At 29.3% G+C, this 72,089-nt stretch overlaps 1 protein-coding gene and 2 pseudogenes across 2 annotated transcripts in view; 1 reads left to right on the top strand and 2 right to left on the bottom strand.

Annotated features, from left to right (window-relative positions):
• Positions 1–22,258, bottom strand: part of LOC111311699 (anthranilate phosphoribosyltransferase, chloroplastic-like) — a 24,776-nt pseudogene extending 2,518 nt beyond the window's left edge. Inside the window, exons 1-8 of the transcript XR_016344899.1 lie at positions 22,201–22,258; positions 21,432–21,715; positions 19,688–19,783; positions 2,034–2,129; positions 1,797–1,940; positions 1,505–1,621; positions 1,277–1,336; positions 45–165 (exon numbers count right to left, since the gene is read on the bottom strand). The product of XR_016344899.1 is annotated as an anthranilate phosphoribosyltransferase, chloroplastic-like (transcript). The remainder of the gene's footprint in view (positions 1–44; positions 166–1,276; positions 1,337–1,504; positions 1,622–1,796; positions 1,941–2,033; positions 2,130–19,687; positions 19,784–21,431; positions 21,716–22,200) is intronic.
• Positions 22,259–37,899: 15,641 nt separating this feature from the next.
• On the top strand, positions 37,900–42,509 carry LOC111317150 (ABC transporter G family member 11). Its single transcript, XM_022919535.2, has 10 exons — positions 37,900–38,775; positions 38,894–39,183; positions 39,881–40,052; positions 40,133–40,255; positions 40,423–40,551; positions 40,696–40,890; positions 41,093–41,179; positions 41,266–41,538; positions 41,720–41,827; positions 41,937–42,509. The coding sequence occupies exons 1-10, from the start codon at positions 38,386–38,388 to the stop codon at positions 42,330–42,332; spliced, it is 2,163 nt and encodes a 720-aa protein (XP_022775270.2). The 5' UTR covers positions 37,900–38,385; the 3' UTR covers positions 42,333–42,509.
• A 2,559-nt stretch (positions 42,510–45,068) lies between these two features.
• LOC149516880 (uncharacterized) lies at positions 45,069–65,305 on the bottom strand (annotated as a pseudogene).
• Positions 65,306–72,089: the final 6,784 nt, after the last annotated feature.

Here is a 72,089-nt window from a genome sequence, read left to right as displayed (position 1 = left end):
GAGTGATACTTTTACTAATGCTACAAGGCACTAAGAACACTTACTAGATCTTTGGTTTAAACACCAACAGCAGAAAAAGGTACTCTTGCAGGGTTCAACATGATGGTACTTTGGTGACATCATCAAACCAATTCCTGCTTTATTCACACAGCTAGCTACTACTCCCTTCAAGAAAAATGAGAAAAAGAAAAGGCTTTGAATCAATGCCACAATAAGATATGTAGATGGTTATATTTATTATATTTCGTACACATTTTACAATCATTTAATTTAGAGGGCCAGCAACTTAATGCTTCTATTTTCCACTTACATATAGTTCAAGATACATGTAGTGGGAAAACCAAACAAAATATCAGCGTGGGTAACATATCAGAATAAGTCATATATGATATATTCATGACTAAAATGTCATGATTTAAACTAATGAGGCCCACGCAAAATTTTGCTAGCAGTAATAGTAGATATTCCTTTTGTAAAAGCTTCAGTCTTTATGTTGTGACATTTAATATGAAATGATAGAAAATAGGAAGGATGAATTTTCATAAATTCTTAACAGCAGGTCATGCAAAATTAAACCAATTGAACCCAAAGATTGAAAGCATTACTCTTAAAAAACACATTACCATTTCATAAAAGAGCAAACAGCATTCAAACTGAAACCATAACAGAAGCACCATGTAATTTGGTAGAAGCAACATGATCGGTAAATGGGCTCCATTTTGCAATTATATTAAAAATTTTGAAGAGGCAAAAAGGAGCAACATGTCATTAGGTATTAACCAACATGATTGGATATTGGGCATTCTATGTATTCTATATTACAACCTTCAGTGTTATCCATCTACTGAGTACTGGCAACTGTTACTATTGCAAGTGAGGTTTACCACACCCAAAAGATTAAAATTCTTATGAAAATATTTGTCAAACTCATTAAGAAATTATAAGAGAAAAGCATTTAATTTCAATACTTTCCATGCATTAGCCTGACGAGCATTTCAATACAGAAGCACCTAATACTCCCCAAAAAAAGAAGCTTTAATAATTCATGTCAAGATGCTAGATAAATTTTGTTCTTTAGTTGCTAATATAAATGAGCTTTACCTAAGCGCCTAGTAGGCTGGCTTGGAAGAAATACTACCACCAAAAATATGTCATTCACATTACACAAATGACAGTCCCACACGGAAGACAAATACTCAATCACAATAACATCAATGCCAGCAATAAATGACATGGTTCAGAATATAACAACCACTGGGGCCAAATCAATAACTACCCCCAAAGCTCCTAATACATCAGCACTTCCAGAGGCAGAAGAACTTGATCGGTTCCCTAGCTGCGACACAGACAATCAAACAGTAATTATGGCAATGATAGAAGGGCAAGCAATTTTGCATCCATAGGCCAAAAAGGAGAAAGAAAAAGATAAAATAGTTTTAAATTGAGGGATTGTCAGTCATCTCGGCAGCTTTTGCACCACAAGCTACAGCCAATATTGAAGCACCTGAGAAATATTCACCGTGTTTGCCCCATCACCACCCGTTCCAACATTGTCAACCACATCATTTAACCCTTCAAACTTCCAAGCATGCTTTAACATTGCCCTCGTCAATCCCACAACCTTTAGAAAAAAAAAAAAAAAACATATATATATATATCTATGTTATCGCCAGTCTTTACTCAGATTCCATTTGCATGAAAATCACTTATTTTTCTTTAGAATCCAATAACAATGTCAGTCAATTAGGACAATCTCTTTCTTTCAATAAGAAATAACTAAAAAATAAATAACTTACTTCTTCGCAGGTCTCGCCTTTGGCTCTCAACAAAACAAGAAAAGCACTAATCAGAGTCTCATTAGCATCAGCTAACAAAAACTCCAGAGACGTCTCTGTCTCGGACTTCGTTAAATTCACTTCATTTATCAAAGATTTAATCAACTAAACCCAAAAAACAAGCCAGATTAGAAAAAAAAATGCTAATATTTGATATTTCTTAACACCCCCAAACGGATTTCAACAATTTTTTCTTACCTCATTAAATGAAAATATTGATGAGCTCGGGTTTCCACGGACACTGCACAGAGCAGAAACAGCAGAAACAGAGACAGAAACGACTTTGACATTACTCTTATTTGAGAATTCTTGCGTTAAAATAACGATTACGAGGATCGCAACTGGAATATTTTGTCCCGCTTCGATAGGGACGGGTTTTTTTTTTTAAAGGATAACTAGGTAAAAGCCCTGTTTCGCAAGGGATCAGTATTTATATAACAACAATTAATTAGAATAATATAATATTAAATAAAAATAATGATCTTAATTAGCATGTGAAATTTAAATATATTATTTTTGTAATTTATATTTATTTTGTTATTATCTCTTTATTTATTTGTTTATTTTATTTAATAAAAATAAAATATTTTTAAATTCGCTCTAAACATTGATAAAATTTTTTTAATATCTTTTAACTAAAGAAATTTTATTTTAAAATCATTTACATTCTTTTAAAAATTATTTCATGTCATTTGTATCATTGTCTTTTTTTAGTTTTTTTTTTGAATATTTCATCTTATTTAATATTTTTAGTTTTACTTTTTTAATATTTTTCTTTATTAATATTTTAAATTTGACTAATGTGTTAGAAATAATTCTTAAGCCTCTTCCAATTGTATTATTTCTCATTTTAATTTCTTTTTAAAAACTGTCCCTATAATTTTTTTAAAAAATTTTATTATTAAGAAATTTTCAACAATAATTTTATTATGGTTATTGCTTTTCGTTAATTTCCACTTTTATTTAGTAAATCTAATAAATTTTTAATTTAAATTATAAAATCCAATAAAACATAATTAATAGTAATTAAATTAAATTAAAAACAAAAAATTATACTTTTAAAATGGTCTAACTCTTTAAAAAAAAAATTGAGCATTGATCTATTGAGAAAAATAAAAAATTTTAATTGGATATGAATTTAACTTTTTATTGTTTTTCTACCCACATTCCAAGATGAATTATTTCTTGGTGTTAACTTAAATTTTTAAGGCAAAACACAAATCTAAGTGAGAGTGTCATTTTATAATTTAATATTTAATATAAAATTAGTTTTATTATTTTAATTATAAAAATTCATCTTATTTGGGTAGAGAAACTCATGATAAGCCTAAATAAAGCCACCAAGCTACCCTACTTTATCCGCCCTTATTTACCTTTTAAACGTAGAAAAAGGAAAATATCGAATTAGCTTAATCTTACTTTTCTTCTTATTTTCTCCTCTAATCGCTTCTCTCTCTAAAATCTACCACAGACACCGCATCTGACCAAAGGTAAAAAAACACACCGCATCTGATTGCTACGTGCACGTGAATAGTCGGTGGTTGTTTTTTTATCCTTCTTTCTTCACTCTTTTTTACCTTATTCTATTTTTTTTATCTTTTATTAAAATTTTCACTTTTGTAAAAAAAAAAAAAAAAACTCTTCAACTTCCCCACCACCTCCACCTCTATCAGTCATTGGTTGTCAGAGTTTTTCTAATGTTTTATGATTTCGTATTTTTTGTCTAATGTTTTTCATTTTTTTAAATCAAAATATATTCTAAAAGTTTTCAAATCTAAGTTTTCTATTTTTTTTCTTGTTAATTTTTAGTGTTTATTAATTGATTGTGTTGATGCGATTGTTGTTGTGGTGAGAAATTTTTTTTTTTTTTAATAAAAAATCCAAAAATCTTAGATCTAAGAACTTTTGTGGGATTTTTCTTTTATTGTTAATTGTGTTTATTGATTTTGTTCCTAGCAGTTTGTATTGCTTAAATTTTTGTAAATTAATTTTTTAATTAAAAAAAATTCATATGTTGTCTTTTATTTTTTATGTTCTTTTTCTCACTTTACGAGGCATGTTTCTTAGAAAAAAATTTTAGATTTTTTTAGAAATTTTAAATATGAAATTTATGTCAGTAAAAAAATTTAAAAAAATTTTTTTTGCTGCTTCTTAGACGAAGAAAAGGCTACTTATTCAAAAAAAAAAAAAAATCTTTGCAGTTTTTTATTGATATTATTGAGTTTTTTATTTTTATTTTTAAAGTAATTTTTTTGGAAATTTTTTAAAAAATTTAATATTTTTTTGTTTTTAATGTAATTTTTTAACTTTTTATGTAAATTTTAATTTAAAAATATTCAATGTACCAACATTAATCACTAGACTGCCAATGGTATTCTAGAATTTTCATGAATTTAGTGTAATAACTATGCTAATTAATGGGTAAAATAGTAAATTAAAAATATTAACAGGTGTTAAGCAACTAATTTCTTAAGGATACTTTTAATATATAGTTATAGATATCCCATTTGAACAATGAATTATTGTATTTTATATGTGGTATAAATAAATGTACTAATTTAAAATGATTAGATGTTTTTACATTGGTAAGATTTATAACTTGTTTTAAACATTTTAAATCATATTTGGTATATAAAATAATAAATAAAATAATATGATAACTATTTTATATTATATTTAGTTTGTATCTAATTAAAAAGGATAGGATTACAAAAAAAATTATCATTCTCTTAATATAAAATGATTCAATCCTTTTAAAGTAGAGAGAATTATTTTTAATTCATGAGATTAAATTTACTTGTCCTATTATATTCTTAAAAATTATATCAACTTTGAAAAATGATAATTTTGACTAATAAATAAATTATCCTATTTTAATTCTTATACACATCAAACATAAGATAAGATAATATTATTTAATCTAATCCTATTTATAATATCATTTTATCTTATCCTATCATAATCTCATAAACTAAACATGACCTTAAATAATATAACAAAATATCATACATAAAATATATATGTACATTTTCAAAACATCATCACTATAGATTTAAGACATTGATTTGGGGTTATTTTTAAGTCTTTTGTTATATTCTTATAATTATTTTTATAAAAAGTGAAAAAGTATTATGTTATATTTTTATAAATGTTTCATTTCTAAAAATTTTTTTAAAAAATCTTATTTTTGATAAAAATGAATTATAATTTTGTTTGAAATTAATTTTTTTATTTGAATAACCCTTAAATTTTGAAAAATTGACTTAAATATTATTCTTCAATTTAAGAAAATATTTTCAAAAATATCATTAAAAACTTCAAAATAATTTTCAACATTGAAAATTTTTCAAATTACCATTTTTATTATTAACTCTATCTTCTTTACTATTTAAAGAAACATGCATATATATATATATATGTAAATAAAAATTTAAAAAATATATATTTACTTAATTAAAAATATTTTTAAAAAATAAAATAAAATGAACTATTTTATTTATTGGTGCATAACTATTTATTTTTAGAATTGAGATGATTTGCTTAAAATAGGGCATCTTGGCTGATTGACATCATAGGCCATCAAATTTTTGTAGGGTTAAATATAAATATAACCCTTAAACTATACATTTTTCTATTAGTTTGGTATTTAAAGAAATAAAATTGTTAGTTTGGTATTTCAGCTTTCATTCCTTTCTAATGGTTAATAACTTTGACTAACATCGTTAGTGCGATATGTTAACATGACATAAATATATAATAAAATATTTACACATTATAAAAATTTTAGTCAGTACCAAATCATCAATACCATGTTAGTAGAAAAATAATTTTTTAAAAAAATTAAAAAAATTCCAAAAAACGTTTAAAATTCTTAAAAAATTCTAAAATTTTTTAAATTTTAAAAATTCCAACAATTTTAGAAATTTTAAAAAATTCTAAAATCTTAAAAAAATAGAAATTAAAAAATTCCAAAATTTTCTTTAAAATTTAAAAATTTTTAAATAAATATGAAAATTAAAAAAAAAACTTAAAAGTTAAAAAAAAAATTCTAAAAGTTTTAAATTTTTTGAAAAATTAAATAATTTCAAATTTTGAAACATTTTAAAAAATTAATAAAATTTTGAAAACTTAAAAATAAAATAAAATAAAAATAATTTTTTTAATAATTCAAAAATTATATAAAAATTAAAATTGTGAGATCAAAAAAAGGAAAAATTTTTAAACATTTTTTACAATTTTTGAAAATTTTTTAGAATTTTACAAAAAAAAATTTAGATTTCTTTATTTTAAATATTTTCAAGTTTTTTAGAATTTTAACCAAATTTTATTTTTATTAAAAATTTCATTTTTTGTATTTGTATTTTTTATTAAGTTTTGATTTTTTTTGAAATTTTGAAATTTTTTTGAAATTTTTAGAACTTTTTATTTTTCACTAAAATTTTGAAATTTTTTAATTTTTAAAATTTTTCAAAATTTTAAAATTTTTTAGAAATTTTTTAAGAAATTTAGAATTATTTTGAAATTTTTAGGGTTTTAAAAAATTTTTAGAATTTTTTAAGATTTTCTTTTTATATTGACGTGGTAGTAATAATATGGTATTGACTAGACTTTTTTGACATATTGTCATATCGTGCGAATTCAGGAGCCTGACCACTGGACGTGAAAAAACAAAATGTATTTTAAAAAATCATCAAAATCGAGAGAGTTATTACTAATCTTTTTTAGGGTGTGATTGATCAGCTAAAATGTTTATTCTTTTAATAAAACAATGAAACAAGTTTAAAGTTTATTAAAAAAAATACTTTAGTTTTTGAAAAGCAAAATTAAGTTCTGGAGTTGGTTATACATTGGAAAAGATTAGCACTCACAACGCCTATTAAAAACAACATCAATTGATTGCATGCTATCTTTTTTTGTAAAAATGGTCATACTTTCAATGTTTATAAATTAATTCCCTAATTTATTTATGCATTCTAAAAATCAAATCTTTTTAAAATTTTATATCTTGGAAACAAATCATTTTTATTCTTGAAGAAAAAAAAAAACCAAAAACCATTTATTTTGGATCAAGATGAAAAATCCTATGTCTTGAAATACTTCTTTCACTCCTTTTTATTTATGCAGAATTTCAAAAATATCCCTAACTTTAGGAGTTTGGAAAATGCCTCACAAAACCAAGATAATATTTCGCATAAATGATAAGTATTGAAAATCCCCCTATATTTATGCTAAATCTCAAGGGTTATTTTTATTTGTAATATTACCTTATTTTTATTATTATTTTTTAAAAAAACATTTTCTTAAAACATTTTATTCATGAAACATGTAAGTAATGCATGAGCATTATGATATACAACATATGCATGATAGTCAAAGAGATAATGACAAATATAAATGCACGAAAGCAATGACAATTCAAAATTGCTAATGCATGTAATAATTTATTAAAATGAAATGCAAATGCGCGGAAGCTAGTTTAGGTGTGGTTTTTAGAGTTTAAAGTTTGGTTTAAGGTTTGGAGTTTAGTTAGGATTTATGGTTTGGTTAGGGTTTGGGGTTTGGTTAATATTTAGGGTTTGGTTAAGGTTTAGGCATTTGGGATTAAGGGTTCGATTTATAAGGCATGTAACATTTAAGTAATGCATAAGCATTATAATATATAATATATGTATAATAGTCAAAATAGATAATGACAAATATAATTGCATTAATGGAATGACAATTCAAAATTGCTAATGCTTGTAACAATTTATTAAAACGAAATGCAAATGCATAAGAATGGGTCTAGGTTTGGCTTTTAAGATTTAAGGTTTAGTTTAAGGTTTGGTTAGAGTTTAGGGCTTGGGGTTGGGGTTAGGGATTGAAGGGAAGGTTTGGTTTGGTTTAAGTTTGGGGTTGGTCTGACTTGGTTTAAGATTTTAGGTTGGTTTGGTTTAGTTTGGGATTTTAAGGTTAGTTCAATTTAAGGTTTAAAGGTTAGTTTAGGGTTTAAGGGTTTAAGTTAGGCTTTAAGGATTTAGGTTGGTTTAGTTTAAGTTAGGTTTAGGGTTAGTTTAGGGTTTAGGTTGCTTTAAGGTTTAGAGGTTGATTTAGGGTCTAAGGATTTAAGTTAGGGTCTAAGGATTTAAGTTAGTTTAGGGTTTAAGGGTTGGTTTGGGGTTTGAAGGTTTAAATTAGGATTGGTTTGGGTTTAGGTTTAGGATTTTAGAGTTTAAGGTTTGGTTTTGATTTGGGGTTTTAGGCTTTGGTTTGGGGTTTAAGGGTTTAAGATGGGGGTTTAGAGGTTGGCATGAATAATGCATGATTGCCTATTTTCACAATGTCTGCAAGTGCCTAGATCGAACAAGTAATAAAATGATAAGTATTAAAGTATTGTCTCACAAGATTTATAGAATTAATTATTAAGTGGATTCAAGTACCAAAGTTGATAGATTACTAACTTATATCTAAACTATTAGAAACTTAAGGTGATTTGCACAATAAAGAATGAAAGCAATAAAGAAAGATCATATGCCTAAATTTTACTTAACCAACTATCACTTGGGAAAAATAGTGAAGTATTGAAAAAGAAAAGAAATATAAAAATATGAAAAAAATGAAAATGAAAAAAAAATTGAAAAAGTAAAAATGAATAAGAAAGAAAAGAATAAAAAAGTGTGAAAAAATGGAGAAAAATCCAAGTTTGAGGAGTAGATAGTATCTTGAAAAGCTCTCATTCATGGCATATTAAAATGATCCTAAACGATTAATACATAATTAGGGTACTTGAACCTAAACTTCCTTTATCTTAGCTTAACCTTAGCCTAACATTACAAGCTATCAAAGACCTAAGGTTCTTTGGTTTAGTGAGAGTCTACAATAATGGAGAGAGGCGCGAAAGACAAATATATAAAATTTATATACTCTTTGATAATGCTATGTTTAATTTCATGATTATACAATCATAACTAAATTTTATGTGATAACATATGATGAACATTGCACACACAATGGGACTTCAATTAATTGGAAACATATTCTAAGATGATTCTTGTGATTAACCTATATTTATGATTTACCTTAAGTTATTTATGGATTGATTATAGGAAGTTGAATTTGACTCTCAACACAATTATTATAAGGTTTAATGCTTAATTATCACACTTCTATACATGAATTTTGCTTCATTTAATACACATTCCACTCAATTGTGTTAATTGTCCTAAATGTTAGAAAATGGTGAAATATGCAATGCATGGAGTACAATAACCAAGACTTTTCCTGTTTGAGCTGCCATGAGGATTTAAGAACTAAATGGGAGCTGAATCAAGCTACATTTAATCCCCTAAGAGAGCCATGAAGATGATTATGAAGTGCCAAGAGCATGAATCAAAGCCAAACCATCCTTTGGAAGTGTACAAACTGTGAGCAACACTATGTGTGCATAAGGTGGGTGATTTGGCTAGCCAAGTTGGACTTAGACATTCCAAGGTGAATTTAAGAACCAATCATAGCCTTCCACATCATTAAAATCATTTAAAATTGACAAAAAATGCTGACTTGGAGGCTACTTTCACATATGACATAAGGAGGCAGACCAATGGCATTAAAGAACAAAGTTGGACCATAAGGAAAAATGATAGATGCTACTCCACTTCTTGCTTATGAAAATTTTGATTTTAAAAAGACTGTTGGCTGTAAATTCAAAGGATTAGGTGTACATGAGAAGGCATTAAAGTGGGAAAGCATTAGTCCACCTAGAGTGTATCACATGGGCTTTAATAAGGTAGAAAGGTTGTATGAGGGACAAGCTAACATGCTCACTAATGAAGCTACCAATTCAGTTTAGAGATTATTCCAATTGTCATTCTCTCTCACTTAAGATGCACATATGGCCATATACTTATCCTTTATATGGCTGCAAACCCTTTCCTATTGGTCCATATAATCAAGCATCACATGGTTTTTTAGTACTCCAACTTTGAAAAACAACTTTGAGAATTCATGGTTTTTTAGTACTCCAAAAGGCATATCAGTCATTTCCCTCATTAGGGACTGTCAATAGACAACCAGGGGTATTTTTTACTTTTGAGCTAACCTAACATGTACAGTGCCATGTTAACTATGTTATATCACTATTCTGCCCTCACAAACCCCTTACCTTTCACGTGTAAATAAAAGCCATTAAGGTATTATCAATCTAATCCCATTATCTTTTTTCATCTTTATTTTCCTCTCTTTTTATCTTCCCTAATATTGGCCTCTAACTTGAGCATCAGAGTGCAAATACATGAAACACTCCTTGTCTTTACTCAAATTGTTTTCTTTTCTTTCATGTGATTTTGGGGTTTTGACCCTTAGTTTAGAGCTCGGCACCAACATTTGGCATGCTAGGTAGGGATTTTATTATTTAGCCAAGCTAAACACCATGCCACATAAAAAATGGAGCCAATAAAGAAGGTTATAGCCATCTTGACCGAGATAAAAACTTATAATAACTAGCATATGGACCGACCTAAGCTACCATAGACAGGGTCGACCATGGAATAATTTTAAGTTTTGATCGAACATACCAAGCCTTAAAGCAAATGTTACAAACCATAATGCCACCCTAAGCCTCAAAAGTACCTAACTTGATTACCCTTAACAAACAGCCAGCTGGAAAGATAGCCCAATTATAAGGAAGTTAAGGCCTCATCAGCCTCAAGGGAAAAAGAACATACTACCCTAGCCATTCTTTATCACTATCCAACTACAATTATACCCATGCAATCGCACAAAAATCAAAATAGATTGACCTAGAACTTTAGCCGAACAAAGACCTAGAGGTTAGAATGTAGTCCATAAAAAAAGAGCTGAAAGGAAAACTTGTTGTTTTTTAAGACAAGCTGAATTTCTTGGGGATCTCACCCTTTATTAAAGAGATTGATAGAACCATGCATTAAAAGAGATTTAAAATGTTGACCTTGGAGACCTATGATAGCACCTTTGATCTTTTTGATCATTTAAAATTCTATAGAATTAACATAATGATGCAGGGTGCAAATAATGCACTGATGTGTCAAGGATTGGGCATAATCTTTAAAAGGGTAACTCAATCCTGGTACTACAACCTCAAATTGAAGTCGATCACCATATTCAAAGAGCTTAACCACTATTTTCTCATCGAGTTAGTCGTAGAAGAACTAAGAAAACTACCCTAAGCATGATGTTAATCCATCAAGATAGAAAATGAATCTTTAAAAGACTACGTCAAATGTTTTAATGTGAAAACTCTACAAGTGAAAAACTTAAAGCAAATGAAAGCTGTAGTTGCCTTAACTAGTGGGTAGATGATAAAGAATATCACCTGAAGCTCACCTTATATCTAGAGCCACTAAAGATGCTAGCCAACGTCCTATGTATGGTTGAAAAATACATAAATGCTGAAGCTACCATGAAAAAAAACCATGAAAAAAGATAAGGAATTCTACGATTTACCTAAAAGGGGAAAACAACATAAAACTAGGAGCTCAAGCAAAAAAAAGAACTACACTGCACTAAATACCTCCCAAGAAAGGATTCTGATACAAATAGAAATAAACCTAAAGCTTATATGGCTAAAACCACTAAGGCAGAACATAAAAAAGACCCAACCAAAAGAAATTTTTTTCACAGAAACATTAGTGACAATAAGAAAGACTGTGTCAACTTGAAGAATGAAATAAAAAGCCTAATAAAGATAGGTCGATTGGATAGATTAGTGCATGAAGTAAGACTAAGTCAATGTAGAATGGAGTATAAAAGAAGGGATCAAAGAGAAGGGATATGAAAGAATTTAAAGAAAAAAAAAAGGTAATAGAGATGGTTAGAATCATAGGATAAGCAAGAAGAGAATATGAGCCAAGTTGTAGATAACTAACCTATATTAGGTATAATTAATGTAATTACTGAAGAGAAGCTCTATCTTGGCTAAAAGAAAATTTGATAAGGGCTTGGTTATGGCAGTTGGCTCCTCGACCAAAATAGAAAAAAATTTAAAGAATGAACTAATTTACTTCAGTACAGAAAATCTAAATGGGATTCAACATCTTCTTAATAATGCCATAGTAATTACAATAGTGGTGTATATATGGTCAAAAGAATTTTTTTTGACATGGGAGCTTGGCTAACATCTTATACTAACCTGGTTATGGCATTTGGCTTTTCGACTAAAAAAGAAAAAATTTGAAGGATGAACTGATTTGCTTTAATACAGAAAATTTAAAAGGTATTCAACATCTTCATAATAATGCCATAGAAATTACAATAGTGGTGTATATATGGTCAAAAGAATTTTGTTTGACATAGGAGCTTGTCTAACATCTTATACTAACCTACCATGAAAAATATGGGAATTAAGGAGGACAAGCTACTATTGATCACCACTACATTAATCAAGTTAAAAAATGAGCAGGTGTCAGTTAAAAGAACCATCAAGTTATCAATCTTACTAGGCACATAATCGAAGACGATCACTTTGATCATAGAGTTCATGGTTAGGGATGTTCCATTAGCTTACAATATGATACTGAACCGACCAAGTCAGTCTGTTATACAGCTTATAGGCTCGATTCCCCACTTGAAAGTAAAGTTTTCAACACTTCATAAGGTTAAAAAAGTTAAGGAAGACCAACCCATAGCACATCAATGTTATATCATGACAATGAAAGGAATGATTAGGAGTTAGCCAATAGCTCAGCCAGGATTGAGAAGGTGGAAGAAGAAAAGAAAGTTATAGGGGTTAAAGCCAGAAAAGAAGAAGGAAACAAGCAAACAAATGTAAAAAATCAATTTGAAAAAAGTGCTCTCTTAAGTGGTTCTAAGCTTTTAAGCTCTATACTTGTACAAGCCACAAATTTTTTACAATTTTTGAATAGATCTTGCAAAATTGAGCTCCTAAACTGACATATACACATGTCAATGGGATCAAATTATTAAGCAGGCTAAAGAAAAATTGAAATGAAAACATATATTTTATTTAGCTCTACATTTCTATTACGTTCCATCTTACTAACAATGAACTAACTACCACATCAAGATCTATTCTTCTCGTAAGAAACAGTCTTGATCTAACTGAGCAAAAGAATATAATCAATCAAAGACCTAAGATAGATGAAAACTAACTTGAACTGACAGAAGATCTCATTGTCAATAATGAATTTTTTATTTCTTACTCTTTTTTATTTCTTTTTATTGAATTTATATTCTTTCTTATTATCTTATTATTGACTATTAACTTATTATTGAATTTATATTATTATAGTATTATCTTATTATTGACTATTGACTTATTATTGAATTTATATATTTTATATTCTATTTATATATTTCTAATATTTCTATTTCATTTATTTCATTTCAATTAAAAAAAAAAGTAAGGAATTCTAAACTTGAAAAACATGAATTGGGTTACGCCATATATATGAAAGAATATAGAATAATGATGTATTTGGCAAATCCAATACCATGGTCTACTAAGGAACCTTTCGATTAGTTGATAATTTTTTGAAAGATTTCTTCAAAAAGGTTTCATTAACTCCTAATTTATGCTGAGCAGACCTTGTTGTTATAAAAATTCTCAATTCATGAGTTGTAGGAAGAGACTTATATCACCACAAATAGAGACTAAAACAAGTATTAGATTCAAACAGCTTTGCTTCACACCCTATTTCTTGTCATGAAACCTTGACCATTGATTGTCGATTGCTTTAGTACTTTGACCTTTGGGTAGTTCACTAAGCTATATTAGGGACTTAGCATTCAACTATTGCCAAACCAAAGCTTTTTCCTAAAAACTTTTATTCTGAGTGAGATAGATGAAAACCAACCTAAACTAATAGAAGACCTCATCTTTATATCGTTTTGGGAGAATAACCTCAAAAATATATGCTAATTAGAGTCAAACTCGACCATATAAAACAATTAATTCAACTTTTAAGAAACAATGTCAATTTGTTCACTTGGACATCATTTGATATGCTAAGGATTGACCTTTAACTAATGGTCCATAAGTTAGATACCAACCCAGATTTCAATTTGGTAAAAAAAAAAGAATTTTTGCCCCAAAGAGACAAAAGGCCATCGAGGAAAAGGTCAATAAACTATTACAAGCAAACTTTATAAAGGAAGCATATTACCCCAATTAGATAACCAATGTGGTAATGGTAAAAAAACATAATAAAAAATGAAGAATATGTGTTGACTTTATTGATCTTAATAAGGCTTACCCGAAAGATAGCTTCTTTCTCCTTAGCATAGATCTATTGGTCAATGACATTGTTGAGCACAGCCTGTTAAGTCTCATAGATGCCTACTCAAGCTATAATCAAATCAAAATACGAAAAAAATATGAGAAAAAATAATCTTTATTACTAGAAAAAGTTTGTATCGCTATAAGGTCATGAACTTTGGCCTAAAGAATGTAGGAGCGACCTATCAAAGCTTGGTTAATAAGATCTTTAAAAATCATATTGGCCAAAACATAGAAGTGTATATAGATGACATGATAATGAAGAGCAAGAGCCTGTTTGAACAATTAAAAAATTTGAAAGAAACCTTTGACACCCTAAAAAATATAGCATGGGGCTTAACCCAAGCAAATATGCCTTTAGAGTCACATTAGGTAAGTTTCTTAGCTATATGATTAACAGAAGAGGCATAAAGGTGAACCCAAAAAAGATTTAGGCCATCCAAAACATGAAAAGGGCCCACATCAATGAAAAATGTGCAAAGATTAACAAGGAGAATAGTTGTTTTAAGTAGATTCATGTTTAAGCTAGCAAATCATTGCTTACCATTTTTCAAAATCTTCAAGAAATTTATGACTTCAGATGACACCAAAGTGTCAAAAAGCATTTAAAGAACTTGAAGAATTTTTTTCCTCCACTCTTAGTATCTTTAAGTCGAGACTCGATGAGACATTATATTTATATTTGGCTACGACCAATCAAGCCATAAGTTCATTAATAATTAGGGAAGAAGAAAGAAGATAAAAATTGATATATTTTGTGAGTAATGTACTAACAAAGTCAGAAATAAACTACAAAAAGATAGAAAAATTGGCTTACACAGTAGTCATGTTGGCTAGAAAACTCAAGCCATATTTCAAGTTCATACCATCTGTATACTAATCAACCAACCACTCAAATAGGTCTTGCAAAAATGAGAGCTATCAGAGAGACTAATTAAATAGGTAGTAAAACTCAATGATTACAACTTTCATATACTTTCTAGGTCGACTATAAAGTTATAAGTACTAGCAAATTTTCTCATGGAATACACCTTGGTTAGGATCGATTAAAGCTCAAAAAGGCTGAGGAAGTTAGAGAAGAAAAAATGTAAAAACTTTTTATTAACGAGTCAACCACTGGTCACAATAGTGGGGTTGACTTAATCCTGGTCATTTTGAAAAACTTATAACTCCAATATGCCCTTAAGTTCAAATTCAAAGCTTCAAACAATGAGGCCAAATATGAGGCATTAATAGTTGGCTTGAGACTGGTAGCTAAGCTAAATGTGAAAACCATCATTATATATCATGATTCACCATTAATGGTTTACCAAATAAACAGTGAGTTTGAAACTATAAAAAAAAAAAGGATAAAGAAGTATGAGAAAGCATTAACCTACCTTGCCACCTTCTCTAAGGTCGAGGTTAAAAAAATATCAAAGTTAGAAAACACATTGGCAAATTCTTTGTTTAAGCTAACTTTGGGGATTACAACGGAGAGCTTAGCCCATATCTTAGTGAAAAACTGGCATAAAAAAGCATTGAAGAGAAACTGGTCAAACAAGTTAAGGAGAAAAAATCATGGATGACCCCAATTAAGGCGTATCCAACTATGAGAGAACTACCTAACGATAAGGCTCAAGCTAAAGCCTTGATGAGAAAAACTCCTTGGTATACTATGATCAATGAAAAATTATATAAGAAATCTTTCAATTTGCCTTACTTGAGATGTGTAGTGATGAAAAAGAAAATTATGTCATCAAGGAGATACACCTCGGATCTCAGTCACTTACTTACAAGTTATTTAGATAGGGTTATTTTTGACCAAATATTAAGAAAGATATGACCAACTTAGTAAAGAAATGTGATAAATATCAAAGATTTGTCGATGTACAACATCTTCAATCAACCACACTAACCCCTATCATTAATCTTTAGCCTTTTATATAATTGAGAATTGATATCCTCAACCCATTCACTCTAACCATAGAACAAAGAATATTTGTATTGTTAGCAATTAATTATTCATAAAATGGTTTCAGGTTGAAGCCCTAACTACAATAACAAAAGCTCAAGTTGAAAATTCATATAAAATAACATAGTCTGTTGATTTAACCTACCTTAATTCATAATAACAAATAATGGCAAGCAATTTGAAAACCTAATGGTCAAATAATGGTGCTATAATCTTCATATCCACCTAAGGTTCACATTGGTCGCTCACCCCAAATCTAATGACCAGGTTAAGATGGCCAATAAGACAATACTGAAAGCCCTAAAAAAAAAACTAGATGAAGTAAAAGACAAATGGGTTGACGAGCTCCATAAAGTCTTATGGGTTTTGAGGACAACCATGAAAGTTCTCACAGAAAAAACCTTTTCTAATTTGACATTTGGAACAAAGGCTATGGTGCCTATTGAAATCAATCTTTTGAGCTTAAAGGTCAAGCTTGGATCAAAATAAAGGAATGAGGATGCCTTCAAAGCCAATCTAAACTTAATAGAAGAAAAGAGAGATATAATTTTGACCAAAATAACAGTTTACTAGTAGAAAGTATCCAATTACTTCATCAAGGGGATCCAACATAAGAGTATAAAGAAGGGCTACCTAGTGCTTAAAAAATTTGAAGCCTCAAGAATAGATGATCGAGTTGGCAAGTTAGCCTTGAACTAGGAAGGCCTTTACATGTATGCTAGTATAAAAAAATGACTATTTTTAGGTATTTTTATAAGTGAAAGGACTTTTAATAAAGAGTTAGAAAGGCAAAAGACTTATTAATAAATAACCTAGCTTTTTAATAGGGTTAACTTATACTACTTGTTTGGTCGATAATTAATCGAAATAAAATAAAGGCTTATTTATCATCACTTCTTTATATAGAGTAGACAAGTTGAAGGATTTCAATTGAAGCCCAAGAAGAAAATCTACAAAAAGAGTTGTCTTTCAAAGGTGAGTAAATAACTTCCTTTAATTTTGAAGAAATAGTGTGATTGTTAAGTCTTGGAGTTTAACTTGTAATCGAAAAACCCTAAAATTTTAGATAATCCACTATCCCCTTTCAAGATTAGTGTGGGCAAATCATTTAGACTTTGATTAGTGTCTAATGAAGTGTTGAGAAGGTTTAGTAATGTGATTTTATAGCTGTAAAAATAGAAAATAAAAATTGATAGGGTTAGAAAGGAAAAAAATTTTATTATGTATGAACCATAGTGTTTACAATGGAAGATTAAAATAATATTCTATATTAAGGGATAAAATATTACTATAATTATTATACACTATTGGAAAGCTTGTTGAATCTACTTTTCAACAAAATAAATGAAAGTCAATTTCAAGTTTTCTGTGAAGAGTTGTCTAGTTTTTACTTAAAGATTGAATAGGTTGCCTAGCAACAGTAGCAGAGAGGAATTACAAAATTTTTCTTAATTTTTATACAATGAATTCCAAATTAACATGTTTAAAATGGTTATTGAGTCTATTTTCTAATGAAAGAAGTGAAACTAAATTCAGAATCTCTTATGAATAAATATGTAATTTTTACTATGAGGTATATATGCTATCTGGCAATAGCATATGACAAGGATTGCAAAATATATTACAAACAATGTGAAAGGAATTAGGAGGTGGGCCATATATGATTAGAAAACTTATTGAGTTTATATCTAACACGTTAAAAAGATCTTAATTCTGAGTTGGATATCATGAGATATGATCATTTTAGTGAAGGAGCTTAGGCCATCAATATTAGTTAGTTTAGTTAACCCTTGTATAACTTAGTTGATTTTAGCATTAATAGGCTCAAAATGGATTGATTAATTTCTGATATGTTGAAATGATCTTGAATAGGCCATTAATTATTTTGGGGAAAAAATTAAGTGGTTGAATCGAAATAAGGTAAGTAGAATCTCACAAACTGTGCTTGTTTTTGAACTTATGTATATATGTATGTTTTAAATAAATGAAAGTTTATTTCTTTATTTTTGATATATAAAAATAGGTTAAAGTATTTGATTATTTTGTATTTTGTTATATAAGTGATGGATCATGTTTATGAATGAAATGAGAAAAAGATTTATGCTTAGATAACAATTTTATTATAATTATGAAATTATATCACTAGGTAGTGGGATCATCAACACCAAAACTAGATCTATGGCCTTGGCTAACTGGTTATACTAGTTAGCATATCCATGATCATACGACCCTACTATCAGATTATAATGGTTAGCATTAGGCCCTAGCTAGAAGGTTATAATAATGTAATGATCATGAGGAGGAAATTGTCAATACGACCAATATTATGGGTTATAACAATGATCATAGCTAATGATGAACTAATGATTTATGATGATTTTAAAGATTGATCCATGATTTTGTTTGATTACAATATTTGAATGATAGCATATTTGAAATGATTTATGAATTGATATGTTTGATATTGATTTATAAGTTTACTAAATGTTTTGACAAAATGATGATTTTTCAAATGTTTTGACCTTATGATTTGATAATTGTTTTTGAATGATCTATATGATATGTATGAAAACAATGTTTGTCCGTGAGGTATGTGAGCTTATACTTGCTAGGCTGTAGTTTGCTTTTTCTTTTTTTCTTTTTCTTTTACAAATGAATAAATGATAAGGTTCCTTAATTTTATAAGAAACTAGAAGATCAAATTGGGAAGATTAGTTGGGCATTGGAATTAGCAAGTGAGATCTTACGAAGCAATTTTGTATTTTTTTTAGTTTACATTTGGAAATATGGAGATTTCTGATTAGCTAAATTAAAGTTATAGATTTTGCTCAAATGAATTATTTTATTAAAGAAATTCAGAATGTTTTAAAAAGAAGACTTTATATTACTTTGAGGTTTTACTTCAGGGTAATATGGCCGTACTATGTCTCGATCTCGGGGCTTGACACTAATAGTTAAAGTGGTCACCCATGACGCAGCATACAAGTTATAAGATATGAATAGGAATCCCATCCTGAGGACATGGAATGCAGATAATCTCAAAGTCTATTACCAATAGCTTAGATAAAGCCAAGCCCACACTTTGTAATTTAAAAGTTATTGCATAAAGTTTATACTATGATTACATTTACTATGAAACCTTAAACTTAGGCGATGGCTGACCTCATCTTGAAAATTCATTATGTCATAATAACCAAGCCGAGACATGTGTTAATTCAGATTCTCAAGTTAATTTAATGAATGTTTAAGTGATTGATTAAATTCCATTAAACTAGCTTAATTTGAGCTAAGACTTTGTGGTTATTTGATTTACCAAAAGACCAATTTATTAAATCACTTTAGATTGTCCAAGCTTATCATCTGAGCTAAACCTTTATTCAAATAAGCTATCAAAGTAAAGCATAAAAAGAAGTGCTGAAACAAAACATTGAAACTTGGTCCAAAAAATATTTGTATTCGTTTCATTGACAAAATCTTCATTAAGTGATTAAGTACAAAAAATTTGTCAGAAGTTCATATAGTGAATTAATTTGAGGTCACTACAAAAATCCAAACCCATACTTATAAAAAATTTACAATGAAAGAAGTAAAAAATAAAAAGAAAGGAACCCTCATTCCTCAATTTCCCCCATTATCAATAGTAGCTACAGGTCCTTCCTCAGCTTTAGGTGCAGGGATAGCCTTGAGTTTGGAATTCGTAGCAATATCCTTATCATCATCTTCCTCATTCTCTACCTCCTTAAACTGGACTAGAGATTTGGTCTTAAGATTATCCAACTTGATATTGGAGAGGTCAAGGTTCAAGTTGGAGAATTTAAATTACACATTGTCTTATAGAGCACGAAGGCGTCGAGGATGTTGTTACTTAAGAATTTGATCTAAAGGTCAAATTATCTCCCAAAAGCCATTAACTCCTTAATGATCTTTTTTTTGCACTTCTCATTGGCCTCCTCCCTAACTTTCTACTCAACCTCCAATTGAGACCTCAACCTTGTTATTTTTGCTTGAGCCTTGTTGAGTTTGAGCCTAGCCTGTTCTTTCATTGAGTCACTTAAGGCCTTTTACACCTACAACTCTTCTAGCTTAATCATCAGGATATTAGCCTTTTTTTTCAACTTTGATTTTTTCTTATAAGAAATAGAAGGGCTAGACTATAGATTAGCGATCACATTATTATTTTTATAATTCTCCCAACCCCATGTCTTCAAATCCTATTTGGTAGGCCAGGGTCATATAAGCATGATGCAAGGTTTTGTTGGTACACCGATTAGGATCAGCTAGAAGCTTGTTAAAAACTACAAAAGAAAATTAAACTTAAACTTCGAAAATAGTGAAATCAATAAGAACAATATGAAAATTGAACTAAATGACAACTTAATATTTAGAAGGACCATAACCTTTGTAAACTTTCTAGCCACGTCAATGTTCTCAAAAAGGTTCTCATTGGCATTGTACTATAAGCTAGTAGAGAGAACTTTTCTGAGCTAGGCTTTAAAATTTGAGCCTAAAGATCCACCAAAGAAAGGGAAGCCTTGACCTCTATTTCTTAAGATAGGGGCTTAAACTTTCCAACATACCATCACTTTTTGCTTACCTTGAACGGTGATGAGAATTTAAGCTAAGAAGCTTAACTTCTGATTGACAGGGAGTTCTATTACTTTAGTTTCCCTTAGGAAAGAGCCCTAAGCTAGATGGTCTATTTTTGGCCTTTTTTTACCTTAAACTTATAGAGGAATTTACAGAACTTGAAATCCTTATAAGGTTAGGCAAACATCTTTACAAGACAAGCTAATTGTTAGAAAAATTTGATAAAACTAAATACCTTACAAGTTTACCTTACACTTAACTCAGTATTTGGACTCGTTCACTTCTTCAAAGAAGGCCAACTCATTCATGTCTATGACCACTCTCCCCTTTTGGTGAACTTTAAGATTTTATCCCAGTCTTCAAGGTCAAATGTGGTAAGAGCAATGGGGAAGTTATTAAAAATCTTGAGCTCATTCAAAATCTCCCACACCTCAGGCTCATTATTCTTATTTTCTTCTCTTTATAAATGTAAATGAAGAGTAGTTTCTAATTATTTATTAAGCTTAAGCAATCCATAAATAACTTCTTGAATGGATAAGCTGTCATATGGAACCACCTCATATCATGCAGACGCTTCTTAATTGAGAAAAACTCTCTGAATAAAGAAAGAATGGAAAGAATACCTAAGCTTTTATAAAAAATAATAAAAGCTACTATGTACTGGAAAGAATTTGGGGTAAGCCAAGTGATAGTTAAATTATAAAAAAAGAATTTCAACAAATAAAACATGTAAAGGAAACCTTAAACCGATCATTATTGAATCCTAATACACTCGAAGTTGGTGACTTTATAATGAATTAGTGACCTGGTTCTCAGTTATCGATACTAATACATTGTACCCCTCTTTTAGATTGCTAAAGTTGACCCTCAAAAAATGGACATGATGAGTAGAATACATATTAGGATAGTCCTCAGGGTTAACCTTGCCCTTCAAGCTTTTCATCACATTTTTAAGAATCAAACCTAAGGAATAAGGAGTGAAGAAAGGGACATGAGCTAGGCTCTCTAAGTTTGAGGAAGATTCCTCATCGTCCTTACCTTTCTTGGCTTGGTTGGCCTCTCTTTCAGAACCTTCATCATCATTAGAGCCTGTATTGTCAAAAGACTCAAACTTTTAAGTAGGTGCAAGATTCTAAGCTGGAGTAATGGTGGAGGTACCATAATGTCAAAAGATAAAGAGAGACAAGAAGACTCCTCAATAAGAAAAAAATAGTGATGGATGTTAATGAAAGTTAACTTAGGAAGAGTAGATAAAGAAAGAACAAAAAGAAGTAAGAGGAACTTAAGGCTAAGAAAGCTGAACCTTAAAAGGAAGAACAATAAAAAAAAAAAGAAAGTCAACAAAAAGGATAGACTGACCTAAGATATAAGATAGAAAGGGTTCTTAAGCTTAAAGTAAATGGCATCACAAAGCTCATTTATACTATAATAAACTCGTTTTCCTTTAGCACAGGCATTATCTTTCTTTTACTATTTCTCAAACATTGGATTCAACTAGTATGCCATTTAGCTGTAGTCTCTATTTGTAATGATTAGAAAGATCCTGTTATCATCATCTCCATTGTTAAGCTGACCTTCTTTAGAAACTACCCTATAACTTTCTGAACCCCTAAAGCTTGCACTACTTGACATCATAAAAGAGAAAGAAAACATACTGAACTAAAAAGGAAAGAATGTTGATTTAAAAAAGTTGAAAATTATAAGGTAAAAAAAATCAAGTCGATTTAAGAGTAAAAATGTAAAAAAGTAAAAAAAATGAAGGCCTTAAGAGGTTTTTTATGTAGCTAACATTTAGATCAAATGAATAATCCAAATTATGCCACATGTTGGATGACTATTGGGCATAACCTGTCACCTTTCCCGCTCTAGATTTTTATCATCCAAATAACTATCTCCTCATTAAATGCGATTTTAAATAGCTAAAGGGCAAATCAATCATTTCACCTATTAAGACAAGTCTAATCAGTTGCAAAACCTAAAGTGAACCTATTGAGCAGATCGACTACCATGAATCTTGGAGATCAAACTTTAAGAAAAAACACAAGTCTTACATTAGACATGTGATCCACATCGATAGTCACTTGCAAGATTACTTAACCTAACCTCAGGCCTTTTTGACATAAGGTCACTTACCTCGATAACCCTATGATGGATCGACCATGCAAATAACCTCAAGCCCACACTCAAGATTAAACTTAGCACCTACACTCTTGTGTTAGGTTGACATACTTCAAAGCAATCATGTATATACTCAACAACATGTGTCACAAACCTCTTTTATTCAAATGCCACATCAGGCTTGTTGACATTTAACCTTGGTAATGTAAGATTGGGTCTCAGGTATAACTTTTTAAAATAATATTGAGGTTGAATTAGCAAATATACGTACTAAAATGGTTCAATCAAGCACCCACTAGTTTGATACTCAAACTATTTGATGAAAGGATAAAATGTTAAGGGTATTTTTAGGTCCAAAGGGCATATTAGTCATTCCATTCATTAGGGACTATCAGCAGATAACCAGAGATATTTTTGACTTTTAAGATGACTTGACATGTATAGTGCTATGTCAACCTGACTACATCACCATTTTACCTCACAAAACCTTCACCTTTCATCTATAAATAGAAGTCATCCAAGTACTATCAGTCCAATCGCATTCTTCTTCTTCATCCTTATCTTTCTCTCTTTTTGACCTTCTTAATTTCAACCTCTAACTTGAGTGTCGGAGCATAAAGGTCGAAAACACTCTCTGTCTTTCCCTTAATTGCTTTATTTCCTTTCCTGTGATTTTAGGATTTTGACCCTCAACTCAAAGCTCGACATCAATACTAATCATTCCAACTTTTAAAGGGCTAACATGGCCATTTTTCCCTTTCATTGGTTGTATAAATACCTAGAAACAAATTGTAAATAAGATTTTAAGGGCTGTAAAAAGGGACCCTACCTTTTAGTTTTTTTTCTTTCCTTTTTCTACTACCATTAATGCCAACTTCAGGCAATAGTCTTGCTAGTCCTGTTGGTTAGCTTTTAGGCTCCATCTTTCTATCTTTTTCATTTATTTACTTAGCTTTACATTTCATGCATTAAGCTTACACTTTATATTTTCAACTCTTGTTCTTACAATTTGTTTATAAAATTTCATCTTTCAAAATTTTGTTTTTCCAGCTTGGTTTCCTTTAATTTTCAACTTTATTTCCTTTTATGTTTGAGCTTGTTAATGTAAAAGAACAGTGGTCTTTGAATGCTAGAAGGATGAACACTCATCATTAGGGCTTCAAATGACTTGACTCCATTGTTACCTTTTTTATTTTCATTTACATCGTGTTGCAAGTTCGATTCAAATCAGCCTCATTAATTTTAGTTTTGTTAAGCTTGCTGTCCTTATTAGTTTGGTTGTTAATTTACTTTACTTTCATGTTAAACTCATATGCTTAATATTTTTTTCGTGCCTTTAATTTTCCAAGCTTTGTTGCCATCTCATTTTCCATTTTCATAATTTCTACTTGCTGTTTTTAAATTATGTATTGTAGCCTTCTATGTTTGATTTTAGGAGGTCACTTCCTATAGATTATTTGATTGTTTTCAACTACATTTTAATGTCTTGAAGTTAGATTTTAGGTTTCATTCATAACTTTTAACTTTTCTTAACATTTAGACCTTAGGTTCATTTTTAATATATTTGTTTCGTCATGTTGTCTTTATTACCTAGTTTCAGTTTTATTTTAGTCTCATTTCCAACCTTTAATTCATGTTATTTAAGCTTCATTTAAATCTATTTAAATATATTAAAAATCATATTAAAAATGTATAAAAAATTAAATTTTAAAAATTGATGAACCAAATCAAATTGATAGAATCTGGTTCGAATTGAATTTTAAAAATTTATGATATTATACATTATTTGAAAAATCGAATTAAGTCCAATGTGATCATGTAATACCCGTAAAAAAATACTATTTTTAAGTATTTTTATAAGTGGAAGGACTCTTTAATAAAGAATGAAAAATACTGAAGATCTATTGATAAATAACCCAATTTTTTTAATAGGGTTAACTTATTTAGTTTTCAATCGACAACTAATCGAAAGAAAAATACAAGCTTATTTCTCCTATATTTCTTATACAAAAAAAAACAAATTGAAGGATTCTAAGTGAAGGGTAACAACAAAATATATAAGGAGAATTGTCTATCATAGGTGAGTAAATAATTTCTTTTAATTTTAGAGTATTGATTGTTAAGTCTTGAGGTGTAATTTGTAATCGAAAAATCTTAAAATTTTAGGGTTTCCATTATCCCTCTTTAAGGTTAGTTTGGGCAAATAAGTTAGACTTTAATTACAGTCTAATTAAGTGTTGAAAAGTTGGTAACGGGATTTTATTGCTGTAAAAAAAATATAGAAATGTGATGGGAATAGAAAGGAAAATTTTTGTTTCATATGAACCCTGGCGTTTATAGTGATGGATTAAAGTTATATTTTGTATTAAAGGATTAAATACTCTGATGATTATTATATATTATTGGAAATTTTGCTGAATTTACTTTCAAATGAAATAAATGGAATTCCATACTGAATTTTTTGTGAAGAGTAGTTTAATGTTTACATAAGAATATGCAGGCTGTCTAATAGCAACAGCAAGAAGGAATTACAAATTCCTCTTAAATTTTTTGTACAAGGATTTATAGATTAAGCCATACATGTTTGGAAAGCTTATTGAGTCTACTTTCTAATGAAACAAGCGGAATTGAATTTGGAGTTTTCTATGAATAAATACATAATTTTTATTACAAGGCATACAGGCTATCTGGTAGCAGCATCTGAAGTGGATTTCAAAAACTATTATAATTAATCCACAAGGAATCACAAGATAGGCCATACATGGTTAGAAAGCTTATTGAGTCTAGTTTCTAACGCATTAAAAGGATTTTAATTCTGAGTTAGACATCTTGAGATATGGTCATTTTAGTGAGAGTAGCGCATACTACCAAAATTAGTTACTCGAGTTATTTCTTGTTTAACTTAATTGTTTTGGTATAAGTGGCCTCGAATAGGTTGATTAATTACTATTATATTGAAATTATCTTGAATAGGCCGTTAATTATTTGGGAAGAAAACCTAGGTGGTGGAATCAAAAAGAGGTAAGTAGAATCTCACACATTTTACTTGTTTTCAAATCTATGTATATGTATGTTTCTAAATGAATAAATGTTTTATTTTATTATTTTAGATGTATGAAAATAGGATCAAGCATATGATTATTTTGTATTTCTCTATATAAACATTAGATCATGCTTATGAATGAAATGAGAAAATGATTTATGTTTAAAAAATAATTTTATGATAGCTACATTTTTACATCCATGGGAAATGGGATCATCGACACCAGAGCTATTCTATGGCCCTGGCTAATGAATAATAGTAGTTAGTATAGACATGATCATATGGCCTTGTTAATAGGTTATAGTAGTTAGGGTAAGGCCCTGGCTAGTGAGTTTTAATAGTTAACAATAATCATGAGGATGAAATTATCGATACGACCAATGTCATGGGTTATAATAGCAACTGTAGCTAACGATAAATAAATGATAATAATGATTTATGATGAATGATTTTTATAAATTGATCCATGATTTGGTGACATGTTTTGATACTGATTTATAATCTATGAATACTTGATGGAATGCTGATTTTTGAACTATTTTTGATATTATGAGTTGATAAATATTCTTGGGAATGATTTATATAGTACGTATAAAAATGATATTTGATCTGATAAGGTGTATAAGCCTTTACTTATTGAGTTATGGTTTGCTCATTCCCTGTTTTCTTTTCTTTTACAAATGATATGAATGATAAATATGATTAGTCTTAAAAAGGAGCTAGAAGAATCAAGCATTGGAGAACTACTTAGAAATTAGAATTTTATGAAGTATTATTTCTTTTAGTTGTAATACTCAACTTTGAACCTTTGGAGACTTGTTATTTAGTTATTTTACTTATTAAAAACCTTATTTTAGTTGAAAATTTTTCAATGGTTATGGATTAAGCTTTGTATTGCTTTAGGGTTTTACTTCAAAATAATATAACCGTATTATATCTCAATCTCGGGGCATGACATAAAGTGGTATAGAACAAAAGTTTAAGATCTAAGAAATGAAATAACCAAATTATAATTAGTGTCGAACTTAAGTATTTTTAACATTTATGCTAATAAGATTTGATTATTTCATTTTGATCACTTCTGAACTATTTTGTTGGTACTAATTTAGGTGAGAATGCGTGGTAGAAATGAGACATTGGTAGACCTTGCTGGTTGAAAAAAAAGAATTGACAGGAGAAGTGATGAATCAGAAACCACTAATGTTCGAGATGAGCAAATTAATATTAGAAACGCTCTTAATGCTCATGTAATGCAAGATGATTTAGCTAGGGTTGTCAAGTGGTGTCTAATTTGATACAACAACAATAGCAAACACAAGAAAATCTATAACAACATGAGATAACTTATGAATGATTTCGAAGGGTTAACCCACCCCAGTTTGAAGGTAGCCTTGATCCTTTGGTTGCAGCAGCTTGGGTTAAAGAGTTGGAAAAACCCTTTAAGGTGATGCGAATCTTTAAGGATTTAAAATTGAGCTTGGCTGTCATTCAACTAAAAGGAAATGTTGAGGACTAATAGGATACTATAAATCCCACATTTGAAGATTCAAGGGAGCCTCAGACTTGGAAAGAGTTTAAAGAGATTTTCTTTTATCAATATTTTCCAGAGTCAGTGAAGGTGGAAAAGGAGAATGAGTTTCTACAATTACAGTAAAAGCATGATATATCTGTACTGGAGTATGTCAACAAGTTTAACAAGCTAAGATGTTTTTGCATTCGTATTATTGATTTGGATAAGAATAAGGCAATACGATTCAAGCATGGGTTGAAGCCAAGCATTTGGTCTCATTTTTCTTCTCACATTATTGATAGTTACAAGGATGTGTTATAGCAAGCATTAAAGATTGAGTCAAGCATGAAAAGATATGAAAAAGAAAAGGGTGATAAGAAATGCCCAAGGTTTAAGGGAGATCAAAGTAATTGCCAAAAAAATGTAAGAGGAAACATAGGTAAGAAATGAGGGATGAAATCTAGTACTAAGCTCGAGAAATGTGATTTTTGCGAGTGGTTTCATTCTAAACCATGTCTTAAGAAAGCAAGAGTTTGCTTTGAATGTGGGAAATATGGGCATATTGCACAGAACTATGCAAACAAGAAAAATGATGTTGTTAAAACTAAATCGACGGAACAACCATAAAAGAAAAATGCTCAAGTTTTCACTTTGACTTTTTAGGATGCTAATGCAAGTGACAATGTGGTGACAGGTACGATTTCCATTAATCATGTCAATGCCAATGTTTTGTTTGATTTCGGTGCCTTTAATAGCTTTGTATCAGTCAAGTTTGCTACATCTTTGAATATTGAACCTGAGAAATTGAATAAGCCTTTATATGTTGCTACTCCTATAAGAAAAATTATGTGTGTTGATACTATTTATAGGAATTTTGTTGTACATATAGGGGGTTGTGAACTACTAGCAAACTTGGTGCAATTAAAGATGCTAGAATTTGATGTGATCTTAGGGATAACTTAGTTATCTATACATCATGCATTTATTGATTGCTATAAAAAAAGAGTAGTGCTTCAGTGTCTAGGATAACCAGAACTTGTATATAAAGGTGATCATTAGAGCCCTTCATGTTAGATTATATCAATCTTAAGTGCCATGTAATCTTTAAAGAAAGGGTGTCTAGGCTACCTCACCTATGTGAAAGATACTCAAATGAATGTAGGCTTATAATTAAAAAATATTTCAATTGTTAGGGATTTTTTTGATCTTTTTCCTAAGGACTTGCCTAGCCTACCTTCTAATCGAGAAATTGAATTTAAAATTGATCTTATCCCTAGAACTAAACCAATATCTAAGCCTACTTATAGTATGGCTCTGTTTGAGTTACGTGAGTTAAACGTACCACTTCAATAACTATTAGAGAAAAAGTTCATTCATCCTAGTGTGTCACCATGGGGAGCTCCTGTGTTGTTAGTTAAAAAGAAGGATGGGAGTTTGCGCTTATGCATTGATTATAATGAGTTAAATAAAATGACTATGAAGAATAAATTCTTCTTTCTCGAATCAATGACTTGTTTGATCAGTTACAAGGAGCAAAGCTCTTTTCAAAGATTGATTTACGATCTAGATATCATCAGTTAAAGATTAAGGTAGATGATATACCCAAGACTGCTTTTCAAACTAGGTATGGCCATTATGAATTTTTGGTTATGCCTTTTGGATTAACAAATACACCTACTACATTTATAGATTTGATGAACAAAATCTTTAAACAGTATCTAGATCAGTTGTTATTGTTTTCATTGGTGACATTCTGGTTTATTCTAAGAGTGATGGGGAATATGTGAAACATTTGAGGATTGTATTATAGATCTTGCGGGATAAACAACTCTTTGCAAAGTTTAGCAAATGTGAATTTTGGTTAACAAGTATTACTTTTCTTGGCCATGTTATTTCTAAAGATGGGATTATAGTTGATCTAAAAAAGATTGAAACAATGGTGAATTGTTCTTACCTAACAAATGTGACAGAAGTATGAAGTTTTATAGGCTTGGCAAGTTATTATAGAAGATTTATTGAGGGATTTTCTCAAATTGCTGTGCCATTGACTCGTTTAACTCAAAATCGAGTGAAATTTGAATGGACTAAAGAATATGAATAGAGTTTTCAAGAGTTAAAGCAATGATTGGTGTCAGCACCTATCCTTACCCTACCTTCTAATGTTGGTAATTTTACCATTTATAGTGATGCTTCCAAAAAAAGGTTGGGTTATGTGTTAATGCAGAATGATAGGGTAATTGCTTATGCTTCTAGGCAATTAAAACCCTATGAACAAAATTATCCAATTCATGACTTGGAATTGGTCGCCATTGTGTTTACTTTAAAAATATTAAAACCTTATTTGTATGAGGAGCTTTGTGCAATTTATACAGATCATAAGAGTTTAAAGTATCTATTCATACAAAAAGAGTTGAACATTAAACAAAGGAGATGGTTGAAGCTAATCAATGATTATGATTTGACCATCAATTATCATCAAGGCAAAGCTAATGTAGTCGTTGATACTCCTAGTAGAAAGTCCATTGGGAGTATGGCTGTTTTGATTACTTCGTAACCAAAATTGTTGAAGAAACTTGATACGCAGCAATTGAGGTGACTATTCAAGGAAAGAGTGCTGTTATGGCTAGTTTGTTGGTCCAACCAACTTTGATCAAAAAGATAAAATTGGCACAAAAAAAAGATAGTAAGTTGTATAGAATCAAAGAAGATGTGTAGAATAGTTTGTGGCGAGAGTTTAAACTTTACAAGGATGGCACATTATGCTTTGGGAACAGATTATGCATACCAAATGATTTTGAGCTAAAACGAGAGATCTTAAAGGAAACACATGGGTTTTGATTCACTATATATCCTAAAAGCACTAAGATGTACAAAGATTTGAAAGAAAGTTTTTGGTGGAATAACATGAAATGTGAAATAGCTCAATTTGTGTCCCAATGTCTAGTGTGTCAGCAAGTTAAGGTTGAACACTAAAGACCATCAGGGTTGTTGCGACCTTTAGAGATATCAGAATGGTAGCAGGAGCACATCTCTATGGATTTTATGATGAGATTGCCTAGGTCATCGAAAGAGAATAACACGATGTGGGTAGTTGTTGATAGACTTACTGAATCAGCTCATTTTTTACCTATCAAGTTGACTACTCCACTTGATAAACTAGCATAATTGTACATGGATGAATTGTTCAATTGTATGAAGTTTCAATGAGTATTATGTTAGATAGAGATTCTAGATTTATCTTTAAATTTTGGGTAAACCTATAGCGAGCTATAAGGATAAATTTAAAATTGGTACAGCCTTTCACCCTCAGACGAATGGATAAATAGAGAGAATGAATAGATTCTAAAAGATATGCTTCAAGCATGTGTGATTGATCTAAAAGGTAGTTGGAATGATTACTTACCTTTAGCAGAGTTCACTTATAATAACAGTTATCAATCTAGCATTGGGATGGCTCCTTTTGAAGCCTTGTATGATAAGAAATGTAGATCCCTTTTATGTTGGGACAATGTTGATGAGAGAAAACTTTTGGGGTCAAAAATCATGCAACTGACTATAAAAAAGATCAAGGTGATTAGGGAGAGACTTAAAGTAGCAAAAGATAGTTAAAAGAGTTAGGTAGATAAGAAGATAAGGGAGTTGGAATTTTAATAAGAGGACTATGTCTTTTTAAATGTGTCACCTCTAAAAGGTGCTATACCATTTAGGAAGTGAGGAAAGTTAAGCCCACGTTGTATAAGACCATTTGAAATTCTGAATAAAATGGGAAAAGTTGCATATATGATAGTCTTGCCACCTCAGCTATCTAGTGTGCACAATGTTTTTCATGTGTCCATGTTGAAAAAATATGTCTCTGACCCAAGCCATATGGTAGAGTATGAACCTTTAGAAGTTTAAGAAGATTTAACATACTTAGAATATGCTATCTGAATAATTGATAAAAAATAATAGGTTTTAAGGCACATAATTATTCCCTTTATAAAAGTTTAATGGAATAATCATACACCAAAAGAAGCAACTTGGGGAATGAAAGATGATATGAAGAAATGACATCTTCAGTTATTCGAAAATAAAGGTAAATCAAGTTTTGATGATGAAACTTTTTATAGTTGGGGAAAACGTAATACCCATAAAAAAGACTATTTTTAAGTATTTTTATAAATGGAAGGACTCTTTAATAAAGAATGAGAATTACAAATGACCTATTAATAAATAACCTAATTTTTTAAAATAAGGTTAACTTATTCAATTTTCAATCGACAACTAATTGAAAGAAAAATACAAGCTTATTTCTCCTCTGTTTCTTATCCAGAAAAGATAAATCGAAGGATTCTAAGTGAAAGGTAACAACAAAATTTGCAAGGAAAATTGTTCGTCAGAAGTGAGTAAATAATTTCTTTCAATTTTAGAGTATTGGTTGTTAAATCTTGATGTGTAATTTGTAATCAAGAAACTTTAAAATTTTAGGGTTTCCATTATCCTTCTCCAAGATTAGTTTGGGCAAATAAGTTAGACTTTAATTACGGTCTAATTAAGTGTTGAGAAAGTTGGTAATGTGATTTTATTACTGTAAAAATAGAAAACAAAAATTTGATGGCAATAGAAAGGAAAATTTTTGTTTTGTATGAACCCTGGTGTTTGCAATGATAGATTAAGGTTATATTTTGTATTAAAGGATTAAATACTGTGATGATTATTATATATCGTCGGAAAGCTTGTTGAATTTACTTTCCAATGAAATAAAATGGAAGTCAATTCTAAATTTTTTATGAATAGTAGTTTAATGTTTACTTAAGGACATGTAGGTTACCTAATAGCAGCAGTAAGGAGGAATTACAAAATTCCTCTTAATTTTTTATACAAGGATTTATAGATTAAGCCATATATGTTTGGAAAGCTTATTAAGTCTACTTTCCAATGAAACAAGACAAATTAAATTTGGAGTTTCCTATGAATAAATACGTAATTTTTATTAAAAAGTATACAAGCTATCTAGCAGCAGCATCTGACTTGGATTACAAAAATCATTATAATTAATCCATAAAGAATCACAAAATGGGCCATATATGGTTAGAAAGCTTATTGAGTCTAGTTTCTATCATTACAAAGATTTTAATTCTGAGTTAGATATCTTTAGATATGGTCATCTTAGTGAAAGTAAGGCAGGCTATTAGAATTATTTACTCAAGTTATTTCTTGTCTAACTTAATTATTTTGGCATAAATGGTCTCAAGTAGGTTGATTAATTACTGTTATGTTGAAATTATCTTGAATAGGCTGTTAATTATTTAGGGAAAAAAACTAGGTGATGGAATCAGAATGAGGTAAGTAGAATCTCACACATTTTGCTTGTTTTGAATCTATGTATATGTATGTTTCTAAGTGAATGAATGTTTTATTTAATTATTGTCAATGTATGAAAATAGAATCAAGTGTGTGATTATTTTGTATTTCTCTATATAAACGTTGGATCATGCTTATAAATGAAATGAAAAAACGATTTAAGTTTAAACAATGATTTTATGATAGCTATGTTTTACATCCCTAGAAAGTGGGATCATCAACACTAGAACTAGTTCTACGACCCTGACTAATGAGTAATAGTAGTTAGCATAGACATGACCATACGACCCTGCTAACTAATTATAGTAGTTAGTGTAAGGCCCTGGCTAGTGGGTTATAATAATTAGCAATAATTATGAGGATGAAATTGTCAATACGACCAATGTCACAAGTGATAGCAATGACCGTAGCTAACAATAAATGAATGATAATGATGATTTGTGATGAATGATTTTTATAAAATGATCTATGATTTTGTGACATGTTTTTATATTGATTTATGATCTATAAATGCTTGATAGAATGTTGATTTTTGAACTATTTTTTACATTATGGGTTGATAAATATTTTTAGGAATGATTTATATAGTACATATGAAAATAATGGTTGATTCGATAAAGTGTGTAAGCCTTTACTTACTGAGTTGTATTCCTTATTTTATTTTTTTTTACAAATGATATAAATGATAAGTATGATTAGTCTTGATAGGAGCTAAAAGAATCAAGCATTAAAGAACTACTTAGAAATTAGGATTTTATGAAGTATTGTTTCTTTTAATTGTAATACTCGACTTTGAACCTTTAGAGACTTGTTATTTAGTTATTTTACTTATTGAGAATCTTATTTTAGTTGAGAATTTTTCAATGGTTATGGATTAGGCTTCGTATTGCTTTAGGGTTTTACTTCAAAGTAATATGACCGTGTTATGTCTCAATCTCGGGACGTGATAGATCCAAATCATTATCACCTCATCTAGTCAATTGAGTGATGGGTATACTAGGGATAGTAATGGATAGTAAATAAACAAATATCATTATACAATACATTTATATCAGATTCGAAGAGTTATAAATGGATAATTAATGGATTCAAATAGGAAATTTATTATCCGTGCTGGATTCAAAAAGGATATGGATAGTATCTCATGGATATCCATTTAAATTTTAATAAATAATAATGGATATCTGAATCCATTGCCTATTTATATATGTAAAATATGTAAAATTTTATACTTATGGAAGGTTTCGAACCTTGCCAAATAATTTTTATATATTATTAATTAAAAGTAAAATTAATTTTAAATTAAATTCTTATTTATTTTATATTTTGACAAAAAAATTAAATAAACTAGTATTTTAACAAATTTGAATATTTAAACGAATAATGATTATTTAAACAGCTTCGAATTAGGATTGTTATACTAACTTAAACAAATATTTAAACGGATTTAATTATTATAAATGTTAAACGAATTGAAATACAGATATCTAAAAAATAATGAATATTTGTTTCGTTACTATCCCTAAAAATGCCTACCTATACAATCATTCTTGATTGATAGATGATTGTCATTGGTCGACCTAATTGCCTTGTCGATGAAGTCCATGTGGGAGCTTCTTCATTAATTACTTTGTTAACATCTTATGTCACCTGCACTAAAATGTTCAATCTCTAATACTCTTATTTTCATTTGATTTTGTTTCCTATCACATTCTTCATAGTAACATAATAAATGGCTTGTTTAACAAAAAAAATGCCTTTTTTTTTTCTACATATATGGTAATGGCATGGAATTGTGAAAAAGATTGTGCATGTGTTACATTTCGAATTTTAGAACTATTAATACTATCTTTTAAAATGACTACTTAAATCAACTGAATTAAATTTTGAATTTAAAATCAAAATACATTTGTGATACATATATAATATTAAAAAAGTATTATTAATATGTTGATCAATGTAAAATATGTTGAAAGCTTAATTAGTATATTGATATTTAAAATTTTTTTCTTTTTTTATTTAATTTGTCTTAAGCTAAACAAAATTTAAAGGAGCCTCTCGAAAATAAATTAGTAAAATTTGTTAATTAAAAAAACCAAAAAGACTTTGACCAGGTAGAATTTTATTTTGATTGAACAAAAAAAAAAAAAATTTTAATTTTGTTATATCCTAACAGCGAAAGCTAGATCTAACAATTTTTACATTCATATTATAGTTATTTCATATTTAACACATATAAAATATAAAAATGATCGTATCAAATTTGTGTTGATTCGATCATTTTTGTATTTTATATATCACAAAGTATATTTTTTGTTTATGTCAAACTCATATACAATTTTGACTAAAATTTTAAATCTGTATCACTTTCATATATATATTTTTTATATCATGTCATCATATTGTATCTAAAAATTATCAATTTTAGCTAAAGTTTTAATTTTTTTAAACTTGCCTACTATAGACAAAGGAAAATGTTATTAAAGAAAGATATAAAAAAAAATGTTAATATCTAAAACATTAATTTTGGTAATGTACGATTAATAGTGCAAGAGCTCTAAGGGGTGCCATGTGATGCTTCTAGTTTTTTTTTAGTTCATTTTAACTTTTTTAAAAATATTTACTAAAGATTTTTTTGAATTTTAATTTTTGTCAGACTCACTTGAAACTGATGGTATGTTATGTGTTTTTTTTTTTTTTTACTTTTTCATTTCTTATTTTTTATATATTTAATAAATAATTTTTTATATTTACTTTTTAAGACTCATCGATATCAAGTGTATGCCATGTGTTAAGTAATTTGGCTATTTTTTTATACATTTTTTTCACTTTTTTTTTTTTACTATTTACTTTTTTAAAAAATATATTTAATATTTTTAAAGATATTTTTAAACTTTCTTAATATATGACCTATTTGATATGATTATCCAAAATATATATTTTCTTTTTGTCGTTATTTTTTCTATTTTTTAAAATTTGATAACTTTTTAAATTAAAATATTAGCAAAAGTGTTGATGTAATACCTTTTTTGGTTTTTTTTTTGTGTGTGTGTGTTTTTTTTATATCCATGATATAAGTTTTTTAAGAAAAAATCATTATCGCAAATGTTGCCAATTTTTTTTCATTTTCTTTTGTCTTGTCTTTTTTTAAAATAAGATCATTTTTTGAATAAAAAAATGAATTTGTACACATGGCACCCTATTTTTTTATTTTTTTATGTTTTAATTAATCAAATTATTATTTAATACTTTAATTTAAAAAATTAATATTTTAAACTTAATTGAGATGTCTGCATATTACCTAATAAACTTCATTCTCATTTTTATCCCTTTTTTTTTCTATTTTTCCAATTTTTCCCTTTTTTAGTTTTTATGTTTCTTTTATTAAATTAATTTTGTCTTAAAAAATTAGGACGATGGAGGTATCTACATAGTACCCTATTTGTTTTTTTTTCTTATTTTGCCTTTTTTGTACTTTTAATTAGATAAATTTTGTATACAAGATGTCAATTGAGAGAGATGTTAAAATAATATGAATCCGATGAGTTTTTATCCATCCTAATTTGAAAATGGGTGGGTTTTTTTTTTTTTTAAATTGGAGTAGAGTTGGGATGGATCGAGTTTTTTCATAAAATACAACATTAAGGCAAACAAGAATGTCACTAGGTAGGATACGAGACAGGTGGGGTTTGAGACAAGTAGAGCATTCCCCATTCTTATCCCTAAATTTTTATATTATACTTATCCTGTGTATCCATCCATACTCAACAGGTTCAAATCTATCCCATCCTCGCAGGTATTTAATGCATACTAGCAATCCCTATCCTATAACTTTCTTTAAATAAAAACAAAATTTTATTTTTTTACATTTTATTTTATTTTTACATAGATATAATTTTTTATAAATATATTAATATTTTTTAAAAATAAAAATATATTAATTTTGATTCATTTAAATAAAATTTATATTATTTAATAAAAAATCTATTTACTAAATATATAAAAAATATATACGGTAGGTACTATATTACTTGTCTTTGTATAAGATAAAAAATTTAAAATCATACCTATCATCATCCTCATTCCCAAAATTTAAGACCCATCTCTATCTTTATTCGGAAAAAAATTTGAGTTTCTCATCAGGTATAGGTAAAATAAACATTTCTAGAGGTGAAAGCGAGTTTAAGATGTTTTATCCCAAGTCATTTTGGGATATATATAAAAATATATATTTAATTTTATATTTATATGTATGTATTATATTAACAAAATTATTATTTAAAACTTTAAGTTAAAAAATTAATATTTTAAACTCAATAGAGGTATCTTTGTGGCACATTTTATTAACTTTTTTTTTCATTTTTTTTATTTTTTGATTTTTTACAATTATTTTTTTTATTTTTAAATTAAATATATTTTGTGATAATAGAAAGTCAATTTAAAAATGCACTATCACTCTTTTTTTTTCATCTTTTTTTATTTTTTTTATTAGATAAAATTTGAAAAAAAATCATAAATAAAGATGGTAAAACAAAAAATTTTTAACTTGTAACATTTTTGTTTGATAAAAAAAATTAATATTCACTAGGTTTCGATCCATTTTGATTCGATATATGTATTTTTATAAAAAAAGATTTCAAATCAAGTTCGATTTTTTTTTTATAGAAAAGCAAGAATAAATTAAAAGCAAATTTAGAGTGTTTTACTCTATGGTATATATAAATGTATATATTTTATTATCTATTTAATTTTATATAAATTTTATAAAAAAATAATGTTAATGGAGGTATGCACATAGCACCTTATTTGTTTTATTTTTCATATTTTTTTAAAAAATTTAATTGAATTAATTTTATAATAAAATGAGTCGATTAATACATACGATAAAGCAATCAACATCTAATAAATTTTATTCGTCTTGATTTAATATAAATAGATTTATAAAAAAAATTGATATAGAATCAATTAGAAATAAGATATCAATTTAAATATTTATGCATAACCTTTATTTAAAATTTTTTTATCTTTTATTTTTTAAAATTAAATAAATTTTTAACAAAAAATCAATAAATATGAATAAAAAAATAAAAAAAAATTTATCAACAACAATACGAAGGCTAACCTAATAAATAAAAAGAGTAGGAATTCATTTTCGAACAAGTATTTGCTCAACTCCCATCTAACTATCATTAGCCATCATAAATATTCCGATGTTCTGTCAAGGACATTTAAAAGAAGCACTAAGTTTAATGTGGGTCTGTTCTCCCATTAAATGCCTCTACCAACGACCCCCTAAACTAATTAATGGCTCGATAGAAACGAGTGAGGTGACCGTCAGTGCTGGCATTTTTCGTTTTCTTTTTCTTTTTGTTTTCGTTGAGTTTTGGTTTTTTTTTTTTTTTTCTTTTTCTAATTTTCATTTTGACCTTTCATCCTTCACCTCGTTATTCTCCGAGATATGTGAACACTGAGAAATGCTCTCGAAGAAGATGGGAGTCTAGTTTCAGTTCGTTTCTTATCAGCTGCGGCACGCCTCCAAAATTAAATAATAATAATAATAATAATAATTAAGGCAAGTTGATGGGCGGATGAGGCTCCTTTTGCATGGGATTCTCTCAACCTAACAAAGTCATTCAAGTTTCAACAGCTTTGGAGACTTTCGTTTCACGCTTCATCTCATCGCCCCCTCTACATACGAATCTCATTTTCTTATGTTTACCTTGTTCTTTTCCTTTTAATAATTAGATGAGGAATTCGGCAAATGCTGTTATGAAGGAGCTAGAGGAGAATAAGCAAGCTGCAAGGAACGGGATGGTGGTAGGGGGTTTGAGTCCTCTGAGTGAGACATTATGGAGAGAGAAGACTAACACGGAGTTTATGGGAGATGTGTCCGCGAGGCTCACTTGGAAAGATCTGACCGTAATGGTAACTCTGAGCAATGGAGAGACCCAGAAGGTGTTGGAAGGACTGACTGGTTATGCTGAACCTGGCACTCTCACCGCTCTCATGGGTCCTTCGGGCTCTGGCAAATCCACGCTTCTTGATGCACTCTCCAGTCGCTTGGCTGCTAACGCTTTCCTCTCAGGAACCATTCTTCTCAATGGTCGTAAGACCAAGCTTTCTTTCGGGACTGCGGTGAGCACTTATCTTGTGTTATAGTCTTTCAGTTATGTCTTGAATCTTTATTCCCCCCTAACAGTCTGCTATGTCCTTATCATACTCATCTTATTAATTTGTGTTCTGAACCAATTAGGCCTATGTCACTCAAGATGATAACTTGATTGGTACACTGACTGTTCGGGAAACAATATCTTACTCCGCTCGACTCCGTCTCCCTGATAAGATGCCTTTGTCCGAGAAGCGCGCACTCGTTGAAAGTACAATTATGGAAATGGGGCTCCAAGATTGCGCTGATACTGTTATTGGAAATTGGCATTTGCGTGGGATCAGTGGAGGAGAAAAGAGGAGGGTCAGCATAGCTCTTGAAATTTTGATGAGGCCCAGACTGCTATTTCTTGATGAGCCAACCAGTGGACTTGATAGGTTTATCTCCATCATCTTCCATTTTTCTATTTTTCTATATATATATATATATATAATTTGTTTCCTAATATCTGCTATTATTTCTGGAGGCATAGACGTTACTTTTTGTTTCAATTGTCGGGCTGCCTAATAGCTGCTCTTTCTTTTCTAAACTGTTACTGTTGTTTTTGCTTTTTTTTCTTTTTTTCTTTTTTTAACTTTCCAATCTTTCCTTTATTACTTTTTGTAATGGCTTGGTAAACTGCATGTCATTGTTTGCTGTTGGTTTTTCAGCTTTACTTTTTTGTTTAAACTTCATATTTTTTTCCTTAAAATATTTTGCAGGGCCTAAAAGATATTGTTTAAGTTTTACCCTTAAAATGTATATCGTATATCTGCTAAAGAGTTTAGTTTTTAAAGATTCATTTGAAAGCATGACGGAAAAGGTTTCCTTCATTCTGAAGTGCCAAAACTGCACAGCACGGAACACATATGTGTAACCGCGCTTCCAAATGAAACCTAAGCCACCTTTTTCCCTCTTCTTCGTTCTATAAATGCGGCTATACAACTTCAAAATTATAGCAACTCTTTATTCTTGTTTGTAGGCTACAACAGTGGTTCTGCTGTTTTCTTTTCTTTTTCTTTTTGATTTCGACGTATAATGTTAAAACCTCTTTTTATCCTGCAATAGTTTCTTATTACTTTGTATACAATGCAGTGCTTCGGCATTTTTTGTAACTCAGACTTTACGTGGCCTGTCAAGAGATGGTAGAACTGTAGTGGCTTCAGTCCATCAGCCCAGTAGTGAAGTCTTTGAGCTATTTGATCAGTTATATTTGCTTTCTGGCGGCAAAACTGTTTATTTTGGTCAGGCTTCTGAAGCATATGAGGCAAGAATTCTCACCTTTTCCTTTCATTTGACATGATTTGGATATTCAATTACATAATGTTTCTTGGATTGCGGATGTAGTTCTTTGCACAAGCTGGATTTCCATGCCCTGCCTTGAGAAATCCATCTGATCATTTTCTCAGATGTATCAATTCGGACTTTGATAAGGTTAAGGCTACTCTAAAAGGATCCATGAAATTACGGGTATCTACTTTATTTCCCATCGTTTAGTATTCCTTCCTACTTTGGTACACTACATATGACTGAAAAATAAATATATATATTTTTTGAACTCTTGAGTTCTGTTTTTACTACAAGGGCCTTCTAAACACAGAATGTCTTATTTCTGCTGCAAATTGCTTTATAATCAGTTTGAGGCCAGTGATGATCCCCTGGAGAAGATAACCACAGCTGAAGCGATCAGAACTCTTATTAACTTTTACCGCACATCTCAGCAATGCTATGCCGCAAAGGAAAAGGTTGATGAGATATCCAAAGTTGTAAGTACTTCACCAGGCAACTCTGTGCTAGCTATATATTATTTTGTCAACTTTATTTTTTCTCATGCCGCAGTTAAAGATTAATCTTGATTTCCTTTGAATTGGATTCTGTTGGTAGTTGAGTTTTTTTTCCATATGTTGCAGAAAGGAACTGTGCTAGATTCTGGAGGTAGTCAAGCTAGTTTCTTTATGCAGTCTTATACTTTAACCAAGCGTTCATTCATCAACATGTCTAGAGACTTCGGCTATTATTGGCTGAGACTGCTAATATATGTTGTAGTCACTATCTGCATTGGAACCATTTATCTCAATGTTGGAACGAGCTACAACGCAATTCTGGTACTGTTAATACATCTCTTAGAACTTTGTTGAATCACTTTTTGGACTACTAAGTGCTAATAGAGCAAAATTTTTTAAGATATAATGGAAAAAAATTGATAGTTCACTAATTATATGACACAATAAAGAGAAAAATTTATATTTATTTATCTTCAGTCAAGCGTTGAAAGAGTGATTTAAGATTCTAAATCTTGTGCTACAGGCAAGGGGTTCATGTGCATCTTTTGTGTTTGGTTTTGTCACATTCATGTCAATTGGTGGGTTCCCTTCCTTTGTAGAGGACATGAAGGTAAGTCATGACCATGAATTGAAGCTTAAACAAATAAACTTACCAGCCATGGTGGCTCCAACATTTTGACCGGCTGATTTTTGCAGGTTTTCCAAAGAGAGAGGTTAAATGGCCACTATGGTGTAACTTCATTTGTTATTGGGAATACGCTTTCAGCTATGCCATTCCTCATTATGATCACCTTCATCTCTGGAACTATTTGTTACTTTATGGTTCGTCTTCATCCGGGCTTTGAACGTTATTTATTCTTCGTATTGTGCCTTTACGCAAGCGTTACTGTGGTTGAAAGCTTGATGATGGCCATAGCCAGTATCGTCCCCAATTTCCTCATGGGCATCATCATAGGAGCAGGGATTCAGGTTTCTCTCTTTTCAGCATATTCTGCATTTTTCCTATAGTGTTCACTTATAATTTTTAATAGAATTACATAGCTTTAAACTATGCTTACACCCTCTGACACTGAGAACTCTAAGGATATATATTCACCCTAGTCCATTTTGATGACTGATATATATAGCTCATAAGTTGCCTTTCTTCCAGGGAATATTCATGCTTGTTTCTGGGTACTTCAGACTCCCAAATGACATCCCAAAACCTGTCTGGCGTTATCCAATGTCCTACATCAGCTTCCACTTTTGGGCTCTACAGGTGATCAAATAGCAAGTAAAATTCTTAGGACTTAATAACCGGCCGATTGATTTAAACTGATGTCATATTGGTTCATCAAGGACTAAAACAAGAGAGATTTTTGTTTCAGGGACAATACCAAAATGATCTGAAGGGCTTGTTGTTTGAGAATCAATCACCTGACCTTCCCAAAATTCCTGGCGAATATATCCTGGAAAACGTGTTCCAAATTGATGTGGGACGCTCAAAATGGATCGACCTGAGTGTGATATTCAGCATGATATTGATTTACCGCATTGTATTCTTCTTAATGATAAAGATCAACGAGGAAGTTACTCCATGGATCAGAGGTTTGATAGCCAGGAGAAGGATGCAACAGAAGAATGGAACTCAAAATACGACTGTTGCGCCTGATGGTCTCACCCCTTCTCCTTCGTTGAGGACTTACGTCGCAAATCGAGCAACTGGAAAGGGTAAAAGCGTATCCATGCAACAGATCTCAAACTTTGGTGGCAGATCGATGTGATCACGTTTGAGTCCTGAGATACAATTCGACAATGACTTCAGTCAAATTTACATTTCAACATCACACTTGATCTATTGCTATTTTTTTTTTTATAAAACATTTGCGTTAATATATGTAATATGCACCAATCTGTATTACTATGCCTTTGAAGCTATACATATAGTTAGTGCCATGGTATATTTCAGGAAAGGGAACTATGGAAGATATATGGAAGATATATGGAAGATAATTACAAGATCCATGATAAACTGCTCACCAGATTTTGCTTCCGATCGTTACATTATATATTAATCATTTCAAAAAATAAATAAATTTATCAGATTCTGTTCCTCTCAAGTTCATTTACTGCAGATTGCAGTTTATATTTGAGATGAGCCCAAGCGTTTTAAGTCACGTCAACGATCAGAAATTTACCCTATTAGTTTTTCTCTTCTTTTTTTTTTTTATTATCCTTATTTAAATGGGAAAAAAAATAGCCTTACTCGTCCCTTTCATTTCATTCTCATCTTCTATGAATGCAATGCCTCTATTCAAACAAGAATTTAAATCATGTACTAATTTATAGGCCGATGAATAGATTCATATTTTATATCTTTGGATTTGTTGTTGATCATACATGCAATCATCAACTAACACTACAGAAAAATAGGTATTTAATGGCTTTTTTTTATATTTAGTGACGTTTATAAGTGTCATTAAATGATTCACAGAATTTGTCAAAAACGCCAAAAAAAAAACGTTAACTACATTTGCGTAGAAAAAATAACAGTATTTTAGAAAAAAAAATCACTAACTTAATGATGTTTATTGCATAAATGGAGAAATTTAACAGCGTTGCTCTCAAACGCCGTTAAATTTTGTGACGTTTTTCACTACAAACATCGCTAAATTAGGAAATTTATTTTTTTTATTTATTTCAATGTTCATTACTGTAATTAAATAAAAAATAGATAAATATTTTTAAATTCATAAAAAAAAATTTAAATTTATAAATTGAATATTATAAATATTTAAACATCTAAATACATAATTTGTTTCAGTATGTATGTAACACAAAGTTTAATACAATAACATTCAAATTGTTTCAATACTTTAACCAAAAATTTAAAATGTATAAAATTGATGACCGCTTAAACTTGGAGCATTGCCATTTGATAAAAGATTTTTTTCACTACGATCACTAATGTGTTCAAAAACCTGCTGAATAAGGTAAAACAAGTTTTTATACTTAATAATAAATTATTTTTTATTTTAAAAAAATTTATAAATACTTACTAAATGTAAAGTGCAACTAATCTTGCAAAATCGAAAATACAAAGCTACTATAGACAAATAGTGACTTCATGACCTAGAACTAAATTTAAATGGCAACAAAGTACACGATGCAAAATCTAAGACAAGTGAAGAATTAAAGTAAGAACAAATTTGAACTTCAAATGTGAAGCAAAAAATGCAAAAATTCAAAGTGCTAGATGAAACCGAGTTTAGGCGTGACTTTGGAGAAATTTTTGTACTTGTTTGGATAGAATATGAAGCTAATTTTTTTTCAAAAATAAAAATCTATGAGTTAGGAATTTGATAAAAAAAATTTTTGCTTAACTAGCTAAAATTCATCAAGAACTGATTCAAAAACCACAAAGAGATCAAAACCACGAATTTCTAAAAGAACTAATATGTTAACTAAGTTTAGGCATGACTTTGAAGAATTTTCTATACTTGTGTGGATGGAATTTGAAGCTAATTTTTTTCCAAAATTAAAGATATATGAGCCAGGAATCTAACAAAAAACTTTTGGCTTAAAACAAATTAGAATTCATCAAGAACTTATCCAAAAACCACAAAGAGGTCAAAACTGTGAATTTCAAAATGAATTAATCTGTCAACTAAGTCTAGGCGTGATTTTGAAGAATTTTCTGTGCTTGTGTGGATTGAATTTAAAGCTAACTTTTTTTAAAATTGAAGATCTATGAGTTAGAAATTTAACAAAAAAATTTTGACTCAAAACAAATTAGAATTCATCAAATACTTATCCAAAAACCACAAAGAGGTCAAAACAACGAATTTCAAAACAGATTTAAAGAACACATGAATTCAATTGAAATTGAATGCAAAAACGTAAAATTTTATGTATGATAGTATCACCACACTTTCCATGAAGTTGAAATTTTGTATGATTGTATCACAAAACCTCAAGCAAGCGCTTCAATCAAGAATGAATTCCCAATTCCTAGTATAACTCAAACATAAAAACGGCTTAGCAAAAAACCATTTTATTTTCCATAAATATTCTTAATAATTATCATCCCATAATTATCGTAATCAATTTTTGTTCCAACACTTAAACTAAAGAACTTCAATCAAGAATAATATCCAGAGTTCAACTAAAATAGAAAAAAAAAAAAGAAAAGAAAACACAAGGTGAATTCAAATATATATATATATATATATAAAGAAAGAAAAACCCAGAGTACTAGAACAATCAAAATGGCGATAACCAATCTTGATGGAGTTAATGATGAGATCTCTAATGTCTTTTCCTTCTATATGCCAAACACCCAGACCAACTATTGTCATGTTGAATCAATTGTTCAGTATTATTGCCGTTTTCCTTTTGCTATGTAAAAAAAAAAAAAAAGGATCACACTTCTTATATAAGTCGATCACAATTCTTTAGAATTTTTAAAGCCATTAGAATACATTAAACAAACAAAGAAAACTAATCTAATAAGAGATTACTTACTTCAACTTGAATAGCAAAAATAAATAATTTGATGTTTGATTTAGATTGATTGAGCCAGCATCAATTGAAAGTAAATGCTTATATAGGACGATATCTCTCCTTCCAAAATTTGAACAAATACCATAAGGATTCCCAAATTCTGTCTCTTCATTGCTTTCTTGGGACCTTAACGTTGACAAGGAAAGAAAACTTTCTACAGTAGACTTTCTCTTTGTTGAACTCATTCTTACGAAAATGCTGGCCAAGCATTTTACAAGTTCCTCAAAAACTTTATTTGGGCCATCGTCTCCCAATGGTTTCTCATCTGAAGTGCTAGTATTTCTTGCTTCAGCATTATCTTGGTCTTTCACTCTGCATTCTAGCTGAATATGTGAAGCAAGTCATACTCATTAAACTGCAGTAAGTATACTATAACTTGATGGAAGTGAAACTGGTTCATGCTTGCAATTTTTGAGGATCTAAATGTTTTTCTGCTAGCTTTGAATTAATCAGAGGTCTCTTCACAGGTGTTCTTAAGGATCTCTTATTGCTCTTTGTGGAATTCGTACATGACTAGTTCTTTTTTCGTCTCGCATCATTTGAAAGAATATGAGTAAAGTTTCAGGGCCCATTTTCAATCAATACCGACTCAATAGGTGTATGTATCAAATGTTAATGGCATGAGAAAAGGATTTAAAAAACCAAAAATCTTAGCTTAAAAGGATCGCAAATGCCTTGCCATGGATGTATTTCGAGTTAAACTTTTAGGTTGCTGAGGTTTAGAACACTAGGGGGTTTAGGTTTTTAGGGGCATTTTTTTTAACGTTTAGCGGCATTTATAAATGTCACTAAAAGATTTGCGACGTTTGCGAAAAATGCCACTTAGAATGCCGGTTATATACACGTCGCAGAAAATAACGGTATTTTCAAAAAAATGCCTCAATATTAGTAGCATTTATATCTGAAACGTCACCATTTTAGCGGCATTTATATCTTTGAGACGTCACTAAATTAGTGACATTTTTATGAGAAAAACGACGTTGCTTTAGTGGCGTTTGTAACTGAAAACATCATTACTTTAGAGGCATTTGTATATGAAAATACCTCTATATTAGTAGCGTTTTTTTCTTTGAGACGCCACTAATTTAGTGAAGTTTTTATGAGAAAAACACTGTTGGTTTGGTGGCATTTGTAACTGAAGACGCCGCTACTTTAGAGATGTTTGTATTTGAAAATGCCTTTATATTAGGGGCATTTGTATCTTTGAGATGCCGCTAATTTAATGGTATTTTTATGAGAAAAACACCATTGCTTTAGTAGCATTTGTATAAAAACGTCACTTAATTAACAGCATTTGCTGATAAGAGCACCGCTACTTTTAGTGACGTTTTATGATACAAACATCACTAAATCATTCATTTAGTGACATTATTGAACGCAAACACTGCCATTATGTAAAATGTTTTTTTTTAATTTCTGTTAATAAATTTTATTTTCATTAAAGAGCTTAAATTCAAAAACTAAAATTAATATAAACTTAATTCAGGTTTAAATATGCATCTAATTAATACAAAGTTTAATAATTAATATAATAACATTCAAATATTTTTAATACATTAACAAAATAAAAATTAAAATGTATGAAATGGATGACTACATACATTTTGCTGGCTGCCAATTAATGAAAAAAAATTTTCACATTGGTCACTAGTGTGCTCAAGAACCTACTAAATAATACCATACAATTTTTAATACTTCATTGTAAGCTTTTTTTATATTTAAAAATTTAAATATTTATTAAATATAATACATGAGTTGGTGGAGTACCACGATCATTTCTTGGAAATTGTTGTTGCACAAAATTCATAAGATGATCGAATCGATAATGCAACTACTGAAATTTTGTACGCTCTTGCTCCATTCTAGCACATTCTTCCTCAATTTTGGCATGCTTCTGTTCTTTTTCTGCTTCCATTTGCTGAAAACGTTGTTGCATAGTTTGCAACTTTCCTCTCAATATTGAAATGTCTCGCGAAGACTGACTTGCTAAGAATATAAATTGCTAAGAGCTATGTCTATAGTAGGTAGATGGTATTGGACCTAATCGAAGGCCTCGGACCCGTCCATGCCTTTCTTTTCCAGCAACTTCTATGAATATCCGATTTTTCATTTCTTGCATGTTGAAAGAACCATAAAATGCTACTTCAATCTCACTAGTCATTTTCTCTTTTGCTTTCTCCTGTGAATTTGTCATATACAACTATCAAGTTTAATGATTAATTGAAAATATGTTAAAAAGAGTAAATATTTACTTTATGTTAAACTAGATGATACAAATTATCACAATTTCTTGTATTTCAACATTCATGTAAGATCCATCTTTTTGTGTGTATGGTATACAAAAAAGTTTCACACGTCCAATTATACCGCCCATCTCATTCTTGTATACAAAAATATATGTTATTCGATAGGATACATATCAACCACAACTTATTCATGCATATTAGGCTTGTCAATCAAGTATTAACATTTCAAATAATTTTAATCTCATGTATTTATATTTTGGCCTCCTAACAACAAAATAGTCTTAAACATACACAAACAATAAAAGCATTTTGGGCTTTCACACATATTGATCATGGAAACCAAATTCAATTATTTTCTCCTGGTTTAATATCAAGGATTGAAGCCATTCAATATGTTGAAAGCCATCCAAAAGTTTAATTTGTATATTTGCCTTTTATATGCAAAATAGTCCCAAATAGACATAAACGATAACTTTTTCTCCTATATCAACCGTAGAAACCAAGTTCAATCAATCTGACAAGTTTAATATCAAGCATTGAAGCTATCCAAACTGTTAAAATACAATAATAACAACAAATTTGTATTTTTACCTAAATATATGTAAACAATAACTTTTTCATACATATCAACTGTGTCAACTAAGTTCAAAACTTTCGATAAGTTTAATATCATGTATTGAGACTATTAAAACTATTATAACAGAACAATAACTATTAATTTGCATATTTACCTTTTAACGGCAGAAAAAGTTCATTCATTGGAATAAGTTTATTATCATAAATTTACTATTTCTTTTTGCTTTCTTGCAAAACTTTTTTATCCACTTGTGTGGCTATCTTTCTGTTGCTTTTTGCTACCAATCCCAATCTGTTCTCTTTCCTGTCATAAAAAATAATTGCGTATATGATAGAAATACAGATATTACCAACTTAAGCCATAAAAACACTTTCATCATTTCATTCTACTATACAAAGTTATAAACTAGTACCTTCCTTCTTGAGAACCAAAATCTAACTAATTATTCATATTGTCACCTAATCACATTACGGGGTAGATTTTCCATCATCACCTTTATAGTAGTATTTTGATCGAAATACTTATTCTTCAAACTATGCTTATAATCTTTCCATTTCTTTCCCAATGACTTAAGCACAAATGAAGCTAGTATTTTAAGTATAAATATTAACTGTAATAATACAATAAGAAAAGTTTGAATAAGTAAACAAAATGTAAAATAAAAAATTTTTTATATCTAATTAATTATACTAATACCTCAATAAAGTTTAAAGCATCAGCCTTAATTTTTTCTGAAACTTTATGCCATGTTTTATAATGAATAGGCAATTTCATTCTATTACGGGCTAGCATGCCTAGAAATCCAGCCAACAGTTGAGCCTTTTCACCAATTGGTTGCCTATCAGAGTTTACAAACACTACAATATGCTCGTTAGGAGGTAGTGTAAACAATTCCTTCAAAGTTGTCCGACCTCTGGTCCTCTGTTGACCATTGTTATCAATTACAACAAATAAAAAATAAATTTGTAAAATCGCAATACTTTTATCATTATACTCGAATTCTAAAATTAAAGTATATCATGCCTGCATTCAAATTTAAAGCATAATCAATTGATGGGGTACTATCTAAACCTGGACCTCCCCTATTGCCAGATCCATTATCAGTTGAAGGGTTAGAAGTTACGAAGTTAGATCCGACAATACGTTCATTTCCCTTTAAAGGATTTAGTCTATAGCCAATATCTACAGGTGCCACAGACAGTTCTGAACTAATATCTCTTATATGTTTTCCTTTCAACTTACTTCTCCGCATTATAGCTACCCTACATCATAAAAGCGAATATAGAAAATATATTAGTTTAGAACATATATAAAAACACTGAGAAGTTAAAAAATCAAAACCTATGATAAATAAAGAACATATCGATTTAATTAAATCAAGAGATAATGTATGATTTAGAATACAATAATTATATAATAGCGAATATGGTATTAATTACATACAATCATTTACTACATTATGTCTTAAACACTCAAATTACAAATTATAGATGCACCATTTCATGTTTCATAAATGTCTTCAGTAATATCTTTGTGGACCCACTGAGCATAGGGACTGAAGATATTTTCATCCAAGTTTTATTCAGTAAAAGGATAACATTCAGTTTCATGTTCAACATCAACTTTGGTATCTAACCCTATATCAAATAAGTCTCTAGGTGTGTTTTAAAGAACAACAAACCAATCCAATTTTTTAGGATCTTCAAAGTAAAATACTTGTTTGACTTGAGATGAAAAAACGTAAGGTTCATCGATGAGTTGTTGTCCAATGTGAATTAATCGAGAAAAATTCACAAGTGTAAATCCATACTACTCTTTCTTAATAACCCTTGCACTATTCACATAAGCCCAATCACACAGAAATAAGATAACTTTCCACTTGTCATAATAATCTAACTCAATGATGTCATTAATCATGCTATAATAGTCAACATTTCTCTCTAAAATGCTATAATAGTAGTTGATGAAGTCACAATAACTCTTGAATTTTATGTACTTTTAAATCTCTCACGGGATTTAGTGTGAAATCTAAATCCATTGATGATGAAACTTTTGTATTGTTTCACAATCCGGTTTGAACCATGTGAAAGACACTTCACCTCTTCACAACAAGCCTTCCATTCCAAACCTATAAAAGTGGAATAAATATATATATGTTATTAATGCTATTTATACCGTAAGCATTCTATGTAGATTTCTCACAATTTGCTCCTAACCATTCATGAAAGTTTTCAATGAACAACTTATCAAGCTCTCGAGGGTTTAACCGTAGATAATGTGCAGGATCTCTCAAATTATTTCTATACTCACTATAAAGCATCATGATAAAGTATTAACAAAAAAAAAATAAAAGACAATAAATTATACTTAATGTAATAAATAATTTCCTTACTAAAAAGCTTACGTGCGAAACGATTCAATTGAATCATGATGAAAAAGAACATATCGATGTGCTTGTGCCCAAGATTTATCATCTAACTCCACCAATTCAGCTTTACATATTAGTTGTCCAAAACTTTGAAAAAGATAATTATAGGCAGAGTCTGTATGCTACATACCAACATTTCTCGATGGTCTATTAAATCTCATTTCAACATCTTCCAAATAATGAGAATAAATGTCATACACTCTTCTGCTAAATATCCTTCAACAATAGAACCTTTCGGATAGCGTTTGTTGCGACAATAAGATTTTAACCTCCCCAAAAACCTATAGTATCAAACATTAGTCATATGTTATTTTAAGTAGAATGGCTTGATCATCAATAAAAATGTAATCAATCTATTAACAAATAATACCTTTTAATAGGATACATCCATAGATAATAAATCGGCCCACCAACTTTTTGCTTCATATGGAAGGTGGATAACCAAATGTATCATAATAAAGAAAAAGTTTGAATGAAAGATCTTTTCTAAATGGCATAAAATAATAGTGGCTCGATCTTGAAATTTATCAAGCTCTTCTATATTCATACATTTCTAACATAGAGATTTAAATATGTTACTCAATTCAATTACCATAAAAGTGACTTGGTTTGACATTGATGAATGTAAAGCAATCGGAAGTAAATCTTGCATCAAAATGTGATAATCATGTGACTTCAATAGAATAAGTTTTAACTCCTTTAGATTCATACATCTCAATATTTGACGCATAGCCATCGAAACTTTGACGTTTTTCAAAACCTTGCAAAACACATCTTTTTCAGCTTTAGAAATCCCAAAACAAGCAGTAGGTAATCGATATTTGCCATTAGGAAGCAACTTTAGATGAAGGTCTAGGTGAATCCCCATATCAACTAGGTTAAAGCCGACTCTTTAAGTCATCTTTGGATCTTTTATTCACATTGAGAATTGTCCTAATAAAATTTTTGCAAACATTCTTCTCTATGTGCATCAAATCAAAGTTATGGTGTAATAAATTATATTCTCAATAAGGCAACTAAAAAAAGATACTTTTTTTCCATAACTCAGACTCGTTGGGGTCATATGCTTCATCATCTTCTTTATCACTTTGAATAACAAGATCACCAACTTGAGTATGAGTATCACCAACCTGCATAATACAAGGCCAGACACTTTCAAAGATGTCCCTCACTCTTTTCCTTGATGAAGTCATTTTTTCATAAGTGAAATTGATATCTTTTAACTTTGATAAGATATTAGATCCACTAATGGGTAAAGACGATCTCTTCAACTCTTCACTTCCACAAAGGGATGTTTTTAGAATCTAAATTAATGATTATCATCTAACCATCAATAATGTTACATGTAATAGAACTTTCTACCATTAGGTAAACACGTCGAACATGTCTGTGTAGCACAACATGGACAAGCATAATAACTTTTTGTACTCCAATTAGATAAATTTGCATAAATAAGAAAATCGTTGATAGTCCATAATAAAGCAATACACATATTAAAGTTCTCTTCTTTTAATGCATCATAGGTTTCAACTCATTCCCATAATTGCTTTAACTCTTTAATAAGAGGTTGTAAGTAGATGTCTATATCATTACCCAAACCTTTTTCCCTAGGAATTATCATAGATAATATAAATGATTGTTGCTTTATAGCAATCTATGGTGATAAATTGTAAGGAATCAATACAATTGGCTAAGTACTATAAAAAATACTCATCATTTTGTATGGGTTGAATCCATCAGATACTAGTCCAAGCATAACATTTCAAGGATTATATGCAAAGTCTGGAAACCTAAAATGAAATGATTTCCATGCCAAAAAATTTACAGAATGCCTCAATGATCCATCATCCGTTCACTTTTCATGATGGCACCTCATTGAATCTGCAGTTTTGGAAGACATGAAGAGTCGTTGAAGTCTTGGTATTAATGAAAAATAGCGTAAAACCTTAACAGGCTTCTTTTTGGCACATACTTTATCACCATCGTCATTCAACCTTTCATCGGGGTTTTTGTCCACCCAACGAGATATACCACAAAAATGACAAGATTCTTGATTTTTTCTATCCCCTCAATACAACATGTAATCATTAGGACAACTATGAATTTTTTCATATCCGAGACCTAAATTCTTAATCATCTTCTTTGATTCCTTAAAAGATTTAAGAATTTTTTGTAAAAAAAAAAATTTCTTTCATAAACTTTAATAATAAAGTCAAAAGTTTCTCATACATCCACATAAGCATTTCAAGTGAAAAAAACGAACATAGAAAGATAACCTTGAATGCTTGACCTCTTAAAAAGTTCTTCATTCATATCCTCAAGCAACCTATAAAACTTTGATGCTTTTCTTCTAGGTTGTTAGTCATGTACACCTATCCTAGGTTCATCAAATTCATGCATTTCAACATCGAATTGATTAAAACCTTCATTTTGAGGAGAAGGAGTTCGAAAATGTTGGTTATGAATGTTAAAAACATCTCTCAACATGTCTTCAATTCATCTTTTATAAAAAGATCATGTTAGTGTTGGGAAGCCCTTGAAGTTGAAGAAACTCTAGTGGAAGACTTTGACGGTCCAAACTCTTTATGAAAATACCAATTAACATATCCCAAAAGAAATCCAATACAAATTAAATGTTCAAAAATAACTTGACATATTTGCCACTCGATATTAGCACACTTTACACATAGGCATAATATCATATTATCTTTACTTGTATTCTCAAATGTAAAATTAAGAAAATTTTCCACTCCATCTCTATACTCTTTACTTAATCTTGACTTTTGCATCCAACTCTTATCCATTTAGTACTTGCTACATTATCAGACCAAATGTATATAAATAATTTATATGAAAATGAACATGTACAATACTTAAGTTTACTATGTTTTAAACAAAAGATAATAACAAAACCAGTACTTATACAAAACAAGAACTCTTTATGGTGAAGTAATTTATCAGCTATCAGATATTATGAATGATAAAATTTATGGTATGTTTATTCAACTATTTTGTAAAATTTGTTAAATGATCATTTTATTGAAATTCAATGTGTTCATACTAATTGTGTTAACTTATTTAGGAACAGTTCGATGTCCCAATTAACTATAAAAAGATTGTGTTGCAATCTGTTGGGAAAATATTCAGAGACTTTAAAAGTAGATTAACAACTCAATATATTTTACTGCTGGTTGATGAAAGTGATGTATTGACTGTTCCACCTGCGGCATATACAGATGTCATAAGTGTTGAAGATTGAACAAATTTTGTTCAATAGAAACTTTTAGAAGATTTCTTAGTATGCAAACCCATTACCAAAAAAATTATTTATAAGTCTTTATGCAATATTGCCTTTGCTCTTTATATGTGATTGACATAATTTCTTGATTTTGTAAAAAATCAAAGAACAGCAATAGGACATTCGAGCCAAACAACAATATCACCATCGGATAGCGAAAAAGGGATATGCAATGTGAAGTATGAGCTTGTATGTATTCACACACTTGTTTTATACTTATTAATGAATATTTATGAACATTAAATCATACATTCTAATTTTTTTATTATGGTAATTTAATAGGAATCAGTGAGCTCTGGCACAAAAATTTTTAGATGGGATGTTTGGAAGCAAGGACATCTACGAAAGGATGGATCATTTGCAGATTAAGCAATTGAGGAAATGGCAAAAAATATATATGTACAATTATTTTTTTAATATAATGTATGATTGGCATTGTGGTTATATGTATGAGTGTATACTAGCTTGTATAGATTTATTGTTACAGCCCATCTTATTATTGTCTTTTAGGATGATTATGCTACCAAAGTCAAATTTGGTGAATTGGCAACCTAGTATGGTGAAGAACCTTTGTCTTTAGCATTAGGCGCTAAAGAAAGGCCTAGTCGGCTTCGTGGGGTTGGTAAATTTGTCTTACCATCAAAGTTTTTTGGTAATCAACAAAAAACCCCATGAATGAGAAATGCATAATATAAAGCAATCATTAAGCAACAACAGTAATGAATTGATGACCAGGAGTAATGCCTTAATGAGCAATAGCAAAGACTTGCTGCTTTGAAGTCTATGTTGGTAGCAATGCAGCATAACATGCTAGTACACCGATCTGACAGCATCGTCCCTGTAAGAGAAGCTTTCATTGCAAGTAAGAAAGTGAACCCATCCTCTACTACCACCCAAGAAGTATGATATTGTTTATAATTTTAATATTAATTTGTTTATTATATTGATTGATTTGGTTTTAATACTTATATTTCATTAAATATTGTAGCATGATGTTCAGACTCACAGTATGACCTTTGTTCAGGCTTCCATGGACGAGTTATCCAAATATTCACTAGAGCATTTATCTGAAGGAAATTTCATAACCATTGAGTCTGAGGAAGAGTTATTTGATAAACCATCATTTTCTTTCATTAGTGTGGAGAAGGTTAAAGAATTTTGTGAACTGGATGAATTATCAGCTGCTGAGATCATTGTTTATATGAGGTTAGCTTATAAATACAAATATGCACATTCAATATGTAGTAATCTATATTAGGGTGTAATACTAACTAGTACTGTTGATTGTTATCGTGCAGCTTCTTATATAGAGAGCTCAATGGGAGATAGTTGACCAACAGATTTAGATTTATTAACCCTAACTTCATTAGTGAATAGAGTGGCACAGTCGCTTATCATGCTAATCATGTAATCCTATGCATGAATAGAGCGACTGATTATTATTTGCTCCCATATAATGCACAGTAAGCTATATTCCAACCTTAATTACTCTAACATTACCCAAATCTGATCTGATGTGTAATTTGAGTATATCATTGTTATTATTTTCTAGTCGTCATTGGGTACTTATTGTGATTGACACCAAATCTTTAATGCCATACTTATTTAATTCAATTAATCCAACGGTGATGCCTAACCTCGATATTCAAACTTTTATAAAGAGGTATTACACTTTATTATATTATATATCTTCTGTTTCTTTATAACTAATTTTATTTATGTATTAAGTAATCTTTTTTCTTTTCAATTTAGGGTAATATCTACATTTGATAAGAAGATAAAGAAACCGAAATAGGTGTCATTACCGATAAATGTGAAATATACTCTTTTATGCTGAGTTTGTGTAGATAAATATTTCCTAAACCCACTCAATTTAATTTTTAGGTACCTTGTCAATCCGGTAATACTGAATGTGGATATTATATTCTTCATTTTATGCCAAAGATAATGTTACATGATTTTTGACCACACCATTCAAGGTTAGTAAAAATTTCATAAACTTGTTATATCTTCAAAAAAATAAAAAGGTACATTATGTTCTCATTTCTTAGCATTTACTTCTGAATTTTTTTTAGTGAGAGAATGAAGAAAGCTTCACAAAAAAGGAATTGGATGAAGTTCGTAAAGAATGGTGTGAGTATGTATTATCATTTATCAATGTTAATAAACCTTTAGGTTAGACATTGTTAGTTGAATGTAAATATATAAGGAACAATTTGTTATAATGTTTTGGACAGCCATGTTGAATGGAAACTTTAAGTTTGTACATTGGGGTATTGGTTTAATATTATTGTTATACTTAATATGAATACACTATGTGTACTTAATAAATTATTGAGTATGATTATTTCAGAAAAGTATATTAATATGGCAATGTTATCAATTTTAATTTCGAATGTGTGGTCAATTTATTGAAATACAACAATGTTCATTATGTAAATTCCAAAATGTAATTCGTAGTATCACATATATAAACCAAATATTTTCTGGACATTAATATACAACTAACAGCAAACGTTTTCTGGGCATGAACCTACAACTGACTTGACATATACAATATCAAATATATTTTTTTGATGGGATTAATGAAGGCATTTTTAGCAAGAAAAAGCCTTGAATCATCCTTAACAGAAAATTTTGAAGGCATTTTTAACCAAAACCGCCTTCAATAATCACCCCAAAAATTTATTGTGTGGAATATTAAAGGTGTTTTAGGCAAAAAATGCCTTCTAGAATCCATCGTATCTTTTTTGTATGGATTATTGAAGGCACCTTTAATATTCCACACAATAAATTTTTGGGGTGATTATTGAAGGTTAATTGAATAGATTATTAAGGGCGTTTTCCTACAGGTAATGCGTTGAATAATCCCTAACAAAATGTTATTGAAGGCATTTCTAGATATAACCGCCTTCAATAATTCGACCATTAAAATTTATCATCTGGAATATTAATGATGTTTTTTACCAAAACCGCCTTCAATAATCCTCCCAAAAATTTATTGTGTGGAATATTAAAGGCAATTTTGGTAAAAAAAAACACCTTCAAGAATCCATTTCATTATTTTGTATAAATTATTGAAGGCGTTTTAAAAAACGCCTTCAATAATACCAACTAAAAATTAATCAAATGGATTATGAAGGGCATTTTCCTATGGGAAATGCCTTAAATAATCCATAACAAAATGTTATTGAAGGCATTTTTGGATATAATCACTTTCAATAATTCGACTATTAAAATTTATCGTCGGAATATTAAAGGCATTTGAGCCAAAAACACCTTCAACCATCTGTTCAAACTTTTGTCTATTGATTATTGATGGTGTTTTTGACAAAAATCGCCTTTAATAATCACAACAAAAATTTATTGACAGACTATAAAATGCAAGTTTGACCAAAAATGCCTTCAAGAATCGGCTCCATATTTTTCCTATGGATTATTAAAGGCATTTCTCTGTGAAAAACAGCTTCAATATTCTCTGTAAACTTTTTTAAAGTAGAAAGCGTTTTTGCTAAGAAAATGCCTAGAATAATCAATTACAAATAATCTTTGCAAAAATCCAAAAAAAGTTAAAGGGAGGGATCGAACCTACAACCTTATGGTTAACATCCGTACAATCCAAACATTTTGATATGATATTTATTGAAGGCATTTTTGAACAAAAACAACTTCAATAAGCCTGTTAAATTTTTTTGTCCAATTATTATTAAAGGCGTTTCTTGTAGAAAATGCCTTCAATAATCTCATACAAATTTTTATTAGGTGATTATTGAAGGTGCTGTCTACCAAAAATACGACTTTAGTAGTCACTGAAAATTTTAAGGCAGGATTATTCAAGGCATTTTAGTCGAGAAACACTGCTGATATTAAGTCTTGGGTGGCGTTTATAAGTAACAACGCTGCTATTTGAATATTTAATGACGTTTTGATAATAAACACCTTAAGTTTTATAAAAACACAAAAGCTAGCGACATTTGTAAGTGAAAGGTCGCTACAAAATTGTCACTAATATGCCATTTTCTTATAGTGGAACTATTATCTGGGCAAGCCTCAATCAAATCAGTTGAATTCTCTATATTCATTTTTTTTAATGACATATAGATATCTTCTTGATACAAGTCCTGTCCAAAGTGCACCACCTGTTTTTTTACCCGGATGATCTTCTATTCCAAACTACCACTTCTGCTAAAAACTCTAATGTCTACAAAATTAGAATCCAATATTAGAATTCCTATTTGGAAAATGTCAAAATATGCAAGTCAATCACTTCTTCTACCTTTTCCTTCAAATTTCTTTAACTGCCATGGGCATTACCAATATGGGATTTTTCAAACTAATTGACCGTTTCTTTAAATTAAAAAAAAAAACCCAACATCTAAAGAGTTGATGAGATGGTGAATTAAGAACAAAATGAAGGACATAAGAAGGATAATGAAGGTAAAGCTCCTAAAGGTCTGTTAAAAGCTCTTTCTAGAGCTTTGTGAATATTTTATTCTTGTCTAAGCTTCTTCTTCAATTTATCACCCTAATAAATATTGTAGTTTCAATACAATCAATAGCTACAATAATTTGTTGAAAGAAATCTAGAAACTTGTTGCTCTGTTTGAGAAAAGATATGTATACATCTTGTTGTAGGGCCATATTTCTCTCTTTAGTTGAGGGTTATCAATTTTCCATTGCCTTTGTGATAATTGTTGGCAAAAAGCAATAGATTGCCGAATGATGCCGACAAAGTAGAGAGGGACCTCTGGTGTAGCCATGTTTGCTTTTTTTTTTCCTCTTTGTTATGCTATCAATGATTTTAAAGGTTGAGAAGTGAGAAAGAAAACTCAAAGTGGGAGCTCTAAGAAAAAACCCTAGGTGGAAGTTAAGGAACATACAGTGCATTGAGGGTTTTTGGAGTTTAGTGATGAAAAGGGACTTTAGTAATGAGTTTACTTGAAGAGAAAGGGAATGGAGAAGAGAAGGATGCATGAAGAAAAGGCTCGACAAATGGGAGAAAATGAAAAAGGGGAATCTGGGCTAGAAGAATATGGGAAAAAAGGGAAAATGGAGGGGCAAAAAAAGGCTCTAATAATTATAGTTCAAAATAGGGGAAATTTAGTGGCATTTGGATAAATAAATGCCACTAAATTATTTTAAATAACGGAGTTTTCATAAATAAATGTCACTAAATTTTATTGATTAATGGCGTTTATATTACAAATGCCACTAATTTTTATTTTTTAGTTGTGTTTTATGTTTCAAATGTCGCTATATAAATATTTAGTGGTTTTTATAATAAAAAATGCCACTAACTTTCTAAAAACACGAAACTTATAAAAAATTGTCACTATTTATGTATTTTATTGTAGTGAAAATGCAATGGAATTTAAAATTTTTTAATATTTCAAATGTTTGTAATTGATCATACATGTTAATGTGTGCTCTAAGATTAATCAAATTAATTATGGAATTCATGGTATATTAAATATTACTATTATTAATTAAGACATTTTTTATTTATAAGTTTGTATGCAAATTTGATATTACTTATTATTTGATAAAATGTATTAAATAATTATGCTTTGTAAGGGAATTACAATAAGTTGTAATTATGAGATAATTATTACATCAAAATATTATTATTAAATTATTCTTAGTCAATGCTATATTAGGATCATATATTAATAAAGTTATTAATATTGGTAAATGTTATCCTTTTACTTACAAATCAAATAACCAATATCATAAATTGAAGTTTAAATAAACTTGAGTTAATATATGTATGCTTTTTACAAAAATAAGTCAATTGAATGTGACTCGATATGAGAATGTCATTTGATAAATGTTTTAATGTTTATGACAATGTGCTCATGCGATAGTTGTATTAGGATCATTTGACTTAAGATTACATTGATTTTATATGAGAACTAATAACCGTTAATTTTATCATATTTACGATCCTAACCATAGATGTCTCAGTCAAATTTTTTTGATATAACATAAAGACATATAAAGACACATGAGCAATCAATATAAGATTCATCATCTTAAGTGATAGAGAGAATATCTCGATTAATATTAAAAAATAATAACCAATGCAATCTTTTGCTAAAGTGGAATGAAGTCATTTTGGAATAATTTTAATTAAAGCTTATTTGAAGAATTAGATTGTCTAAATCGAGACTTAACAAAATTAAACCAATTGAGTAGACACCAATTCATACTCATAGTTAAAAGTGAAATATTAAGTGATAAAAAGATAATAATTATATTGAGAAACTAAGCATGTATAGATTTGTCAATCTACATTAACTTTTCTTAACAATTGGAGGTCATGGCTCATTTCTAGATGACAACCATGACTTATAAATATAAAATTGATTTATTAGATAATAATTATAAGAATTACAGTACCTATATTTATTGTCAAAATTTTAATGAAACTAATAGGTTAAACGCAATAGAATGAGTCTTATGAAAGATTAAAAATGGATTAAATTAAGTTGGATTTAATTTGTTGGACTATTAATTAAAGGAACAATTAGAGGAATTACTAATTGCCCAATGGTTATTGTAATAAGGTATGGCTTACCACACCTTTTGAAACTATTTGGAATATGATTTGGCTAAACCCTTCTATTTAAAAAAACCTAGTCGTCCCTTCTCTTTAAGCTTTCAATAATATAATCAATCTCATGTGTTGATAACTAATTGAGAGAAAACAACCAAGTACAACCGCATATTCTATTGTTTCAATTTCTTCTTGTTTATGAAGATATCATTCTTCGATGGTTGATTATTGGCACCGAAATAGAAAAGAGAATGCTACAAAGAAAATGGCTTCAAGAAATGCTTCAAATGTTTACATTTTTTTAGACTTATTTCATCTTCATCAGACCTTGGGATATAAAAAAGGTTGACCAAAATAGTTTATGAGATACATTTAAGCATTTGTTTGAATTTCCCTTGCACTCATAAATTTCAAACCAATAAATACCTTTGAAGAGGACTGGAAATACTGTCTTAGGCTAGGTTTCCTATAGCAAACAAAGTCTAAGAAACTTGTTTCTACTTTGCGAGTGAGTAAAAAAATTATGATAATTTTCAAGTGTAGCAAATGTGTTCATTGTAGGAAAATAGGTTTTTAGTACTTTTTTTTTTCATATTTAGTGACGTTTATAAACACCACTAAACTATGAGAGGTGTTTGTTAAAAACGCTGCTAAGTGCATTAGCTATACTTGCATCAGGGACAACAATAGCATTTTAGAAACTTAGCGGTGTTTGTGCCCTAAAATGCCGTTAATTTAGAGGCATTTGTGTCCCAAAATGCCGTTAAATTTAGTGGCATTTTTTAACATAAACGCTACTAATTTCGTAACTTAGTGGCATTTGTAAACAAAAATGTTACGAAATTTAAGGGCAATTGTAAGCAAAAACATTGTTAAATTTAGTAACGTTCGTATCCAAAATGCTGCTAAGTTAGTAAATTTACTTTTTTTTTATTTCTTTCAATATTTATTACTATAATTAAATAAAAAAATAAATATTTTTTAAATTCATAAAAATGAATTAAATTCATAAATTGAATATTATAAATATTTAAATATCTAAATACATAATTTGTTCCAATATACATGTAATACAAAGTTTAATACAATAACATTCAAACTGTTTTAGTACATGTACTAGAAATTTAAAATGTATAAAATTAATGACTGCTTAGAATTGGAGCATTACCATTTGATAAGGATTTTTTCTACCATGATCACTAACATACTCAAGAACCTATTGAATAAAGAAAAACAAGTTTTTACACTTAATAATTAGTTATTTTTTATATTAAAAAATATAAATATTTACTAATATAATACCTAAGTTGATGAACCACCTAAATTGGTTCTTGAAAATTGTTGTTTTACAAACTTCATAAGAGTATCAAATCGATCATGCAACTATTGAAATTTTGCATGTTTTTGATCCATTCTAGCACGCTTTTCTTCAATTATAGCACATTCCTCTTCTCTTTCTATTTCCATTTGCTAGACACATTGTTGCACAGTTTGTAACCCGTCTTTCAGTGTGAAGATGTCTCATAAAAATTGACTTGTTTAGAATATAAATTGCTGAGAGTTATGTCTATAGTAGCTATATGGTGTTGATTAATCCAAGGCTTCGGACCTGTCCATGTCTTTCTTTTCCAACTACTTTTATAAAAATTTGATCTTTCGGTTGCTATATGTTAATAAAACAATCGGATGCTATTTCAATCTCAATAGCTATTTTCTCTTTTGCTTTCTCCTATAAATTAATCAAATAAAGTTATCCCGTTTAATAATTAATTCATAATATATTTGAAATAATAAATATTTACTTTCTATATAAAATGATCCAAGAAATTATCACAATTTCTTATGTTTTAACATTCAAGTACGATCCATCTTTTTTTTGCGTGGGATAATTGAAAAAGTTCTACATGTCTAATTTTTTCACCCAACTCAATCTCTTACATAAAAACACATATTATTGTTAAATACACATCAACAGTAACTTATTCATGCATATCAAGCATGGCAATCAAGTTCAAACATTGAAAAAAGTTTAATATTATGTATTAGAGCTATCTAAACTGTTAAAATATAATAATAACTACAAATTTTCCTTTTGACATTACAAAAAGTCATAAACAGATATAAACTATAACTTATTCATGCATACCAAGTATGACAATTAAGTTCAAATATTCAAACAAATTTAATATCATATATTGAAGCTATCTAAACTATTAAAGCATAAATATAACTGCAAAATTATATTTTTACCCTTTAATGGTACAAAAAGTACTAAACAAACATAAACGATAACTTTCTAACACATATCAATTATGGAAACCAAATTCAATTATTCAGACAAGTTTAATATCATGTATTTAAGCTATCTAAACTGTTCAATAGAAATATAACTACAAAATTATATTTTTGCCTTTTAACAGCACAAAATATCCTAAACAGACATAAACAATAATTTTTCACACATATCAACCGTGGAAAAGAACATCAATCATTTGGACAAGTTTAATATCATGTATTGAAGCTATCCAAACTCTTAAAATAGAACAATAATAGCAAATTTGCATTTTTGCCTTTTAATGGCACAAAACGTTTTAAACAAACATAAATGGTAACGTTTTCACATATATCAACTATAAAAACTAAGTTCAATCATTTGGACAAGTTTAATATCATGTATTGAAGCTATCTAAACTGTTAAAATAGAATAATAATTGCAAACTTGCATTTTTCCTTTTCAACGACACAAAAAGTGATAAACAAATATAAATAGTAACCTTTTCACACATATAAATCATGGAAACCAAGTTCAATCATTCAAATAAGTTTAATATCATGTACTAAAGCCATATAAATTGTTAAAACAAAATAATAATAGCAAACTTGCATTTTTGCTTTTCAATGGCGTAAAAAGTCCTAAAAAGACATAAACCGCAGCTTTTTTCACACATATAAACCATGAAAACCAAGTTCAATCATTCAGATAACTTTAATATCATGTGTTTAAGCATCTGAACTATTAAAACAGAACAATAATTGCATAATTACAATTTTGATCTTTAACAGCACAAAAAGTCCAAAACAAACATAAACCATAACTTTTTCACACATCAATCGTGGAAACCAAGTTTAATCATTCAAATAAGTTTAATATAATGTATTGTAGCTATCAAAATTGTTAAAATAAAACAATAACTAGAAACTTGCATTTTTGCCTTTTAATGGCACAAAAAGTTCTAAACAAACATAAATGATAACTTTTTCACACATATCAACTATGAAAACCAAGTTCAATCATTCGAATAAGTTTAATATCATGTATTAAAGCTATATAAACTGTTACAATAAAATAATAACTACAAACTTGCATTTTTGCCTTTCAATGACACAAAAAGTTCTAAACAGACATAAACCATAACTTTTTTCACACACATAAACCATGAAAACCAAGTTTAATATCATGTATTTAAGCTATCTAAACTTTTAAAATAGAGCAATAACTACATAATTATAATTTTTATCTTTAACGGCACAAAAAGTCCAAAACAGACATAAACCATAAGTTTTTCACACATAAATTGTGGAAACCAAGTTTAATATAATGTATTGAAGCTATCAAAATTGTTAAAATAGAACAATAACTGAAAACTTGCATTTTTTTCCTTTTAACGGCACAAAAAGTTCTGAAAAGACATAAATGGTAACTTTTTCACACATATTAATCATGAAAACCAAGTTCAATCATTAGGACAAGTTTAATATCATGTATTGAAGCTATCTAAACAATTAAAACAAAACAATAACTGCAAACTTGCATTTTTGCCTTTCAACAGCACAAAAAGTTCTAAACAAATATAAATTGTAACTTTTTCATGTATATCAATCATGAAAACTAAGTTCAATTATTCGAGTAAGTTTAATATCATATATTGAAACTATCTAAATTGTTAAAATAGAACAATAATAATAAATTTACATTTTTGCCTTTTAATGGCACGAAAAAGTTCTAAACAGATATAAAGTGCAAGTTTCTCATTAGCGTTTAACTTATTTTTTCTTTCTGCTTTCTTGCAAAGCTTTTTAATCCACTTGTATGGATATATTTCTGCTACTTTTTGCTAGCAATCCCAATCTTTTTTTTTTCTTGTCATAAAAAACAAGCATATAAGCAAAAAAATACAAATATTACCAACTAAAAATAGAAAACATCTTTATTATTAAAAATAGTACTAAAAGTTATAAATTAGTACCTCTCATTTCCTTGAGAACCAAGATCTAACCAATTGTACATATTGCCACCAAATCACACCACGAGGTAGCTTTTTGATTGTGGTCTCTAATGTACTATTTCGATCAAAATACTTTTTCTTCGATTTATGCTTATAATCTTTTCATTCTTTTCCAATGACTTAAGCACAAATAAAGCAGGTATTTCAAGTAAAAATCTTGACTGTAACAATACAAAAAGAAAAAGTTACAATCAATAAACCAACTTTAAGATAATTAATATTTCTAATATGTAATTAATTATATAATACCTCAATAAAGTTTAAAGCATCATTCTTAACTTCTGCTGGAACTTTATGCTATGTTTCATAATAAATAGGCAATTTCATTCCATTATGGGCAACCATTCCTAGAAATCTAGCTAATGTTTGACATTTTTCATTGATTGGTAGCCTATCAGAGTTTTCAAACACTACAATACGCTCGTTCAGAGGTAATGTCCATAATTTCCTCAAAGTTGTCTGACCTCTAATCCTCCGTTGACCATTGTTATCAACTAAAAAAAGTAAAAAGTCAATTAGTAAATTACCAATACTTCAATGATTATAATTTAAATTTAAATTGGGTTTACAATACTTGTATTTAAATTCGAAGAAAAATCAATTGGCAGGATACTATCTAAACTTGGACTTCCTATATTGCTAGATCCATTATCAATTGAAGCGTTACAAGCAACTGAGTTAAAACTAATAGTAGGCACATTCCTTTCCAAAGGATTTAGTCCATGGCCAAGATCAATAGGTGCAGTAGATGATTCTAAACTAATATCTCTGATATGTACACTCTTCAATCTATTCCTCGGCATTATAACTTAGCTGCATCATAAAAGACAATCAGTTAAAAGTTGACAAGTTAAGACATTGTAAATATACCTAACTATGTATAAAGAACAATTATAAAGACATTGAGAAGTTAAGAAATCATAACCAACAATATATAAAGAACATGCTGATTCAATTAAATTAATCATTACAACACAATAAATATACAAAAGTCAATGCCACATAAATTACATAAAAGCATTTATTACATTATGTTTTGAATATTTTAATTACAAAATATAGATGATCTATAATGGTTCATAAATATCTTCATCAACATCTTTGTGAACCCACTTAGTAGAGGTACGAAAGATATTTTTATCCAAGCTTTGTTCAGCAAAAGGAAAATATTTAGTTTCATGTTCAAGATTATCTCTGGTATCTGACCCCATATCAAATAAGTCTTTAAGTGTGCTACGGAGAACAACAAACTAACCCAATTCTTTAAGATCTTCAGAATAAAAAACTTGTTTGACTTGAGAGGAAAAAACGTAAGGTTCATCGATGAGTCATTATCTGGTGTGAATTAATTAAGAAAAATTCACGATTATAAATCCAAACTGATATATCTTAATACCCTTCACATTATTCACATCCATTCAATCACACTGAAATAAGACAACCTTCCACTTGCTATAATAATCTAATTCAATGATGTCATTAATCATGCCATAATGTCAACATTTGCCTCATAAGGGTTTGTATCCTTAGCACTAGCATAGGTAGTAGTTGCAGAAGTAACAACAACTTCTGAATTTTGTGTTCTTGTAAATCTCTCATGGGATTTTATGTGAAATTTAAATCCATTAATGATGAAACCTTTGTATCATTTCATAATCCTGTTCGAATCTTATGAAATACACTTAACCTCTTCACTACCAAGCCTTCCACTCGAAACCTATAAACATGGAATAAAATCTATGTTATTAATTTTATTTATACCCTAAGCATTCTATGTACAATTCTCAAAATGGAAAATATGGCATTACTTTTAGTTTCTCCTAACTATTCATAAAAATTTTTAGTGAACAACTTATCAAGCTTTTGAGGGTTTGATCCTCAATAATGAACACGAGTTCTTAATTAGTTTCTATACTCACTACATACATTAAAATAACATATTAACAATAAAAAGTAAACTTTATAAAATATGCTTAATAAAATAAATGATTTTCTCGCATGAAAACTTATGTGCAAAATAATTCAATTAAGTCATGATGGAAAAGAACATATCGATGTGCTTGTGCCCAACATTTATCATCTAACTCCACCACTTCAGCTTTGCCTATTGGTTGTCTAAAACTTTCAAAAAGATAAGTGTAGGCAAAGTTAATATGCTATATACCAATATTTCTCGATGGTCTATTAAATCTCATTTCAATATCTTCCAAATATCGAGAACAAAATGTCATACACTTTTCTACTAAATATCCTTTAGTAATAGAACCTTCTGGATAGTGCTTGTAGTGACAATAAGACTTTAACCTTCCTAAAAATCTAAGGCATAAAATATTTGTCATATGCCTTTTTAACTAGAATGGTATCATAAACACTAACGGCATAATCAAGCTATTAACAAATAACACCTTTCCATAGGATACATCCATCAATAATAAATTGGTCCATAAACTTTTTCTTTATATGGAAGGTGTATAACCAAATGCATCATAGTAGTGAAGAAGTTTGGAGAAAAAATATTCTCTAAATGGCATAAAATAATCATAGCTTGATCTTGAAGTTTGTCAAGCTCTTTTCATATTTAGAACTTTCCCATATAGAGCTTTAAATATGTTACTCAATTCAATTACCAATAAAATGACTTGCTTTGACATTGATGAATGTAAAGCAATGGGAAGTAAGTCCTACATCAAGATGTGGTAATCATGTGACTATAATGAAGAGAGTTTTTTCTCCTTCAGATTCACACATCTCGATATATTTGATGCATAGTCATCCAGGACTTTCACATTTTTCAAAACCTTGCAAAATACATCTTTCTCACCTTTAGATATCTCAAAACAAATAGGAGGCAATCGAGATTTGCCATTAGGAAGCAATTTTAGGTGAAGGCCAGAGTGAATCCCTATGTCAACTAGGTCAAGTTGACTGTTTAAGTCATCATTTGATTTTTTATTCACATTGAGATTTGTCCCGATAAAATTTTCATAAACATTCTTTTTTATGTGCATCATATCATGTTTATGACATAATAAATTATATTCCCAATATGGCAATTCAAAAAAGATACTTTTTTTTCCATAACTCAGACTCATTGAGGTCATTTTCTTCATCTTCCTCATCATCACTTGAAATATCAACATCACCAACTTGAATATCTGTATCACGAATTTAAGGAATAGGAGGTCTGACACCTTCAAAGATTTTTTTCACTCTTTTCTTTGATTGAGTCATTTTAAAATAAATGAAATTGATATTTTTTTAACTTTAACAAGATATTAGACCTAATAATTAGTAAGGGTGCTCTTCCTAACTTTTTAGTTCCATCAAAGAGATGTTTTTAGAATTTAAATCGATGATTATCATTTAACCATCAATGATGTGCCATATAACTGAACTTTCTACCATTATGTAACCATTTCAAATATGTCTGCACAACACAACATAGACAAGCATAACGACCTTTGGTGTTTCAATGAAATAAATTTCTATAAGTAGGAAAATCATTGATAGTTCATAATAAGGCAGCACATATATTGAAGTTCTCTCTTTTTGAAGCATCATAAGTCTTAACATCTTCTCATAATTATTTTAACTCTTTAATTAGAGGTTGCAAATAGATGTCTATCATTTTTTTAACCTTTTTCCCCCGAAATTATCATGGATAAGATAAATGACTATTGCTTCATGGTAATCTATGATGGTAAATTGTAAAGAATCAATTTAATTGGCCAAGTACTATAAGAAATGCTTATCACTTTGAATAGAGTGAATCCATCAAATGCTAGTCCAAGCATAACATTTTAAGGATTAGAAGCAAAGTTTAAAAATCTAGAGTAAAATGATTTTTATGCCAAAGAATTAGCAGGATGCCTCAATGATCCATCATCCATCCACTTATTATGATGCCACCTCATAGAATCTACAGTTTTGAAAAACATAAAGAGTTGTTGAAGTCTTGGTATTAATGAAAAAATTGTAAAACATTTACTGGTTTTTTTTTTTTACATAAATTTCATCATCATCCTCATTCAACTTTTTTTTGGGATTTGTGTCCACCCAATGAGAATTACCACACACATGACAAGATTGTTGATTTGTTCTATCACCCCAATACAATATGCTATCATTGGGATAACTATGAATTTTCTCATATTCAAGACCTAAGTTCTTAATCATTTTCTTTAAATCTTTACAAGATTTGAGAATTTTTGCAAAAAGAAATATTTCTTTTGTAAACTCCAATAATAAAGTCAAAGAGTTTCTCATCCATCCACATAAGTATTTAAAGTGAAAAAAATGCACACAGAAAGACAACCTTAAATATTTGATCTCTTATAAAGTTCTTCATTCATATCCTTAAGCAACCTATAAAAGTTTGATGCTTCTCCACTAAGTTGTTGGTCACCTGCACCTATCCTATGTTCACCAAATTTATTCATTTCAATATTTGACTCATTAAATCCATCATTTTGAGAAGATGGATTATGGAAGTGTTGGTTATAAATGTTAAAAGCATCTTACAATATGCCTCTCATATCATCTTCTCTAATAGGATCATGTTGTTGTTGGAGAGCCTTTAAAGTTGAATGAACTCTAGTTAATGGCCTTGACGGTATAGATTCTTCATGAAAATACCAATTAACATATTCCGAGAGAAATCCAATACAAACTAAATGTTCCAAAACAACTTCATGAATTTGTCAATCGATATTAGCACACCTAAAACATGGGCATAATATCATATTATCTTCACTCGCATTCTTAAATGCAAAATTAAGAAAAATTTTCACTGAATCTCGATACTCTTAACTCAATCTTGACATTTGCATCAATCTTTTATCCATTTAGTACTTGCTACATTATCAAACCAAAGTTATATAATTAATTATTTGAAAATAAACTCTAACATAATTAATTAAACTAGCCCTAAAACCAAAAATAATAACAAGTCGATATCACCAAACAAGATATTAAAATTTTTTGTATATTCTACATGATTTTCAAAAATGAGTTTGCACATCTATATCAACCATGTAACATGGCAAAATATGAAATGAAAACAAAAAGATTATTCCCAAAATTTTGAAAGAAAGTAATATTTAAACCAAGTATGGAATTTGAAATTTCGAAAACTGAGCAAATACTTGTGAAAAGTATAAAAGTTGTGCACATTTATGTTTGCCTCAAGTGATAAATACTTGTAATTCTCCAAATCTAGATTAAGTTGCAAAGGGAACTCATACCAATCATTTATCTGAGACAAAAAGATAATGTTTGTGACTATGAAAAAGTTGATAAACAAAATAATAATTCTCATACTTTTGTTTTGCATTAGAGTTAATACCAACTTTTGTAAAAGCATTACCTTATCACTTCTCCCCTTATAAAAAAAAGAAACAGGTAGAAAAATACATAATTATATATACAAACACATGTAAGATTAATGTATAAAAAGAGTAACATAAATATATACAAACACATGCAAGATGAACAGAAGATTGAACGGTGGTGAGATATTTTGTTTGACATTATGGAGTTAACATCTAATGTGATAACCAAGCTGGACTCCTTTTATCAATGTCTACATCTTTTTTTTTTCTCATCATTATTTTTTTTGCCTTATTTACTAAAATAAACAAAAAAGAATGCAATATATAGGGGAATCTTTTACTTTTTGACTGTAAATATTTCATACTTAAGTTTAATAATAAAACCATTCCAAACGCAATTATAATGAACCAAGAATAATCATAAAATCTATTAATATAATTAGAATCAAGCTTGTATGAAGGAATATATAATAAAAGAAATGACAAGCAAAAATAGGTGGTGGGTAGCTAAATAACAATAGTCACATACATAATATTTTGTTAAAAATATCATCTGATCCTTCTTTTTCTATCTTGTTTTTTTTTTAGTAAACATGTGTTTCATAAGCATTATGATTATCAAATAACTATAATCTAGGTCTAGGAGCTCTTTTCTTAAAATATATATAAGTTCAAATGGAATCTAGAAGTCTCAAATGAATCCAAAACATCAAATTCCTTTTCCAAATTAAATTCATTTTCCTTTTTTTCATTTTGTTTCTATTGCACTAATTCTTTCTCATAATTAACATAATGCATTTTCTAACTGTAAAAACCATCATTTTGGTGTATCATGGCAACATGCTTAGCCATTTCCAACCCATTTTTAAACCCATATCTATGTTCTGTCATGCAAATGAAGTACTTTGGCAGTTTATATAACTACAGGCATTGACAATACATCTATAAATGCAACATTTTAAGTGCTTGTTTGTAAACTATCTATAGCTAGAAAACTTACTATTCATTAATTGGAATAAGTACATATGCTTTTTGGAAAATATTGACACATTCCTACCACCTTCTGAACTTGATGAATAAATCTTTGTCATTCCCCTATATAGTATAAAGGACGATAAATACCCTATAAACATGAGTTGGAGAAGTTCTAATCATAATAATCAAATAGTTTCAAAGTTTAAAAAATGATACACAGACCCAAATTAAAATCATTGATCTTGTGGAAGTATCCAAAGTGAAAACTATTTTTTGCACCTTTTAATAACCCTTTTGTACTAATAGTGTAGTGAATGAAATAAAGGATTTGTCAAGAACAAAGAGGAAGAAGTAAATGGTTTGAAGATAGTGAACCAATTGCTACTGGGTTAGCACCAAGTCATAACTCAGTTTTACGTCAACTAAACATGTAGGAACTTAGCTGTTAACAAAGCAAAGAATGTGCCTGCTATGAAACAATCAGTAACACTAAACACTATGGTGAAGAAGGGTGAAAATTTACATAAAGGGGTTTTTTATAAGAGTGCAATAAAAGTTGCTGAAGATGATTAGATGATAAGTTGCATTTATGTGAATCCAAGGTTTAGTAATTTATAGGCTAAAAAGAATGAGTATTTTAATGGCAGCATAATGGAGTCAATGAAATTAGAGAATTGAGTTGTGGTTGATCAGCTAGTGTTTAAAAATTCCAATTCCTATAATGAAGAAAGGTGATTGATTTGGTTCTTACTTAACATGTTTGAAAAATAAATGCAGTTTCTAGCTCACAAGTGTAAAAAAAAAAAGTATGATAAAAACTTAAAATAGCACATACATCTCAAAGATGTTGTTCTTTCTGAATTAAAAGTAATGAATCATAACAACATTATCTTATTAAAAAAATTATAACAATATAACAGTACAACCCAAACACCTAGTTTAACTAGTTTAGGTTCGATGAAGTTGACTAAAAACTGACTCCAAAAATCCTAAATCAATATAATGTGTTCATCTTACACAGCATAGAAGGCAATCATTTATAAGACAGCAAGTAAGATAAAACCTTGTATGATACAACTTATTTCAGCTTCTAGTAGGATACAGCTTCTTTTAGCTTTTGGTATCATTTATAAGAAAACAGGACAAAGCATAATAAAATATGTTAATGCCAGCTTAGCTCAATACCACATTTTTCAACCTTTTGGCCATGGAATTATCATGTTCACCATCAAAATCCAAAAAGAAAAATCTCCCAAATTCTTAGGTTTTCAATTTGAATAGA

The sequence above is a fragment of the Durio zibethinus genome, chromosome 9 (genome assembly GCF_047325235.1).
Source record: "Durio zibethinus cultivar Kanyao isolate XHJ-2024 chromosome 9, ASM4732523v1, whole genome shotgun sequence".
Lineage (NCBI taxonomy): Eukaryota > Viridiplantae > Streptophyta > Magnoliopsida > Malvales > Malvaceae > Durio > Durio zibethinus.
This window is presented reverse-complemented; position numbering and strand designations above follow the sequence as displayed.

Coding starts and splice junctions, on each gene's coding strand:
- LOC111317150 (XM_022919535.2), top strand. CDS start 38,386: ATGAGGAATTCGGCAAATGCTGTTATGAAGGAGCTAGAGGAGAATAAG. Junction 40,256..40,422: donor AAGGATCCATGAAATTACGG/GTATCTACTTTA, acceptor CTTTATAATCAG/TTTGAGGCCAGTGATGATCC. Junction 40,891..41,092: donor CGAGCTACAACGCAATTCTG/GTACTGTTAATA, acceptor CTTGTGCTACAG/GCAAGGGGTTCATGTGCATC.